The 71,898-nt window shown below is 49.4% G+C and overlaps 1 protein-coding gene and 1 non-coding gene across 2 annotated transcripts; one reads left to right on the forward strand and one right to left on the reverse strand.

Moving 5' to 3' along the window:
* Positions 1-16,002: 16,002 nt before the first annotated feature.
* Positions 16,003-51,741, reverse strand: GNA11 (G protein subunit alpha 11). Its single transcript, XM_038739819.1, has 7 exons — positions 51,606-51,741; positions 37,149-37,333; positions 30,608-30,762; positions 29,237-29,365; positions 27,695-27,824; positions 25,411-25,564; positions 16,003-17,339 (listed from the first exon to the last, which is right to left on the reverse strand). Exons 1-7 carry the CDS (start codon positions 51,739-51,741, stop codon positions 17,149-17,151), a joined length of 1,080 nt encoding a protein of 359 aa, XP_038595747.1. The 3' UTR covers positions 16,003-17,148.
* LOC119919986 lies at positions 41,155-41,292 on the forward strand. Its single transcript, XR_005447759.1, has one exon. It is a non-coding gene; the product is annotated as a small nucleolar RNA SNORA7 (small nucleolar RNA).
* Positions 51,742-71,898: the final 20,157 nt, after the last annotated feature.

The raw sequence follows: 71,898 nt of genomic DNA on the forward strand, positions 1-71,898 counted from the left end.
AATTAAGTGACTTGCCCAAAGTCACAGCAGACAAGTGGCAGAGCCGGGAGTAGAACCCAGATCCCCTGACTCCCACACCTGTATTGTTTCCACTGCACCATGCTGCTTCACTTCTCTGTGTCTCAGTTCCCTCATCTGCAAAATGGGGATTCAAAACCTATTAATCAATCATATTTATTGAGCGATTACTGTGTGCAGAGCACTGTACTAAGCGCTTGGGAAGTACAAGTTGGCAACATATAGAGACAGTCCCTACACAACAGTGGGCTCACAGTCTAGAAGGGGGAGACAGAGAACAAAACCAAACATATTAACAGAATAAAATAAATAGAATAGATATGTACAAGTAAAATGAATAAATAAATAGAGTAATAAATATGTACAAACATAAATACATATATACAGGTGCTGTGGGCAAGGGAAGGAGGTAAGATGAGGGGGATGGAGGTGGGAGGAGGGGGAGATGAAGGAGGGGGCTCCGTCTAGGAAGGCCTCCTGGAGGAGGTGAGCTCTCAGTAGGGCCTTGAAGGGAGGAAGAGAGCTAGCTTGGCGGATGGGCAGAGGGAGGGCATTCCAGGCCCGGGGGATGACGTGGGCCGGGGGTCGATGGCGGGACAGGCGAGAACAAGGCACGGTGAGGAGATTAGCGGCATGGTATTTGTTAGGCACTTACTATGTGCGAAGCACTGTTCTCTCCCTCCCACTTAGACAGGGAGCCCCATATGGGACCTGATTATCTCGTATCTAACCCAGTGCTTTGTACAGTGCTTGGCACACAGTAAGCACTTAACAAAAACCACTATTATTATTATTATTATTATTAGCTATGTCCAGCTGAATACTCTGTCCTCCCCTGACTTTCCCATTACTGTAGATGGCACCACCATCCTTCCTGTCTCACAAACCCATAGACTTGGCGTTATCCTTGACTCTTCCCTCTCATTCAACCCACATATTCAATCCATCACTAAACCCTGTTGATTCCACCTTCACAACATTGCTAAAATCTTCCCTTTCCTCTCCATCCAAACTGCTACCATGCTAATACAATCACTTATCCTATTCTGCCTTGATTACTATGTCAGCTTCCTTGCTGATCTCCTGGCCTCCTGTCTCTCCCCACTCCAGTCCATACCTCATTCTGCTGCCCGGATCATTTTTCTACAGACATGTTCAGGCCATGTTTCTCCTCTCCTGAAGAACCTCCAGTGGTTGCTCATCCACCTCTGCATCAAACAGAAACTCCTCACCATTGGCTTTAAAGCACTCAATCCCCTTGCCCCTTCCTACCTCCCCTCATTACTCTCCTACTACAACTCAGTCTGTTCACTTCACTCCTCTAATGCCAAACTTCTCACTGTACCTTGATCTCATTTACCTTGCCACTGGCCGCTCGCCCAAGTCCTGCCTCTGGCCTGGAACACCCTTCCTCCTCCTTCCCTTCCCCACAGCACCTGCATATATGTATATATGTTTGTACGTATTTATTACTCTATTTATTTATTTTACTTGTACATATCTATTCTATTTACTTTATTTTGTTAATATGTTTTGTTTTGTTCTCTGTCTCCCCCTTCTAGACTGTGAGCCCACTGTTGGGTAGGGACCATCTCTATGTGTTGCCAACTTGTACTTCCCAAGCGCTTAGTACAGTGCTCTGCACACAGTAAGCGCTCAATAAATACGATTGATTGATTGATTAACTGACAGACAATTACTTCCCCCCACTTCAGAATCTTAAAAGCACATCTCCAGGAGGCCTGCCCTGATTAAGCCCTCTTTTCCTTTTCTCCCACTCCTTCTGCATCGCCCTCATTTGCTTCCTTTATTCACCCCTTTCCCAGCCCCATAGCACTTATATCTGTAATTTATTTATTTGTATTCATGACTGTCTCTCCGCCCCCTAGGCTGTACACTCATTGTGGGCAGGAAATGTGTCTGTTCATTCATTCGTTCATTCAATCGTATTTATTGAGCGCTTACTGTGTGCAGAGCACTGTACTAAGTGCTTAGGAAGTACAGGTTGGCAACATATAGAGACAGTCCCTACCCAACAGTGGGCTCACAGTCTAGAAGGGGGAGACAGACAACAAAACAAAACATATTAACAAAATAAAATAGAACAGTGAATACGTACAAGTAAAATAGAGTAATAAATCTGTACAAACATATATACAGGTGCTGTGGGGAGGGGAAGGAGGTAGGGCGGAGGGGAGGGGGAGGGGGAGAGGAAGAAAGGGGCTCAGTCTGGGAAGACCTCCTGGAGGAGGTGAGCTCTCAGTAGGGCTTTGAAGGGAGGAAGAGAGCTAGCTTGGCGGATATGCGGAGGGAGGGCATTCCAGGCCAGGGGGAGGACATGTGCCGGGGGTCAACATCAGGACAGGCGAGAACGAGGCACAGTGAGGAGGTTAGCGGCAGAGGAGTGGAGGGTGCGGGCTGGGCTGTAGAAGGAAAGAAGGGAGGTGAGGTAGGAGGGGGTGAGGTGACGGGGAGCCTTGAAGCCGAGAGTGAGGAGTTTTTGCCTGATGTATAGGTTGACTGGTAGCCACTGGAGATTTTTGAGGAGGGGAGTAACAGGCCCAGAGCATTTCTGCACAAAGACGATCCGGGAAGCAGCATAAAGTACAGATTGAAGTGGGGAGAGACAGGAGGATGGGAGATCAGAGAGGAGGCTGTTGCAGTAATCCAGTCGGAATAGGACGAGAGATTGAACCAGCAGGGTAGTGGTTTGGATGGAGAGGAAAGAGCGGATCTTGGCGATATTGCGGAAGTGAGACCGGCAGTTTTTGGTGACAGATTGGATGTGAGGGGTGAATGAGAGAGCAGAGTCAAGGATGACACCAAGGTTGCGGGTTTGTGAGACGGGAAGGATGGTAGTGCCATCAACAGTGATGGGAAAGTCAGGGAGAGGGCAGCGTTTGGGAGGGAAGATAAGGAGTTCAGTCTTGGACATATTGAGTTTTAGATGGCAGGCAGACATCCAGATGGAGATGTCTTGAAGGCAGGAGGAGACATGAGCCTGAAGGGAGGGAGAGAGAGCAGGGGCAGAGATGTAGATTTGGGTGTCATCAGCCTAGAGATGAATATTTGAAGCCGTGGGAGCGAATGAGTTCACCGAGGGAGTTAGTGTAGATAGAGAACAGATGGGGACCAAGAACTGACCCTTGAGGAACCCCTACAGTAAGGGGATGGGAGGGGGAGGAGGAGCCCGCAAAAGGGACTGAGAATGAATGGCCAGAGAGCTAAGAGGAGAACCAGGAGAGGACAGAGTCTGTGAAGCCAAGGTTGGATAGTGTGTTGAGGAGAAGGGGTTGGTCCACAGTGTCAAAGGCAGCTGAGAGGTCGAGGAGGATTAGGATAGAGTAGGAGCCATTGGATTTGGCAAGGATGAGGTCATTGGTGACCTTTGAGAGGGCAGTTTCGGTGGAATGTGGGGGACGGAAGCCAGATTGGAGGGGGTCGAGGAGAGAGTTGGCGTTGAGGAATTTGAGGCAGCGGGTGTAGACAACACGTTCAAGGAGTTTGGAAAGGAATGGTAGGAGGGAGATAGGGTGATAACTAGAAGTGGAGGTGGGGTCAAGAGAAGGTTTTTTTAGGATGGGGGAGACATGGGCATGTTTGAAGGCAGAGGGGAAGGAACCAGTGGAGAGTGAACGGTGGAAGATGGAAGTTAAGGAGGGGAGGAGGGATGGGGTGAGAGATTTCATAAAATGAGAAGGAATGGGGTCAGAAGCACAGGTGGCTGGAGTAGCACTTGAGAGGAAGGAGGAGATCTCATCTGAGGATACTGCTGGGAAAGATGGGAGAGTAGTGGAGAGGGTTGAGAGCCGGTGGGTTGGAGAAGGGGGAGGAGTGACTTTGGGGAGCTCAGACCTGATGGAGTTAATTTTACTAATGAAGTAGGAGGCCAGATCATTGGGGTGAGGGAAGGAGGAGGGGGAGGAACAGGGGGCCTGAGAAGGGAGTTAAATGTACAGAAGAGTTGACGGGGATGATGGGCATGGGTGTCAATAAGGGAGGAGAAATAGTTTTCTCTGGCAGAGGAGAGGGCAGAGTTAAGGCACAAAAGGATAAACTTGAAGTGAACGAGGTTGGCTTGGTTGTTTAGACTTTCACCAGCAGTGCTCAGCAGCTCGAGCATAAGAGCGAAGGAGGCAGACGGTGGCAGTGATCCAGGGCTGTGGTTTAGTGGTACGAGAGCAGCGAGCGTTTATTGTTATAGTGTACTCTCCCAAGTGCTCAGTACAGTGCTCGGCGCACAAAAAGAACTCAATAAATATGATTGACGGACTGAGCTGAGGAAGACAATTTGGCAGGCGACAGATGGAGAGAGAACAGCTGGTTAACTAATAGGAGAAGCAAAGGTGTTTACTGAGTGCAATGCACTGTAATAATAATAATAATAATAATGGCATTTGTTAAGCGCTTACTATGTGCAAGGCACTGTTCTAAGCGCTGGGCACTGTTCTAAGTGCTGGGCACTGTTCTAAGCGCTGGACTAAACACTTGAGAAGTACCCCAGCAGTACAAGCCAATAATCAATCAATCAGTAGTATTTATTGAACATTTACTATTTGCCAGCCAATTCTGTTGTATTGGAGTCCCCCAAGTGCTTAGTTCAGCACTTTGCACAAAGAAAGCACTCAATAAATACTATTGATTGATCGATCTCTGCCCCCTCCTTTGCGCTGTTCCCCCAACTTGGAACTCCCTCCTCCCAGCATACAGACCCCAGCTCTCCCCATACTCAAATCCTGTCGAAAATCTCACCTCCTCCAGAAAGCTATCCCTGGTTGATTTTCCAGCAACCTGAGCCATCTCTAGGCTGTAAGCTCATTGTGGGCAGGGAAACTGAAAACTTTGTTGTATTGTACTCTCCTAAGCACTTAGTATGGTGCTCTGCACAGAGTAGGCACTCAATTCATTCATTCATTCATTCATTCAATCGTATTTATTCATTCATTCATTCGATCGTATTTATTGAGCGCTTACTGTGTGCAGAGCACTGTACTAAGCCCTTGGGAAGTACAAGTCGGCAACATATAGAGACGGTCCCTACCCAACAATGGGCTCAGCTCAATAAGTACCATTGAATGAATGAATTTCTTCCCTTCAGCCAACTCTAACACTTAGGGACTTACTTACACCCCCCCTTAGCACTCACTCACTCATGTCTGCTCAATGTATTTATGTTGACCACTCTAGTTGTAAATAATCATATGTTGGTTTCCCTAGTTAAAGTGGAAGGTCTTTGTGGGCAGGGAACATGCCACTTTGCTATTCTGTCCTTCCCAAGTGCCTAGTACAGTGCCCGGCACCAAGTTGTTGCTCAATAAATGCTTCTGCTACCACCACCACCACTACTATTACACACTGGAAGTATCACTGGCACAAATCAAAGTTCTGGATAGGTTTCATGAATTTTATTGGGTTTAGGAAGACATGTGAATAATGAATAATAGATTGCAGATCCATGGCATGTAGAGGCAGGGCTTTGGGGGGAATCAATCAGTCAACCGTATTTGTTGAGCACTTACTACATACAGAGCACTGTGCAGAGTGCTTGGATGCATACAGTATAATAGAGTTGATAGACATGTTCTCTGCCCACAGTGAGCTTACCAGCTCCGCCCCTTGTCTGCTGTGTGACTTTGGGCAAGTCACTTCATTTCTCTGTGTCTCAGTTACCTCATCTGTAAAATGGGGATTAAAACTGTGAGCCCCATGGGAGATGGACTGCGTTCAACCCGATTTGCTTGTATCCACCCCAGCATTTAGTACAGTGCCTGGCACCTAGTAAGCGCTCAACAAATACCACAATTATTATTATTGTTATTAGTAGTAGTAGTATTTAATTACTGGCTTTATTCAGACTTTTGGCCTCAGAGGTCCAAGAAAGGACCTCTCAGTTGCAGCAGGGCTCCTGTTTCTTGTGTCCACCAAGTGGCCCTTTCTTGGACCTCTGAATTCCCTGCCCCAAGCTGCCCTCCCATGTTGCTACTGCTCAGCAAAAAAAGAGGGGACAGAGGCAAGGGGGGGTGGGGGCATTAGTGACTGAGTGGGGAACACACCCTTGGCTAACATCCCATGTGCTCCACCCTGGATGAAACTGGATGGACACTGAGGCAAGAAGAGTATTGACTGAGCACCTACTGTGTGCAGAACAGGGTACTGAGAAGCAACATGGTGTAATGGATAGAGCACGGGCCTGGGAGTCAGAAGATCATGGGTTCTAATCCCGGCTCCACCACTCGTCTGCTATGTGATCTTGGGCAAGTCACTTCACTTCTCTGTGTCTCAGTTACCTCATCTGTAAAATGACGATTGAGACCATGAGCCCCACATGGGACAGGGACCGTGTCCAACCCCATTCGCTTATATCCACCCCAGTGCTTAATACAGTGCCTTGCACATAGGAAGTCCTTAACAAATACCATAATTACTATTATTATTATTATTCCCGTGAATAGTGCTGTATTAGGAGTCTACCATGGGCAAGGCACTATATCATCATCATCATCATCAATCGTATTTATTGAGCACTTACTATGTGCAGAGCACTGTACTAAGCGCTTGGGAAGTACAAATTGGCAACATAACTATATCTGGCACTTACTGAGTGCAGCATGCCTAGCTGGGAGAAAGAAGGCCAAGTCAGTAGAGAAGCACTGCTCTTTTCCCTCTGGGTCCCAGGCTGCATTTGGCTGAACCCATGTCCCCTTTCAAGCAGATCCTCACAGTTCCACAATCCTTTTCCCTGATGGAACATCTCAACTGCAGGGCCTGGACCATGTGGGTAAAGTTGAGCCTCCAAACTCAGAAACAAAACCTTTGCGCTGACCAGGAGTGAAAGTCAAAATATTTTCCTCCCGTAATGGCTCCTGCTTACTTTCAGGTGTGTGGCATTGAACTCGCTTTGGAGTTGAGCTTCAGTTGGGTTTTTGAATGGAAAACGTTTCCTCTTCAAACACAAGAGGGAGAGGGTGGTGCTCCTTGACAAGGGGGATAGTGTCTTTTACTTCTTTTGTCTGAAACCATTTGAGACCATCATCCAAAAATTTCTGTACCCAGATGACTTGTTTCCAAGATTTTGGATGGTGCAAGGATTTTCAGATGGTGCAAGGAGTCTGTTGAATTGGAATAATTTTCCGGAGGTGTGAAATCGAATTCTTGTTTGTTTGTTGTTATAGTTTTACTCTCCCAAGTGCTTAGTACAGTGCTCTGCACAGAGTAAGTGCTCAATAAACATGATTAAGTGAATGAAAGAATTCTAACGCCAGCCTCCAGGTTGCTTTACTCTACAGGCTATGGGGATTGGCTCAGGCAGGGCATTCTGGGCTCTGACCCAGCCAGCCATATTTTCTGTTTTCATGATATTTGTAATAATAATAATGATGATGGTATTTGTTCAGCACTTACTGTGCACCAGGTGCTGTACTAAACACTGGGGTGGTTACAAGCAAATCGAGTTGGACTCAGTCCCTGTCCCTTATGGGGCTCATAGTCTCAATCCCCATTTTACAGATGAGGTAACTGAGGCACAGAGAAGTGAAGTGACTTGAACAAGGTCACACTGCAGACAAATGGTTGAGCCAGAGTTAGAACCCGTGACCTTCTGACTCGCAGGCCTGTGCTGGGGTAGATACAAGCTAATCAGGTTGGACACAAGTCCATGTCCCACGTGGGGCTCACCATCTTAGTCCCCATTTTACAGATGAGGGAACTGAGGCACAGAGAAGTGAAGTGACTTGTCCAAGGTCACACAGCAGATAAGTGGAAGATCCAGGATTAGAACCCAGGTCCTCCGACTCCTAGGCCCATGCTCTGAAGTACCCTCAGAAATCTTTTTGGAGCAGTCAAATTTGCTTAGTAATTTCCCAAGCCCAGACCTACTGATGGTCTCAAATGGTTTCAGACAGAAGTAAAATACATGATCCCGCCCACCCACCCCCATCAAGGAGCACGACCCTCTTCATTTTGTGTTTGGAGAGGGAAAGTTTTCCATTCAGAAACCCAACTGAAACCAAACTCTCGCATTCGAAAGCGAGTTCAGCACTGCACACATGAAAGTAAGTAGGAGCCATTACAGGAAGAAAATATTTTGACCGTCACTCCTAGTCAGTACAGAGGTTCTGTTTCTGAGTTTGGAAGCTGAAATTTTTCCCACAGGGTTCAGATCCTGCAATGGAGATGTTCCATCATGGAAAAGGATTGTGGGGCCGCAAGGATCTGCTTGAAAGGCTTCAAGGTTTCAGCCAAATGCAGCCTGGGACCCTCTGGGTCCACCAGCTGTGTGCAAAGCACTGTACTAAGTGCTTGGGAGAGTGCAATACAACACTAAATGGACACATTCCCTGCCCACAACAAGCTTACAGTCTAGATGGGGAGACAGACAAGGAAGACAGCAATGCTTCTCTACTGACTTGTCCTTCTTTCCCCCAGCCATCCCAGACCCTCTTTCTTCAGGATATTTGTTTCCCTCTTTCTTCTTCTGCCCTTTCCCTCCTCTCTTCACCAGCCACCACGTTCATTCTTCTGTTGGGGGTGAGAGAGTGTTGATGGTGCAGAGCAAACTCTCACCATTACAGTGAAAAACTCAATGCTGCAGGCAGGCTACTCTTTTTTTCTCTTCTTCTGCCAGCCCTAAACTCAAGTTCTGGGAAGCAGAGGCAGGTCCACTCTGGTCTCATAGTAATAACAATAATAATAATAATAGTCTCTCAACAACACACATGGGTGGAGTTTCACAGTGAGCAGTGTCATCCTGGTCTTGCGACAAGTGTAGTGAGAGACAGACAGACAGAAGGAGAGGGGCAAGATCTCTGGTGGAGCCTTAAATCTAGAGCTCATCTTCTCTGAACTGGTTTTTCCTTAGGTATGCTGGGAGGACAAAACCAGGGTGTGCTCAGGACTTCTTGGAAGCACAATCCAGAGTGGAGGAAATGAATCCTGCCTTCTCCCTGGAGGCTGGGCAGACAGTGGGCCAGTTGTCAACATCCAATCGGGAATGACAGGTGAGTCTTGGCCTTGAGACTTCAGGACCTAGAACCTGAGGGAGGAGTTGATTCTAGCGTTAGTGGTTGGCACAGCTCCACTCATGCCCTCTTGCCTCTCCTGCCTGTCGGGTTCCCAGTGGACCTGGAGTACAATGAGGGAGTAGGTGGGCAGGGGTGTGGCCCATGGTAAAGGGCACGTGGAGGCTTTTTACGCGTAGGACCCAGTGATGGCTGAAGTGACCGCAGCACACGGCCAACGCCGTGACCCAGAAGACGGTTACCTCGATAGCCGGTTGTTTTACTGGACTCTCGCTGGACCCATCCACCTTGTGAAATGGCCTGGCTGGTTCTTCGATCAGAAGTCTTCACCACTAAGAGCACAGCCCCAGCAGGCAGAACCGGGATTAGGACCTGGGTCTCCTGATTCCCAGTTAACCAAGAGTATTGGTCAAGTATCTATATCTTTATTTATTTTTTAAATAAATTAATTATTATTAATAAATAAATTTGATAATTAATAAATACTTTATTTAAGTATTTATCTATACTTCACGCTGCTGCCCAGATCATCTTTGTGCAGAAACGCTCTGGGTATGTTACTCCCCTCCTCAAAAATCTCCAGTGGCTACCAATCAACCTACACATCAGGCAAAAACTCCTCACTCTCGGCTTCAAGGCTCTCCATCACCTCGCCCTCTCCTGCCTCACCTCCCTTCTTTCCTTCTACAGCCCAGCCTGCACCCTCTGCTCCTCTGCCGCTAACCTCCTCACTGTGCCTCATTCTCGCCTGTCCCGCCGTCAACCCCCGGCCCATGTCCTCCCCCTGGCCTGGAATGCCCTCCCTCTGCACATCCACCAAGCTAGCTCTCTTCCTCCCTTCAAAGCCCTACTGAGAGCTCACCTCCTCCAGGAGGCCTACCCAGACTGAGCCCCCTCCTTCCTCTCCCCCTCCTCCCCCTCCCCATCCCCCCCCGCCTTACCTCCTTCCCCTCCCTACAGCACCTGTATATGTTTTTACATATTTATTACTCTATTTTACTTGTACATATTTACTATTCTATTTTATTTTGTTAATATGTTTTGTTTTGTTGTCTGTCTCTCCCTTCTAGACTGTGAGCCCGCTGTTGGGTAGGGACCGTCTCTATATGTTGCCAACTTGTACTTCCCAAGTGCTTAGTACAGTGCTCTGCACACAGTAAGTGCTCAATAAATGATTGAATGAATGAATGAAAAAGTGCAGAAACCAAAACAACAATAACGGAAGAACCGTTAGCAAGGTTACGGACTGTGGCAGAAGATAAGACGTTCTAGAGAAAATACATCCATAGAGTCGCTACAAATTGGAAGCCACTCGATAGCACTCGATAATAATAATAATAATATTATGTGCAGAAAGTGGTGTTCCTCCCACTGGACCAATAGCATTTGTGCAATGGGGCTCAGGGCAGGCCTGAAATTTCCTCTCAGTCTGTGGCCCAGGATGTCTAGGAAGCAGAGTGGCCTAGTGGAAAGATCTCGGACCAGAGGACCTGTGTTCTAATCCAGGCTCCACCATTTACCTGCTGCTCAAGCGCTTAGTACAGTGCTCTGCACACAGTAAGCGCTCAATAAATACGATTGATTGATTGGATGAACTTGGGCAAGTCACTTAACTTCTCTGTGCCTAGCTTCCCTCATCTGCAAACTAGGGATTCAATACCCGTTCTCCCTCCTACTTAGACTGTGAGCCCCATTTGGGACCTGATGATCTTGAATCTAACCCAGCGCTTAGTACAGTGCTTGGTATGCAGTAAGTGCTTAAGCAGCATGGCCTAGAGGTTGAAGCAAGGGCCTGGCAGTCAGAAGACCTGGAATCTAGTCCCGGCTCTGCCACGTGTCTGCTGTGTGACCCTGGGAAACTCACTTAACTTCTCTGGGCCTCAGTTCCCTCATCCGTAAACAGGGGCAAACATTGTGAGTCCTATGTGGGACATAGACTGTGTCCAACCTGATTAGCTTGTGTCTACCCCAGCGCTTAGTACAGTGTGTGGCACACAATAAGCGCTTAACAAACACCACAAAGAACAAAAGCAAATGCCACAATAGTTATTATTAATCACTCTGCAAAGCACAGGGGCATTCAAGACCGGACGGCTGCTGTACACCGACACCTAGCGGCCACTCTCGGAGCTTACAGCCAGGCTAAACCTCGGCCGGGTTTGCTGACGGCTGATCCGGAATAGAATTATGGTATTTGTTAAACGCTTACTACGTGCCAGGCACCGTAGTGAGCGCTGGGGTGAATACAAGCAAATCGGGTTGGACACAGTCCCTGTCCCACGTGGGGCTCACAGTCTTAACCACCATTTTACAGATGAGGGAACTGAGACCCAGTGAAGTGAATAATAATAATAATGGCATTTATTAAGCGCTTACTATGTGCAAAGCACTGTTCTAAGCGCTGGGGAGGTTACAAGGTTGTCCCACAGGGGGCTCACAGTCTTAATCCCCATTTTACAGATGAGGGAACTGAGGCACAGATAAATTAAGTGACTTGCCCAAAGTCACACAGCTGACAATTGGCAGAGTGGGGATTCGAACCCATGACCCCTGATTCCAAAGCCCGTGCCCTTTCCAGTGAGCCACGCTGCTTCTCTAGGACACACAGCAGACAAATGGCGGAACCAGAATTAGAACCCATGACCTATCCCCGACGCAGCAAGAGGCTACATACCAAAGGCCCGGCTGTAGGGTTAAACCCACCTCAGGCATCAATCCAAAGTGAGTTTGAACTCACTGCTTCCAAGGGGCCTGCCCAGTTCTCCAAAAAGAGAGTTAACACTACGTATTTGTAGCATTTTTATTATTAATAATAATGATAATGATAATGCTACCAATAATAATAGTATATGCTAAGCCCACCCAGCACTGTACTAAGCGCTGAGGGAGATACAAGATAAACAGATCCCACAGGGGCTCACAATCTAAGCCCCATGTGTGAGCCCCATGCGAGACCCCCGTGGGGGTCACACACTGCTTTTTATTTTCCAAAGCACTTTCACCTCATAATAAAAAAGATGAATTGTGGAATGTGTTAAGTGCTTACTATACGCCAAGCACTTGTTCTAATTAGATACAGGATAATCAGGTCTGACACAGTCCCCATCCCACATTGTAAGAAGGAGAACACGTATCAACTCCCCATTTGACAGATAAAGAGACTGAGGCACAGGGCAGTCAAGTGACTTGCCCAAGGTCACACAGCTAGTGAATGACAGAGCAGGGATTACAACCCATGTTCCCTGACTCCAAGGCCTGGGCTCCTTCCAATCATCTCATTTCATCTTCCCACCATGGGAAGATTTGGCAGGGGTGGGGGGAGGCGGATGGGGGAGGGGTTGTTTTCAATGGTATTTGTTAAGCACTTACTATGAACCTGGCACTATACTAAGCACTGAGTTAGATACAAGATAATCAGGTTGGACACAGTCCATGTCCCACATGGGGCTCAGCCTCAATACCCATTTTACAGATGAAGTAACTGAGGCCCAGAGGTGTGACTTGCCCAAGGTCCCACAGCAGACAAGTAGTGGAGCAGGGGTTAGAACCCAGGTCTTCCTGTCTCCCAGGCCCAGCCTCTTTCCACTAGGCCACGCTGCTCCTCAAGCCGCATAAGCGCTTAGTACAGTGCTCTGCACACAGTAAGCGCTCAATAAATACGATTGATGATGATGATGATGAAGGAGGTGAAGAGAGATCGGCCAGGCTCCATGGAGACTTGGTCTTTAATAGTGGGATGCTGGTTTGGCTCCTTTCGCTGCTGTGGGAGGAAGCAGAGTCTGGTGGGGAACACATGGGAGAGAAGAAGACCCACTCCCACCCCTCCCCCAGCCTAGAGTGGCTGAGTTATCATCCACATGGGGCAGGGGCAGGATTTTGCTCCCTTAGCCATGTTTCATGTTAAACCACAGGTCTCCTTTCCCAGGACCTCGGTGCCGGACTGGGGGAACTCCTTAGGCTGTCGGGTCCTTAGGGGAAGACAGTTCCTCCTCAGACAATACTAGGGTGGTCATTTGGCTGGTTTTCAGCTGGCCTGGTCCCCAGTCAGGACAGACACGGCTGCAGCCGCCTTTCTGTCAGGGATTTTGATTTTCTGCATAGTATCTCTCTCCACCGCGGGTCTGCAGCCACCAAGTCCCGAGGCTCGGAAGCCGTGCCTGCATTCAGGAGGACTGCGGGGATGAAGGAGGGGGATGGTGCCACCGCTAGCAATGAGGGGAAGGGGACTCCCAAGCAAAATGCCCTAGGATCGGGAGCTCGGACGGACCTCTGCCAATGTTTGAAGTGTGTGATATCGCGAGTCACGCCACACGCCCGGCCTGATGCATGTGATGTCATGGAGGTCTCGGTGAAACGTCTGGACGGTCCAGGTCTCCGCGCCAACGCTGGGGCCCTCCCGATATTTCACTGCCGCTGGAAATAAGGCCAAACGTGCCACAGCATTTAGGAACAAAATTTATTCCAATTTGAAACAGAGAATTTATTTCAGGAGAAAGATATGAAAATCAATTTCCATTGGGTACTTCTGGAATAAAGGTCAGGGCCCAGGCAGCAGAGCCTCAGGTCCCAAGGGCCACACCACCCTTCCCCCCTGCTCCCTCCCCAAACCGTCTGGATGGGTGGGAGCAGCTGGGAGCCATGAGGCACCTTGAGCAACATTCCAAAACTCCTCCCCCCCGCCCCATCCCCAGTCCACCCTCCCCATCCCACCACACACACAACAATACATGCATTTCAAATGACAAGGTTTAAAAACAGCATTTTATATACTATCTTTTTAAATAGGATAATGTTGAAATTATCTTGAATCAGGATGGTAGAATATACAAGTATAACCAAATCGTTTCCACCACATTGGCACTCGGAAAAGTCTTCTGCACTAAAAGGGGGCATTGGCACAACTACATGGTTTATATATATATATATATATGTATATATATATATATATATATATATTTTAAAAAAAGACAGACCCATAAATTCCCCCACAACAACCAGGGCCGGGGAGGAGCCGCATTACAGATTTTATCCTCTTGGGAACCCGGACGCCCTGATTCTCTGTTGTGGACGTGGTCAGCACCAGCTGAAAACGTCTAGTGGAGGAAAAAAAATAATGAATAAAACACCCCGCATGTACAGATGGGAATGGGCTGAGGAGAGGCTAGTGGAGGAGCCAGGTGAGACTCCCCGATGGTGCTTCTTGTCCCTACGCTCTCGCCCCAAGTTGGGGTGTTACCCGATCTGCAGCTGGCCTGGGTTTCCACCAGACTGTCAGTTTCTTGAGGGGAGAGACCATGCCTACCAACTCTACTGCATTATACTCTCCCAAGTCTTTAGCGCTGTGCTCTGCACACAGTCGGTGCTCAATAAACGCTACTGATTGACTGATATTTATTTGTTCATTCCCCTGCTGGGAAACCAACTTAACTTTCCTCCAGCAGGTCTGGTTCTGCATGTGGCATGGGTAGCACCAGCTCAGGCAAAGAGGGCACAGCTGCTGGGAAACCCTTTGAGAGTGGAAGGAGATTTCTCCATGAAACAACCGCCCCCAAAAAGGTCTTTCCTTTGAGGATAGTAGATTGGCCTTTGAGGGAGTGGCGAGGCCCACCCCAGGCAGGATCAATCTAGCATGGCCTGAAGCTGCTGAGAACTCGAGTTTCCAGTGCCAACCGCTGGCCCGAAAAAGGCTAGCAGGCACAAGGCCTAGCACCATCTGCTCCCTAATACAGAGTTGGGGGTCTTTTTGGCATTTTGAAAGTTTATGCTCAAAATCCTCTTGAATACAACCTGGGCACCAAAAAGGACTCTTTGGGCGGAAAGACGGGAGACAGTAAGACTTGGTTCAGGGCTGTCTGTCCCCATCAGGAATGGAGCTGCTGCCCCAGACCTGGCATGGTCCTTCCTCTTTGGTCCCGAGCCTCTTGCTGACCCAGTTTGCTCTCAGCCATGTGTCTCCCAAAGTGCTTTGGGAATCCAGTGGTGGCTCCCCTCACTGATTACATGGAAAGCAGGAGGGAAGTCTGAGGGAATTACTGAAAAAAAAAAAAAAAAAAAAAAACCCAGAGCGAGTCCGACCCACTACTTAGTGTTCCAGATCAAAGGCCGCTTGGGCTGTTGGCTTGCCTTTTCTTAGTTTTTTTGTGTGTTTTTTCATTTTTCCAGCATGCAAAAACAGAACGTAACCCCAAACCCACCTGGATGTAGTGTTCTGCCTACAGAAAAATCTCTCTGACCCTATTCACCCCCTCTCAGACCATGTAATCAGGACAGAGTTGTATGTTTCCCCACCTCTAGACTCGTTGTGGGCAGGGAATGTGTCTGTTTATTGTTGTACCCTCCCAAGCGCTTAATACAGTGCTTGGCACACAGTAAGTGCTCAATAAATACTAACGAATGAAAGAATGAGTCCTATCAGCCTCCTAAGTGCAATCACCGGGGGAGGCCAGCAGGGAGGAGGAGGCTCACCCCTCCCAGCAGCAGGTTCAGCTGAGGGCTCCGGACCGGACATGTTCCCAGCGAACAGCCGCCGGCGGCCGTAGCTGGCGCCTGACCCAGGGGCACACAGGGTGGCACTAGTGTCTGGCACCCTCGTGGGCCTCAGTTTAAGATGACAAAGCGGGCCCCTGCTCAAATCAGTTTGGGCATTCCCCCTTCCCCCAACCTTCCTTGCTCTGGCCACATACCCCTCCCTGGGGCCAGGCACCTTCTTTAGCAAAACATGGGCACCCCAGAAAATGTGGGGGAGTGCCTGTGGTATTGCTCATGATTCCCAGATGTTGGGCAGCTCTGGAACGAATATCTGTGCAAGTGCTTTGAGCAGAGTCCACATCCCATTAGACTACAGCAGCTGCTCAAGAATAGTCCAAAGGGACTCTAGAGAACTTTTCCTCCTCGCTCCAAAAAGACTCAAAGACACCCCCATCCCCAAACCCCCTCTCCCCACACCCCCACACAATGAATTTCTCCCTCCTTTTCTCATCTTTTTGTTTCAATTTAGGATACGTTCCAGTTCCCAAGTTTACTACCCCCACCTCTTCCCACCTCCCAAATCCAGGGAACCGGAGCCAGCCTGGAGAGTTAACTTTCTTCAGAGGGCCTGACCCTCTCTGGCACAAAGTGTGAGAACAATTGTGATTCAGCATGTTACAGAAACATAGAAGCCCTTGTGGCTCCCTAATCCAGCCAAACCCAGAAGATACTTGGGGGTTCATTTTCCCTTTGCTCTGGGAAGGTTCAGGGGGGAAGTGGGCAGGGCTTCTCTATAATCAACGAAACCTGTATTTGCTTTGAAAAATCTCAGAGTTAGACATTTCCCCTGTTTGGCAGATCGCACGTTTTGCAGTCCACCGAATGGAAACCCAGCGTGGAGCAAACTACATAGACAACATCAATAATTAAAAAAAAATCAGTCTCAGTATGTTTTATAATTGGGAAGAAAACAATAACCCGGAATGACAGGTACACTGAAGGATGGAAGAGTGATGGCTTCTTTTTGGTCAGTTGGCTGGCTGTTGACTAATTTTTCTTTTCTTTTTTTTTTTTTTTTGGGCAGCCGTTGACGTGGGGAAGAGCGGGGTTGCCCTCTTCATCCCAGTGAACCGTGGTGCACAGATTTGGAAAAAGCAAGCGTTCGTGGTGGAGGCTCCGTGAGACTTACAGGGGCGCTCTGCATGCCCGCAGTTCAGTGAGTTCGCATAAACATAGTCAAGGGCTGGAGATGTGGACCGGGGAAAGAATCAAAACCAAACTAGGTATGGGAGTTAAAAAAAACAAAAACATCAAGCCCAAGAGAAGCCTTTACAGTTGGCAAAAGATTAAGAGGTGCATGAAGTGTGGTGCTAATTGTGAAATAAAAGCCATTTGTTAAAAAGAGGGAGGGGAGGGGAGAAAAAAAAAAATCAACTACTCTGTGGCCAGAAACATGAGATTCAGAATAACACTGAGCAAATTCGCCACTCCACAGATCAGACAATTTGCAATCATTACATCATTAAAAATGAAAGATATTTTTTTCCCGTAAATTTTGCCTTTTTTTTTCGTTTTTTTCATTTTGTTTTTTGGAGGGGTTGGGCTGGGGGGAATCTCTCCTTGGCACCCAGGGAAGAGAACAGGGTCAGACCAAGTTATACTCTTTCAGGTTCAGCTGGAGGATGGTGTCCTTGACGGCGGCAAAGACGAAACGGATGTTCTCCGTGTCTGTGGCACAAGTGAAGTGAGAGTAGATAATTTTATCGCTGTCTGGGTTTAAATCCACAAACATCTTGAGGATGAACTCCCGGGCGGCCTGGGCGTCCCTCTGTGGTCCTGAGGCAGTAACGGGAGAAGGGTGAGGGTTAGGGTCTGGGGAGCTGCTGCTGCTCACCCCACCCCCGCTGCTTCTCCCGTCTCGGTCCCTTCTGCCCGGCAATGCTGCTCAGAAGGGGGAGCCTTACTCGTCTGTGGAGGAACTGCTCTCCAGCTATTCGGTCAATCAGCCCGCAGGTCTATTTCTAACTAGCGACGTCAACCGGGGGCTCTTTGAGATGAACTGTTCACGATCTCCACGGCTGAATCCCCCTGTCCAGGCCCCGGTGAGCTGGCCCTTGGATGACCATGTATGCGCTTCCTGGCTCCTCTCCCGAGCAGCTGAACCCTAGCTAAAATCATCTTCTACTGGCCATGCTTCGACCCATTCGCTCCACTACTTCCAGCTCAGACTACCCTCTTCCTTGCCGCTCCCCCAAGTCTTTCCTCTCCACCGCCAAACCTTGTCCAGGCTAGTCAGTAGAGCAGAGCCACTGTTCCCTCCCGATATTTCAGCTCAAGGCCGCCCTCCTCCAGGAAGCTCTGAGTCACCCTCACCTACCCCTCAACCTCCTGCCATCTTCTCCTCCCTCTAAACTCTAGCTGCGGGGACCCTTCTGGGGTCTGCCTCCTGTGAACTCCTGGAGGGAGGGGGAGCCAAGCCTCAGGCCAGTGTCTTGCCCTTTTGGGACTTGGCGATGAACACAACCCTTCAACTTCAAACCCCTTCTCATCCTTTACTGTGGTCATTTCCCCTTGCCCCCAGCCACGCCCCACCCAAACACCTCTAGGAAGCTTGCCATCCCACTGGAAACATCTGTTCCTTTCTCTCCCCGGCGCTCCATCACACTTCAGGACACTCCCCATCCCCTCCTCGTTCCGACAGCCCGAGCAGGGAGAGAGAAAGAGAACACTCAAGGAGGTCTGGGGCTACCTACCACAAATCTGGGCTCCCGAAACAGCCAGACTAACGCGGACCAACGGGACAAGACAGCCAAAGCGTCAGAATCTCCTCTCCTCTCCTATTAAAGGGCACACAGCTTCCCGTCCCTGCTCTTTGACCCCGAGCCCTGACCAGATGGCACAGGAATCACGACAGAGTTGATTACTTGGCACCCTTTTTATGGTATTTGTTAAGCACTTACTATGTGCCAGGCACTGTACTAAGCACAGGGGTAGATGTAAGCTGATCAGCTTGGACACAGCCCCTGTCCCACATAAGGCTCACAGTCTTAATCCCCATTACAGATAAGGTAACCAAGGCACAGAGAAGCTAAGTGACTTGCCCAAGGTGACACAGCAGACAAGTGGTGGAGCTAGAATTGGAACTCAGGTCCTTCTGACTCTCAGGTCTGGGCTCTATCCACTAGGCCACACTGGTTCTCGGCACTGAACGAGCAGTAAGCACTTGATACCGTTACTTGGATGACAAGGAGGAGGATGATAAGAATCAAAGCCACGGTCACGTCCAGCCCTTTTCCACTGGGGCTGGCCCCGTAGCAGAAGCTTCCACCTGGTGACACCCTGCCTGGCGGACTACTCCCAGGTCTGGCAGCAAAGAAGGCCAAGGGCTTTCTTCCTGACACCAAGGGGCAAAAGATGGCCAAGTCGCAGGTACAAAGGGAGCCGGGAAGAGCAGCTCTGGGCACTGGCACCAAGCAAGGGCTAAGGGATGAATGTGGGAAACAAGAGGGCCCAAAAGGAGCGTCCACGCTAACGAAATACATCACCTCCCTTCTGCCCGCGGCACTTGGCTGCGCCTTTAACCCACCCGGCATTAGCCCACCCACCGCAGCGGACTCCCAGGACAGTGCCAACAGGATACAATTCCCCCCGGAAGGGGACTCCCAGGAGGTCGGCTCATCTGATTTAGCCCTCTGCCGCCAAGCAGGTCAACGATGCCTGAGCCAATCAGGCAGATGGTTGTCTGCATCTCATCAATTCGGGGATGGAGTTGGTCAGGGGGCCCCCCGTGACCCTGAGGAGGGGGAGGATCTAAGTCAGGACTCCGCCTGTGGCCCAAGGGTGAGCCTTTCCCCTGCCGCCGATAACCACTGGTCAGCATCTCGTTCAAAAGCAGACTTCGCCTCTACCACCTCTACTGTACTGGTCTCTTTTAAGTGCTCATTCCAGTGCTCTGCAAACAGTAAGTATTCAAGAGAAGCAGCATGGCCTAGTGGAGAGAGCATGGACTTGGGTTCTAATCCATGCCCGCTGTGTGACCTTGAGCAAGTCACTTCCCTTCCTCTGTGCTTCAGTTTCCTCATCTGTAAAATGGGGATTGAGCCTGTGACCCCATGTAGGACAGGGACTGTGTCCAACCCAATTTGCTTGTTTCCACCACAGCACTTAGTACAGTGCCTGGCACATAGTAAGTGCTTAATACCGCAATTATTACTATTATTATTATTATTATTTTTAAAGCCCCAAGCTTGTCCTTCTCCAGGTGGAACAACTCCCAATTCCTTCACCGTTTCTGCCTGGGACCCAGGCTCTCTCCCTCTCATCACTCCTGCTGCTCTTTCTGGATGCATTTTGGGGGCTTCCCAGTTTGGTGACCTAGCTAACGGCTCATACAGCCCAAGCTTATTTGCTGGCCAAATCAATACAATACCTCAACCTCCCTTCTCAGTCATTTTGGACACACACTTCTAAACGGTCTCGACGCCTGCAGGTGGCGAGACCCAGGACTACCACCTGTCTATTACCACACTAGATCGGGAACCTCCTTGAGGGCGAGGATCACGTCTCCCAACTCTATCTTACTGTACCCCGCAAGGCCCTTAGTACCATGTTCTGCTCACAGTCTGTGCTCAATCAATGCCATCGATGGACTGATGATGGATTGACAACTGAAGCTCTTCCAACTTAAGGGCTTCAAATAATCATCTCCTTCTGTGGTTGGGCCCTGAAAGGTTTGGAATCCGGGGCGGGAACACCCCTTGGGGCAATGGGTACAGCTTCCCACTGGTCTGGGACTAGCGTGCTCATTTGGAGAAGCAACATGATGTAGTGGATAGAGCCTGGGCCTGGGAGTCAGAAGGCAATGGGTTCTAATCCTGGCTCTGCCACTTGTCTGCTGTGTGACCTTGGGCAAGTCACTTCACCGGGCCTCAGTTATCTCATCCGTAAAATGGGGGGTGAGACTGTGAGCCCCACATGGGACAGGGACCATAGCCAACTCCATTTGCTTGTATCTACTCCAGCGCTTAGTACAGTGCCTGGCACATAGTAAGCACTTAACAAATACCATCATTATTATTTGGAGACTAGCCGCCTGACACTGGGAATGGCAGCCAGTTTTTGTGGAAATGGCACAGGTTCAGAGGTCTGTTGACCTGGGGTTCTCATCCGAGCTTGGCCACTGGCCTGCTGGGTGGCCACCGACAGGCCAGTTAGCCACTCTAGGCCTACATTTCCTGATCTCCCATATCAACTAGATGCCCTCTGTACTCGAAAGGTGAAGCCACTGATTGCGGAAGGCCCTTCCTATTTCACGGGGCCGTTGGACAGACAAACGAGACTTGTTGACTCAGTTCTCCCAGTCGGCGCAAGGGCAGAATCCGGGAGCGTCCTGATGACTGCACACCTGCTTTGGATACAGCGTGATGTGGCACTGGAAGAAACCAGTGGGTGCACGTGCGTGGCAGAGGCTCCAGGACCAGTTTCCCTTCCCGTGGGGGGTGGTTCTGTAAGGGCCCAGCCCCCACGTTCTAGGAGAACTGGCTGTGGAGTCACAGTACTTTGGAAAATGAAAAAGCACTTTCCACATTTCCGGTTGGATTATCATTGAAGCAAACATCTCCCGGGCCGGGACCGTGGCCTTTCCTTCTGTCATATGTTCCCAAGCGCCAAGTACAGGGCTCTGCACACACCAGGTGCTCAATCAACAGGGCAGGAGGGGAGGGGGGCAGTCTGGCTCCTCCTCCCTTCTGATGGCCATTTCCCTGTCGGTTCACATCTCTGCGACGAGCGAGCCAAGACAGGGGAATAGGATGAGGCCAAAAATATCCATTTTGGTCCATGAGAGCGCCTCTGATGAAAGCGTCACTTTCCACCCTTGCACAACCTAAAGGCTCTGATATGGTTTAGACACGATCCGTCAACTTGAATCTTATTTCAGGCCACAGATAAACCCAGTGAGGAAACTCACGGGCGGAGACCCCCACCCCCGAACCCTCCGGGGGACAGCAGGGTGGACAGTTTAAGCTGCCTGGCGGGCTGCCGCATCTCACAAAAGGAACAGCAAGGAGGCTCGAACTACACAAACCAACCTGGGCTCTGCCTGGTTGCCGAGATGCAACGTGGAGTTCACACCTGGTGGCTGCAGCCACAGCAGAGCCAGCAGAGGGAGCCCGAACTGTTGTGGTGCTCGGCTGTCCTAAAATCCCCCCCTCTGCTGCTCTGGGCTGCCACCCTGAGCCAAACACCCAAACCAAACAAACACATCGTGTCCCCAACTGGGGGCCTGAAAACCACCAGTTAATTTTTTTCTCCCCCCGCCGCTCCAGAACGGCAAACCACCATGGCTAGCCACGTGGCTTCCCTGGACCGCCAGCCAGCTCCTCCCTCTCCTCCCTCCTACGGTAGGAGCCTGGAGGACCAAAGCCTGGAGGCTGGGCACTAGGACTCCGTGTGGACCAGAAGGTTGGGGCCCGCCCCCACCCCTAGTCAGGCCAGCTATGCCCACAGGCCCTGATGTCTGAACCCCAAGCTGGAGGGGAGCCTGGGCAGACTGAAGGAATTCTGGGCCGGCTTGCGGGGCTGTGATCTCCGCTGCTTGGGGGGGGGGGGGGGGGGGGGGGCGGAGAGATAAGCCCAGGTGTTGTTATTGTTAAATGATAACTGTTAAGCGCTTACTATGTGTCAGGCACTGTTCTAACCACTGGGGTAGACACAAGGTAATCAAGTTGGACACAGTCCCTGTTCCACATGGGGCTCAGTCTTCATCCCCATTTTTACAGATTTTGTTTTGTTTTGTTGTCTCTATTTGTTGCCGACTTGTACTTCCCAAGCGCTTAGTACAGTGCTCTGCACACAGTAAGCGCTCAATAAATACGATTGAATGATTGAATGAAAGAATAACTGAGGCCCAGAGAAGTGAACTGACTTCGCCAATGTCAAACAGCAGATGAGTGGCAGAGCCGGGATCAGAACCCAGGTCCCATACTCTAGCCACTAGGCCTCACTTCCCCGGCTGGCTTGGGACCTGGGAGCCGGGGCCAGGGCCCAGCCTACGTTGGACCCTGCCAAGCAGGGCCATGGCTTTCCAGGAGGACTGCAGAGTTTAGCTGAAGGCTTTTTTTTTTAAATGGTATTCGTTAAGTGCTTACTATATGCCAGGCACCGTACTAAGCTCTGGGGTAGATACAAGCTAACCAGGTTGAACATAGTCCCTGTCCCACATGGGGTTCACCATCTTAATCCCCATTTTACAGATGATAGGCACAGAGGAAGTGAAGTGACTTGCCCTCCGTCAGAAGGCAGACAAGTGGAGGAGCCAATATTAGAACCCAGGTCTTTCTGACTCCCAGATCTGTGCTCTATCCACTAGGTCACGCTGCTTCTCAATCTTCGCCAGAGTTACCACAGGCCAACGCTTACTGGCACAACGGAGCGACGGACCAGCCGATACCCAGGCCACCCCCCAGTGGACTGGGGAAGGAGGGAGGGGGATGGGGCTCCACTTAACTACTTTAGGTGTTGCAGTCTATCAATGTGGATTGATTGATATCAATCAAATTGATGGTATTTATTGAGCACTTACTATGTGCAGGGCACTGTCCTAAGCGCTTGGGAGAGTACAATTAATCACTATCAACAAATGGAGCCCTTACTCACTCTCTAAACTATAAGCTCATTATGGGCAGAGAACATGTCTGCTAATTCTGTTATACTCTCCCAAGCACTTAGTACAGTGCTCTGCAAATACTAAGTGCTCAGTAAATACCACTGATTGATTGACTGCTCTGTGCAGAGCGCTGGAACAGTTCAATAATCAGTAGACATGATCCCTGCCCTCGAGGGGCTTGCAGTCTAGCAGGGGAGAAAGACACTAAAATAAATCACAGGTAGGGGAGGCATGAGTGTAAATTTATGTACATAAGTGCCACAGAGTGGAGTCAGGGGTGAAATACCCAACTGCTTCGATGATATGGAAGTGCTGAAGTGGCAGATGTGGGGAAAATGGTGAGTAGAGAATATAGGGTGCTGAAGGTCTCTGAGAGGAAATGTGATTTCAGGAAGACCTTGGTCTGCCAGATCAGAGGAGGAGGAGAGAGTTCCAGGCAGGAGGGAAGACAAGAGCAAGAGGTTGGAGACAAGAGACAAGGATGAGGCACAGTGACCAGATTGACTCAAGAGGAACAAAGGATGTGAGTTGGGGTGTAGCAGGAGAGGCATGAAGAGAAACTGGGGGGGGGGTGCTGACTGCCTGAAAGTCAACAGTTAGGAGCTTTGGGTTATCAGGGAGAGGAATGCGTAATTCATTCAATCTTATTTATTGAGCGCTTACTGTGTGCAAAGCATTGTACTAAGCGCTTCATTAGAAGCTTTTGAAGAATGGGGAGAAGTGCACGGCACAGGATAATATTTGGAAAAATGATCTGGGCAACAAAGTGAAGTGTAGGTGGGAGGGGGGAGGCTAGAAGCAAGGAGGTCAGCGATAAGGCTGATGCAATAGTCGAGTTGTGGTGGGATATGACAAACTCTTGGATGAGCATGGCAGTCTGCCTGCAGAGGAAGAAGGGATTCTGAAGATGTTGTGAAGTTAAAACTGATGAGATTTAGTAACAAATTGAATATGTGTGGGGGGGGGGGGGGGGGGGGGGAAGAGAGAGAGAGAGAGAGAGAGAGAGAGAGAAGTCAAGGGTAATGTCAAGGTTACGGGTTTGAGAGATGGAAAGGGATTGTCAACTGCAATGGGAAAGTTAGGTGGAGGACAGGAAGATGAGGAGTTTAGTTCCAGACATGTAGAGCAAAAGGGCACCAGTGGGACTTACATGTAGAGATGTTCTGGAGGCGGAAGGAAATGTGAGATGGCATAAGGTTTGGGGTTAGCAAGCTAGATTCGGGAATCATCTGTGTAGAGGTGGCAGTTGAAGCCTGGGAGTGGATGAGCTCCCCTAGAGAATGGAGAATGGGTGTAGATGGCAAAGAGAAGGTGACCCAGAACTGAGCCTTGAGGAACCCTCACAGTTAGGGAGAGGGAGGCAGTGAAAGAGATGGAGATGGAGTGGTCAGAGAGGTAGGAGAACCAGGAGACTCTCTCCACCAATGTTAGAGAAACAGCATGTCCTAGTGGAAAGAGCCCGGGCCTTGGAGTAAGGGAACCTGGGTTCTCATCCCAGCTCTGCCCCCTGCCAGCTGTGGGACTGTAGGCATGTCCCTTCACTTCTCTGGGCCTCAGATTCCTCACCTGCAAAATGAGGATTCTCTGCCTGTTTTCCCTCCCCCTTAAACCGTGAGCCCCATACCGGTCAGAGACCGCTTCTGACCTGACCGTTTAGTAAGTCACACAGCTCGTAGCACAGTGCCTGGCACACAGAAAGCACTGAACACATACCATCATTATTCTTAGCATTTCTGACCCAAACGCTTCACCAAGGCCTGGCCTGCTTCATGCCAAGCCCCAAGAGAAGTATTTCCTGCCCCTCAAACGGCAGCACTTAACTCACTCCGAACAACATCTACCTGCTCTGCCTCCCAACTCTCCCCTGTCCTCTCATCTTTCTCCACAGATGCCCCAATCCAAGACAGCCAGGGCCTCGCCTTCTCTAGGCTCGGGCTGGGGCCCGGAGACCCTCTAATCCTCTACTTAATCTTCCATATGCCTCGGGCTGGGGCAGCTCCTAGCTCCCCTGATTGTGGGTCCCACTGCAGCACCCTCTTTCGAGCCAACCAGCAACCCCTGCCAACTGAACCGCAGGCAGATTTCCATCAAACGACTTGACCCAATCCACCATGTCTCCTTTCCCATCTGGATTGGCAGCCCGCCGGCTGGCGACCCTCGGTGGGCCCTGTCCCACCCCGCCGTCTCTTCCTCCCATGGCTTCTACCGCTCGTTCGTGCTGAATCCAGCGAGGACACTCACCATCAAACTCTGGGAAATAGTCCACGAGGTGGGAATACAAGATCTTGTCTTCCAGGAGGTCCTTCTTGTTGAGGAAGAGGATGACTGAGGAATTTTGGAACCAAGGGTAGGTGATAATGGTCCGAAAGAGGGCTTTACTCTCTTCCATTCGGTTCTAACCCGGTTGGGGCAGGGGGAGAAGAGAGTGGAGGGAAGGAAAAAAAGAGATCAACATACATGGACAACAGCAGGAGCTGGGCGATTCTGTCCTCCCACACAAAACCCTCCCATAACTGACTCTGTTCTCCCGCTGCTGGTGAGCACCAAACTGCCAAAAGGCCACATCAGATTTCAGTTCTTTCCTTCAGACTCGATGTTCAAAACGACCAGGGAGACTGGTCTGTTCTCAGTGTGCACGGTGAGGCTGGTTGTACTCTTCCTGTCCTTCCCCAGGTTAATGTCCCTGCATGTGTGTGGTGGGGGGGAAAAAGAGGGGGAGATGTGTGCGTATGGCTGGACTCCAATTGGGAACCTACCCCCTGGCTGCAAGAAGCAGCCTGAGCAGTGTAGCTTAATGGAAAGGACCTGGGTTTTAATCCCAGCTCTGCCACTTGTCTGCTCTGTGAGTTGGGGCAGGTCACTTTACTTCCCTGTGCCTCAATTCCCTCATTTGCAAAATGGGGATTCAATACCTGTTCTCCCTTCTAGACTGTGAACCTCACATAGCACCTTATGATCTTGTAGTACAATCCTTAGTACAGTGCTTGGCACATAGTAAGTGCTTAACAAATGATCACCATTATTAGTGGTAGTAATAGTAGTAGTAATAATAATAATAAGGTATTCACAAGAAACTGAATCCCCAGGCCTGGCAAAGGTGCCAACTGCAGCTTTACTGGAAACATCAGCAAAACCCTCAGGTGGCAGGTAGGAGTCCAGAACAGAACCAACCCAGATTGGGCCCGGCTGGGGCAGCTGCAGACCACAGTAGGTCCCCATGACCCGTCCATGGCAGCCTGATGCGTGGAGGTGAAGAGGGTGTCCTTCAGTGACCTTGTCTTGGTCCTAAGTGAATGTTCTGGGGGCAGCAGCCAGAGTGTCCCGCTGAGGCTGGCCGCGGTCCGCAGCCACTCATGGCTTGTTGTTTTACTATTCTGCAGGTCATAATTCTACTGGTGTCCTAGGCGGGCCTTCCTACCCATCCACTTGCCTGCCCACTTGCCTGCTGGGGAGAAACCTATCCAGAGCAACATGAAGCCCACCCAGCGCCCCCGGTGATGGTGCAGGGGTGGGACGGAGTCAGACCGGCTCGAGAGAGGGAAAAAAAAATTTCTCAAGGCTTACATCAGCACTCTCGACATAACCTCAGAGAAGGAAGAGTGTAATAAATAGACCCACCCACATCAGAGAGATCTATCTGTTCCGGAGAATGGATGATTCATTCGGTGCCACAAATTCAGCATCCTAACCAGGGCGGGGCAACCCACTTAGCCCCCGAGATACTGCTTTGTGATGGTTTCAATCAATCGTATGTAATGAGCGCTTACTGTGTGCAGAGCACTGTACTAAGCACTTGGGAAGTACAAGTTGGCAACATATAGAGACAGTCCCTACCCAACAGTGGGCTCACAGTCTCGAAGGGGGAGACAGAGAACAAAACCAAACATATTAACAAAATAAAATAAATAGAATAGATATGTACAAGTAAAATAAATAGAGTAATAAATATGTACAAACATATATACATATATACAGGTGCTGTGGGGAAGGGAAGGAGGTAAGATGGGGGGATGGAGACGGGGATGAGGGGGAGAGGAAGGAGGGGGCTCAATCTGGGAAGGCCTCCTGGAGGAGGTGAGCTCTCAGTAGGGCTTTGAAGAGAGCTAGCTTGGTGGATGGGCAGAGGGAGGGCATTCCAGGCCAGGGGGATGACGTGGGCCGGGGGTCGACGGCGGGACAGGTGAGAACGAGGCACGGTGAGGAGATTAGCGACAGAGGAGCGGAGGGTGCGGGCTGGGCTGTAGAAGGAGAGAAGGGAGGTGAGGTAGGAGGGGGCGAGGTGATGGAGAGCCTTGAAGCCCAGGGTGAGGAGTTTCTGCCTGATGTGCAGATTGATTGGTAGCCACTGGAGATTTTTGAGGAGGGGAGTAACATGTCTAGAGCGTTTCTGGACAAAGACAATCCGGGCAGCAGCATGAAGTATGGATTGAAGTGGTTTCGACGGCAGTAATGGGAGAGCCAGGAGAGACAGACAGGTCTGGCTCCCCTACCCCTACCCCGGCCAGGGCCCTCCCCAGGCTCTCACCTCATTATCCGACTCCACCAGAACTTGGTCATATTCACTAAGAGCTACTAAAAACATGATGGAGGTCACATTTTCAAAGCAGTGGATCCACTTCCTCCGTTCCGATCTCTGACCGCCAACATCTACCATTCTGGGGGATGGAAAAACCCACAAACACACATTGAATAGGTTGCTACCAGGACCAGTTCTGGCTGTTTCCCTCCACCCCTTGCACTCTCAACTGGGGAACAGCAACACGGCCCTTTTCAAAGCCCAGTTCAGAGCCCTGGACCAGCCCAGACCAAGCCCAGGCTAGGGCCTGAGGAACGAAGAGCAGGGAGATAAGACTCCGTGAGGGTCTGTGGTCCCTGCGGTCGATGAACACACACACCTGTCACAGAGTCCGGAGATGCAAGTTCCACACCCAACCCCCTCCCCCTACTTGGGTTGTGACCTACTTGACTGCACCCTCACCCTCTGGCAGCTGGATCCCCAGGTTACAAAACAGAACCTTGTGTCCCCCAGCGACATCAAAACGAGCTCATCGGCTGGGCTGAGGACTCCGAGATGACCCACAGAAAGGAAAGATTTCCTAATGCCTGGCAGGCTTTCCCCAGGTCAAAAGGATCAGAATGTATCCAGTAACCACACACTCCCTACCAGAGAGAAAAATTGGCAGCAATGGGTCAGCGGCCCACAACTGCCACATCCACCTTTGGGGTCCCAGACTACCAAATGAACTCGTCTGGGGCTTGTCCTGAAAGAGATGCCAGCAGTGCTGGACTAGGCCCCACATATCACACTCTCTTACGCACTACTAAACTAGCCCTCGGCCAGGAGTTTGGACTGGGCTTGGGGATGGAAAAGAATGCTTAGAGGTCAACTCCCCAGAAGAACAGAAGCAGCATCGTTCCTGGGTTACACCAATGATCCTGCCAACCCCGTGGTCTGTCTCCGTGGCAACAGGGTGCACGTAGAAACCATGTAGTGGCTGCCCTCCTTGACACCCTTCCTAACAGCTAGGGATGGGCTATCTAGCATCCCTAACTTTCCCTCTAGAACCCATCACGGACCCCTCGCCCACGACTGGTTTCAAACCTAATGATTTATTTCAGACTCTACGGGCTCCATCAAAATGCTCCCTGAAGCAGGAGTGTTCTATCTGTTGGGAGTTTGCCTAGCCGACCATCAGAGGGGTTCAACTCTTTTGGATGGGAGCCTGCTGGGATATGCCTACCTTCCCAGGTGAGGTACAAGTCCCTTGTGTGGGGGGAGCAAATGGAGAAGACCAATTGTGGGAGGGGATGGGCGGGGGGGGAGAAGCTCCTTTGGGGGGTTGAGTGCAGTGCATTAAGAAGCGCCCACCTCCCAAAGAGGCAGACGGTGGAGTCTGGCAGGGCCCCTGACCCTATCCTAATCAAACCTTCGTCGGGCTTGTTGAGTTCAGGAGGCTCAGCCCAGGCCGAAAACACCGAATGCCCCGTGGTCCCGGGACGGCTGGCTCACTCTCTCGACCGGCTTGGGATAGGCTGCTGCCTTCCCAGGAGGGTGGGGATTTGGTACCTGAAAATGATGTTCTCTAGGTCAAAAGGGTACTCTATGATCCCAGTGGTGGGGACTCGCACCCGCAGCACATCCTGTTGAGTCGGTAAGTACCCTATGGTGGCAATTCGGTCTACGTCAGTAAGGTAGCTGAAAGGCAAGCAGAGGAAGATGGGTGACCCAAGACCGGAAGCTCCTCCCTCTTGATTGGAAGCTTCTTGTGGGCAGCTCTGCTCTACTGTACTCTCTTCAGGGCTTAGTACAGTGCTCTACACCTAGTAAGCACTCATAAGTATGACTAATCAACTGCAAAGCAGAGGCGGGGGCCGGGGGGTGGGTGAGAGACACAGGCAGACAGACCCATCACATCCGGAATTTAATTCATCCACCAGTCAAAGCCCAAGGCCCCATCCCACTTCTGAGCCGAATGGAAGAAGGTGGAGAGGCAGAGTGGCATTCGGCCAGAGAAAGACACACAGTCTCTCTGTCTCTCTCACTCTCATCTGCAGGTGACAGCTGAGGCACTTCAGGGTCTGTACACTCACCCCACTCTCCTGGGGCCCAAAGTAGAAGCTGGATGCTGATTTTGCTCAGGAATGGGACAACTCCCAAGCCACGCCCACTTGCAAGCATCACTCAATCATATTTATTGAGCGTTTACTGTGGGTAGAGCACTTGGGAGAGTACAATATAACAAAGTAACAGACACATTCCCTGCTCACAAAGAGCTTCACTGACTTCAATCCAGGGACTCCCAGACCACCTTATCACTCCAAACCCAGGGAACTTAAGGACCGGTTGCTGGAATTCCTGGTTCAAGTCCTAACGCCTTCCAATGGTCAGCCTCAAAGGCGCTAAGTAATCTCGGCACAGGTTCGGGATATGGCCAGGGAGTCCCGGCAGGGCTGTTCACAACCAACCCTACTTCTCCGCTTGGCTCCCAGGAAAGGGGGCGTTGCCATCTCTCTGCCCCAAATGTGGTCAGCTGGGGGGAAGGCTTGATACAGTCGGCCCGGGACGGGGAACCGGCTAGTCAGTGGATCAGGAAAGAGCGGCGATGGTTGGATACCCCATTCTCGGCTACCACCAACATGAGGTTTTTGGCATAGGGCCCAAAGCTGCTTTGGGGGAAGTGACAGGTGGACACCAGGGCCCCAGAATTCAAACCAGACACTTGGGCACACAGGCTCTGCCCCCCGGGACTAGCCCAAATCCAGAAAGGATCAAGAGGGAGTTCATAACCATCCCCCAAAGCATGTCCCAAAGGTGGAAGGAAGGATTCATACTGCAGGACCAAAGGTAGGACGGTTATCTGACTTTCCAGAATGCAGCCCTGATGATTGGGGCTGTAGACAATCAGGTTCCAGAACGTCAGATGGTTCAAGCACTTACTATTTAGCTGAATCGGAGAGCTGGTATTCTCGCCTTCGGTCGTAACACTCCTGGATTCCAGGGTCATTCCACAGAGTCTTAATTGCACTTACATATGGCTGCTCAAACGTCGTGACCTTTTCTACATCCACCTCCCGGATCAGCAGGGCGTTGGCCTGAGACAAAGGGAAATGGGAAAGTCGGTGAGCCAGGCCCAGATCTGGCTCTCGCAGACAAAATCCCACTCTGGGGCCGTTAGTCAAACTGGGAAGATGACAAGTTTCAACCCAACAGAGCAGCACTTTGCAAACTGCCGGTTACCAAATTAACCACCCAACTTTCAGCTGAATATTTGTCGACTGGAAGAAAGGCTCAATTGGGCCTCCCCCACTGCCACCGCGGAGTGATTGGAGGATAGGGGGCGCAGAAGCCAGCAGGGAGAGGCTAACACTGTTTGGTCTCGGCGTTTGTGTACCCTTTGGTTTAGGGGGGAGGGGGGGTCCTGTCTGAACACCCAATCAAGGGACCCAGAAGGGGTGGTCTCCTGGATAGAATTCCAGCCCTGACCCACAAGGATCAAGTCAAGCCCCGGTCATTTAGCTCTCCGGAATGACAGCAATCCCTTTCTCCAGTCTTGCTCGTTGAGGTCAGGGATCAGCTCGCGCTCCCCAGTTCCCGCCGGACAACATTCGGTGATCCTGGGAGGTAGCCTGAGGGAGGGAGCACCGGTGACCAGCCACCCTCGGGAAACTGGAATGACAAGGGGGCAGTCTCCGAATGGGCCCAGAAACCTCTTTAGGTGAAATGAGATGATATGATCTCTTTGGAGCCCCTTCAGGGACCAGCAGAAACTTGCCTGGCTTGCATCCCAAGGCCGCAGTATTCATTCATTCATTCAATCGTATTTACTGAGCGCTTACTGAATGCAGAGCACTTGTATTAAGCGCTTGGGAAGTACAAGTTGGCGACATATAGAGACGGTCCCTACCCAATAATGGGCTCACAGTCTAGAAGGGGGAGACGGACAACAAAACATGTGGACAGGTGTCAAGTTCATCAGAATAAATAGAAATAAAGCTAGATGCACATCATTAACAAAATAAATAGAATAGTAAATATGCACAAGTAGGGTAATAAATCTGTACAAGCATATATACAGGTGCTGTGGGGAGGGGAAGGAGGTAGGGCTGGGGGGATGGGGAGGAGGAGAGGAATAAGGGGACTCAGTCCAAAGCGCTTAGTACTGTGCTGTGGACACAGGAAGCGCTCAAAAGCCACCCAAGTGAGATAATAATAATAATAATAATAATAATAATTGGCATTTGTTAAGCACTTACTATGTGCAAAGCACTGTTCTAAGTGCTGGGGAGGATACAGGGTGATCAGGTTGTCCCATGTGGGGCTCACAGTCTTAATCCCCATTTTACAGATGAGGTAACTGAGGCCCACAGAAGTTAAGTGACTTGCCCAAGATCACACAGCAGACATGTGGTGGAGTCAGGATTCGAACCCATGACCTCTGACTCCAAAGCCCGTGCTCTTTCCACTGAGCCACGCTGCTTCTCTGATAATAATGATGATGGTATTTGTTAAGCGCTTACTATGTGCAAAGCACTGTTCTAAGTGCTGGGGGGATACAAAGTGATCAGGTTGTCCCACTTGGGACTCACAATCTTAATCCCCATTTTACAGATTAGGTAACTGAGGCACAGAGAAGTTAAGTGACTTGCCCAAAGTCACACAGCTGACAAGTGGCAGAGCTGGGATTTGAACCCAGGACCTCTGACTCCCAAGCCCGGGCTCTTTCCACTGAGCCACGCCGCTCCAACCAATTAGAAGATTAAACTTCTAATTTGAAAAGGTGGCTTTTGCGGAACAACGGAGGAAAGTGGTGAGGGAGACAATTCCACCCAACAGCTAAAAATTAACCGAACGTAACTTACTACTGCATGTAATATTGCCGAGCATACATTTGAATGTACCATTCTTCCACCACCCCAACCACAGTCACACAGATTTCAACCCACGGCATCCCGTCCCCTGCCTCAACTAAGCCCAGCTATGGGACAAACCAATCTCCCAGACAGCAGAGTGGACACTAGGCTCTTTCTCCATCTCTCTATCACTCTTTCTCCATCCTTACATTGATCCTGGATGACTTTGACATCCACAAAGATGTTCCTGATGACCCTTCCACTGTCCGCTTTGGATCGCTCCTCAACTTCACTGACCTCCTGCTCCACCCCACCTCGCCCACTCACCAACTTGGGACGCATATTCAACCTCATCATCTCTGCTTCAGCACTTAGTAGAGAGCCTTGCACATAGTAAGCTCTTAACAAATACCATAATTATTGGTTCACGGTACAATCCCTACCCTCACCAACTCTGAAATCCACAACCTCCTCACCTACCTTCTCTCCCACACACCCCCTCCATGCAAATCTGTCCTGTTTCCCCAGAGACCTCCGATCTTTTGACCCCATCTGATTTTCTCAAGTTTTGTGTCCCAACCCAATCAACCTTCCCTCAATGACCAAACTGATGCCCTCTCTACTGAAATCAACTCGCTTGCTCCCCCACCCCTTTGACCTAATACCACTTACTAACAGCCCTGGATTACCTCTACAGTCTGTTCCCTTCGCTCCTGTGCACGTTCTGCAGAGCACTGCTGGCGAAAATCTAGATAGCAGGCCGACCTCATCTACCTGTACTGCTGGGAAGCAGTGTGGCTTAGTGGAAAGAACACAGGCTTGGGAGTCAGAGGTCGTGGGTCCTAATCCTGACTCCGCCACTTGTCAGCTGAGTGACTTTGGGCAAGTCACTTAGCTTCTCTGGGCCTCAGTTACCTCATCTGTAAAATGGGGATTAAGACTGTGAGCCTCTTGAGGGACAACCTGCTTACTTTGTATCTACCCCAGTGCTTAGAACAGTGTCTGGCACATAGTATCGCTTAACAAATACCATAATTATTATTACTACCTCAAGTCCATCCCTGCATGCTTTAACTCTGCCTGGCAAAATTATTTTCTCCATCCTCATTGACTCCCAGGCCCACTGCCCTCGCCAGTTGTTCCAAACGTTTAATTTCTTTCTCGAATCCCCGTCCCCCCACATCCCCCATCTCTTGCCCCTAACGACCCAGCCATGTACTTTGAGAAAACTGAAACCGACGTGATCTCCCTAAAATTTCCATTTCTCCTCTCCAGTCCCTCCTATCTCCTGCCCCTTCAACTCTCCCATCTTTCCCAGCAGTAGCACAAGAGGAGACCTCCTGCCTTCTCCAAAAGCCACCCCATCCACCCGTGCCTTGGACCCCACCCCTTCACACCTTATCAAAAGCACTCACCCTTCCCTTCTTCCCTCCCTGACGGCCATCTTCAACTGTTCACTCTCCAATGGGTTTCTCCCCCACTGCTTTCAAACATGCTCATGTCTCCCCTATTCTAAAAACCCCTCCCTTGACCCCACGGCTCCCTCCAGTTATCGCCCCATTTCCCTCCTATCAAACTCATTGGACGAGCTGTCTATATTACTGTTTCCTGTTCCTCTCTTTAACCACCTCCAACCTGGCGTCCACCCCCTTCACTCCACAGAAACTGTCCTAAGATCACAAATGAGCTCAGTCTTTCCAAATCCAACAGTCTCTAATACATCTTAATCCTCCTTGACCCCTCAGCAGCCTTCGACAGTCAACCACCCTCATCTCCTGGAAACATTATCCAATCTTGACTTTACTGACACTGTCCTCGCCGGGTTCTCTTCTTATCTCTCTGGCCAATCATTCTCAGTCTCTTTCAGACCCCTTCTCTGCCTCCCTACCTGTGGTAGTTCTTCAAGGCTCATTTCTGGTCCCCTTCTATTCTCCATCTACACCCACTCCCTTGGAGAACTCATTTGCTCTAATGGCTTCAACTACCATCTCTCTGCAAATAATTCCCAAATATACATCTACAGCCCTGATCTCTCTCCTTCTCTGCAGTCTCATATTTCCTCCTGCCTTCAGGACGTCTACTTGGATGTCCTGCTGATAACTCAAACTTCACATGCCCAAAACAGAACTCCTTATCTTCCCACCCAAACCCTGTCCTCCCCAACTTTCCTGTCACTGTAAACAGCACCACCATTCTTCCTGTCTCACAAGCCCGTAAGCTTGGCGGTATCCTCAACTCATCTCTCTCATTCAACCCACATATTCAATTTGTCACTAAATCCTGTCAGTTCAACGGTCACATCGCTAAAATCCACCCTTTCCTCTCCATCCAAACTGCTACCATGTTAATCCAAGCACTTATCTTATACTGCCTTGATTACTGCATCAGCCTCCTTGCTGACCTCCCTGCCTTTGGTCTCTCCCCACTCCAGTCCATACTTCACTCTGCTGCCTGGATCATTTTTCTATAAATGTTCAGTCCACTCCTCAAGAACCTTCAGGGGTTGCCCATCCACCTCCATATCAAACAGCAACTCCTTACCATCGGCTTTAAATCACTCAATCACCTTGCTCCCTATGTTACCTCGCTGCTTTCCTACAGCCCAGCCCGCACATTTCACTCCTCTAATGCCAACCTACTCACTGTACCTAGATCTCATCTAACCGCTGACCTCTCGCCCTCACCCTGCCTCTGACCTGGAAACTGGCCCTACTGAGAGCTCACCTCCTCTAGGAGGCCTTCCCAGACTGAGCCCCCTCCTTCCTCTCCCCCTCGTTCCCCTCTCCATCCCCCCGTCTTACCTCCTTCCCTTCCCCACAGCACCTGTATATATGTATATATGTTTGTACATATTTATTACTCTATTTATTTATTTATTTTACTTGTACATATCTATTCTATTTATTTTATTTTGTTAATATGTTTGGTTTTGTTCTCTGTCTCCCCCTTCTGGACTGTGAGCCCACTGTTGGGTAGGGACTGTCTCTATATGTTGCCAACTTGTACTTCCCAAGCGCTTAGTACAGTGCTCTGCACACAGTAAGCGCTCAATAAATACGATTGATTGACTGATTGATTGGAAACACCCTACCTCTTCATATCTAAGAGACGGCTACTCTTCTCCGCTTCAAAGCCTTACTGAAAGCACATCTCCTCCAAGAGGTCTTCCGCAAATAGGTCATTCATTCATTCAATCGTATTTATTGAGCTCTTAACGTGTGCCGAGCGCTGTACTAAGTGCTTGGGAAAGTACAATACAACAATAAACAATGACATGCCACAGTTCCTCTTCTCCCACTCCCTTCTGCATCACCCCTGCACTTGGATTTGCACCCTATATTCACCCCTCCCTCAGCCCCACAGCATTTATGTACATATCCATAAATTTATTTACATTAATGTTCGTCTCCCCTCTAGACTGTAAGCTTGTTGTGGACAGGGAATGTGTCAACCAACTCTTTTATATTGTACTCTCCCAAGTGCTTAGTACAGGGCTCTGCACACAGAAAGTGCTCAATAAATACGACTGATTGATTGACAGGCTGAGACAACTAACTCCCTTCAAACAGGCCATCCACCCACCCCACCTCCACACCCCAAGAGGCCCCTGCCAACATCTTCGGGGACGGTTCACCTGATCGAGATTGCCACCAACACTCAGGAGGTGAAAGGTGTGGGCTTCTGCTCCATCCCAGAACTGAGGTAGCCCAAATCTGCAGGTGGCCACTAATTGTTATTCTGGAACGTATCTCAGTCAATGATGGAGCAATTGCTCATAAAAACAGAACTGGGGGAGTGGAAGAAGGGAGGATAGAGGGGGAAATACGAGGAACCAGGTTAAGAGCTGAAACGGTATCTGAAGTCGAGCTTGTTGGTGGATTTGAGCCCTAAAATGAATTCGATTAATTGAAACCATATTTGGTGCAAAAATTCACTCCTCCCATGCCCAGCTCCAGCCCAGAGCAGATTTTTGTGGCCGAGCTGAAAGCCCTTGAAAAATGGAGATCAATCCTAGGCAAGTCGTCCGGCCTTCAACTCCGGCAGTACGAGCGGGTGCCGCCACCAAGGGCGCAAAGGCCTCCGGAAGGGTGCCAGCATCCATATGCCCTCTGGGGACTCTGGGAAAATCTGGGCCTCCGAGGAGAGCAGCCCTGGCCTCGCCACACTTTCAGAGAGCTGGCTCAGCTCTGAGCCGCCCGGACAGTTTGCTTCTTCTGGAGGTTCCCGGCCCCCTCCATGTTCAATCAATCCCCCGGAGAGCCCAGAGCGGCAGAAGAGTCTTCATGCAGCTCCCGGGTGGGCTAGAAGCAGCTTAAGGGTTGTCAGGCCCAACCTCCTTCCTCTAGCTGGCACTTCTGGGCATGGGGCCACCTCAATAGAACTCCTATGCCAGGCATCCATGACCTCAAGCTGACAGGGATGCCAAGTTTACTGGGGGACTGGGGGGAGAAGGGTTGTGGGGGTTATTCCAAACATACCTTAGGATCGCCAACTGCCGGGAGGCAGTTTGAAGGAAGAGGACAGTCGGGAGGCCAAGGACCACGGACCACCACTGCACTTCCCAAACCGCCCGGGAACGAGGGCCGCCCCAACCCGTCAGCAGCAGAGGACCGGCTGGGTCGGCTCACCTTGTTCTGTTCGTACTTGTACAGGATCTTCAGGGTCTCCATGGCCCTGATCATGGACTGCATGGCAGTGAAGATGTTCTGGTATACCAACTTGGTGAAACCCCTCTTGTCCTCTTCAGAGTAGCCGGAGCCGTGGATTATCCTCATTTGTTTGATAAATGTACTCTTGCCACTCTCTCCGGTGCCTGCAAGCAGGGGGAGGGGGGAGGAAAAAAGAAACAAGACAAGAAAAAGGCGCAGTCACACACGGTGGGGAAAGAGGTGATTGGAGGTGGACCATTGAGCTGGGTGAGCCACTGCTGACGATCTTCTCTCTGGGTGACCATCTCTCTCACTAGACTGGGAGCTCTTGGAGGGCGGCAAGCACATCTTGTACGTACATCTCGTCCATCCCCCGGGTGCCTAGCATGGTTCTCGGCCAACATTGGGTGCGTGCTCCACGCCATCCTAGGCCCTCAGGAGCATCCAGTGAAAGGATGCTGATGAGGCCGGCCAAGTCGAGTCCTCAACAGACCCGCCACGCCAGCCTTCCCCAGGAACAAGTGTCACACCAAATCAACCATGTCCAATCTGACCAAGTTTGGCACCAAACCCTGACGGGGCAGGGCTCTCCTACCCCAATCTCCACCAGGGTCAGGCAAAGCTGGGCGAATGGCACCAAAGGAGATGAGTGAACTCTGGTCTTCAAATCAAGGTTTGTGGAACAGATGATTCCCCGCTGCCCCCCTTACCCCCCAGCCACCATGACCCCACCCAGAAAACCCCTTCAAGTGAACCCTCAAACATGGGCTGGGTCTTGGCATCCTAACACCTAAAGCACTTCAGATACCAGTTTCTCGGGATTTAATTCTCGGGTTCTCCTCCCGTTCTGCGCCAACACGCAGAAGGTGAACAACAAAGAGTGGGAAAAATCTCCAGTGGCTACCAATCAATCTGCGCATCAGGCAGAAACTCCTCACCCTGGGCTTCAAGGCTCTCCATCACCTCGCCCCCTCCTACTTCACCTCCCTTCTCTCCTTCTACAGCCCAGCCTGCACCCTCCGCTCCTCCGCCGCTAATCTCCTCACCGTACCTCGCTCTCGCCTGTCCCGCCATCAACCCCCGGCCCACGTCATCCCCCGGGCCTGGAATGCCCTCCCTCTGCCCATCCGCCAAGCTAGCTCTCTTCCTCCCTTCAAGGCCCTGCTGAGAGCTCACCTCCTCCAGGAGGCCTTCCCAGACTGAGCCCCTTCCTTCCTCTCCCCCCTCGTCCCCCTCTCCATCCCCCCATCTTACCTCCTTCCCTTCCCCACAGCACCTGTATATATGTATATATGTTTGTACATATTTATTACTCTATTTATTTATTTTATTTGTACATATCTATTCTATTTATTTTATTTTGTTAGTATGTTTGGTTTTGTTCTCTGTCTCCCCCTTTTAGACTGTGAGCCCACTGTTGGGTAGGGACTGTCTCTATGTTGCCAATTTGTACTTCCCAAGCGCTTAGTACAGTGCTCTGCACATAGTAAGCGCTCAATAAATAGGATTGATGATGATGATGATGATGAAAGACTCAAACTCAGCCTCGTATGCTGCTTTCAGTGGCTCTGCAAAGAGGCTTAAGAGAGAGGAGGGTGAGACCATCAGCTACATTACAGTGGGAGTCGGGGGGTGGGGCAGGATTTCAGTCTTCCATGTTTTTCCAATAGTCAGAATATTTAAAAAGTGGCTATTCAACTCAAGTAGCAATGTCAAAATGGGGTGGGAAAGAGAACTCAGTATCTGGTAACCTGAAAGGAAAGCTCTATAAACGTGCTACAGCATTTACACCCAGTGACTCACAGGAAGAGATAAGTGGACATACGTTAAAGATGAAGGTATGACTCGGGCCTCAGTTAAACCAGAAAGCTTTAGTCTTCTAACAGGAATGTACAAAGGAGAGAGGGAAGATTTAGGGGGAGAGGCAGGAGAGAAGACTTTTGACAACAAAGAATCCAGTGGTAAAATAAATAAAGGTAGGATAAAATGTACGGCAAGCAAAGGAGAAGCTGGTAATAGTCTACTTCAAGGCCTCAAACAGTACCTCGTACACTGCTGGCAGTCAAATAGTTAAACAGCAATAACAGTCATCTGAAATAAACCCCCACAACTGGAAGGTGAGAGAAAGTGAAAGCATTTCTGATCAGCTTTCTAGGAATGCAGGAGGGGAGAAGGGGCCTGGAGAGATGGGAAAGGGGGAGAGAAGTCACAAACAGAGGGGACTTTACTACCCAGATAACTCCTGGGTTACCAATATTAACATTTATTAAGTTTTCATAATGTACAAAGCACAAGTTGGGTACTCAAGAACACTTCCAATCCACAAGTTCCTTGTACTTAAAATGGGGGAAATACAAAGAGAAGGGCATGCATGTGTGAGTACACACACACACACACACACACACACGTGCGCACGCGTGCACACACACACACTCTCTCTCTCTCTCTCTCTCTCTCTCTCTCTCCCTCCCCCCAAGAGATGACAGGCAGATGTCAGACTTTGCAAGTTAGGTCTATACCTTTTAATGGACAAGTCGAGAGGGAGAAGAGGGGAGAGAAAGCAGGGAGCAACAGACAAGGTGCAGATAAAGGTGATCTAAAGGATTGGGAAGATAAGAAAAATCTTCCAAATGGTTAAAGACTTACAAGATGAGAGGAACGTTCTTAAACCAGGAAAGATGCAGGCAGAGAAGGGTTGTAGCTGTACAAATCATTCATTCATTCATTCATTCAATCGTATTTATTGAGCGCTTACTGTGTGCAGAGCACTGTACTAAGCACTTGGGAAGTACAAGTTGGTAACATACAGAGACGGTCCCTACCCAATAGCAGGCTCACAGTCTAGAAGGGGGAGACAGACAACAAAACAACACATATTAACAAAATAAAATAAATAGAATAGTAAATATGTACAAGTAAAATAGAGTAATAAATCTGTACAGACATATATACAGGTGCTGTGGGGAGGGGAAGGAGGTAGGGCAGGGGGGATGGGGAGGGGGAGGAGGGGGAGAGGAAGGAGAGGGCTCAGTCTGGGAAGGCCTCCTGGAGGAGGTGAGCTCTCAGTAGGGCTTTGAAGGGAGGAAGAGAGCTAGCTTGGTGGATGTGCAGAGAGAGGGCATTCCAGGCTAGGGGGAGGATGTGGGCCGGGGGTCGAAGGCGGGACAGGCGAGAACGAGGCACAGTGAGGAGGTTAGCGGCAGAGGAGGGGAGGGTGTGGACTGGGCTGTAGAAGGAAAGAAGGGAGGTGAGGTAGGAGCGGGCGAGGTGATGGAGAGCCTTGAAGCCGAGAGTGAGGAGTTTTTGCCTGATGGGGGCAAGACCAGGGCAATCCAAAGCCACTGCTCATCAGATCCCAAGGCCCTGGGTTGAGGGGGTCATGGTTGAAGCTTGAGGATGGCAGGTTCTAAATGAGGAAAGGCAATTTGCTTCCACAAATTGGGCAGGTCAAAAAGACCAGTCGGGTCAAGAAGGATTTGGAGGTTTGGGCAAGCGATCTAGAGTGGGCTATTGGAGGGAAAGTAAAGAGACCTAAAGGGAAAAAGCTAAGCAAATTTGAGAGTCCAGTCTATGACTCTGGATGCGTTGTCCAGGTGGGCAACCATCACAGTATTTCTGTTGCCATGGAGACAGCACCCTGGGCCAAATGGACACTGCTGGTCTGACCCAGGAAGGGCAGTGCATAGGAGTTCCAAAGACATCGATAAATGGCAAGAATTAAATTAACAATATTGGTCTCTCACACACGGTGTTAGGTCAGGGCCAATTCTTGAGAATCCCAGGGACTCCGGCTCCCCCACCACCCATCCTGAAGATAAGGGCTCAGGAAATCCAGGTGGCCCAACTGACGGGCAGGCTGGGAAGGCCTTCAAGGAGAGCTTTGGGATCTAGATGGGAACTCCAGAAAACATGAGTGGGGACAGCTATTTGAAATGTGAGCCTGGAAGAGCAGTAAGAAATTTAGAGGTCCCCAGCATGGCCAGAGCCCCTCTCAGGGTCACACCTTGAGAGTTTCCAGTACTCTACCAATCTTGACTATGGGAGGAAAAGTCAAGCAGAGGCTTGTCCACTCCATTCCTAGCTTGGGCAGTGGCTAGTGAGTGGAAGGCAATCTGCCACAAGTCAAAACTCATCTGTGCTGGGCAGCAGCGGCATGGGAGAGAGTCGAGGGTGAAGACTCAAGTTTACTGCGCGGAAGGAGGCAATGGTAAACCACTTCCGGATTTTTACCAAGAAAACTCTATGGATACACTCCCAGAACGACTGCTGATGGAGGTGGGGCATTCTGGGAGAGATGTGTTCACGGCGTCGCTATGGGACGGAGACGACTTGACAGCATAAGACAAGACAAGTGTGGCCAGAGACATTCACTGACCATCGTGCAACAGGAGCACCAGCTGAGCGACCTTTGTCATTGGAGCTGAATGACTTTGAAAGGCTCCAAAAGAAACCATTTCTCCTGACTCAACGGAAAAGCAGCATGCTCTAAGTCCATTTTACAGATCTTTCGAAACCCCAGGTGAAGGCATCATCATCAAGACCAGAAAGCGTAAAAAAAAAAAAATTAATAGCAATAGCAACAACAACCACAATGATACAGTTAGGAGGGCCTAATGGGATGGGCACATGGCTGGGAGCCAGGAGATCTGGGTTCTAGTCCCAAATCTGCACTGGCCTGTGGGGTGACCTGAGGCAAGTGACTTAACCTTCCTGTGCCTCACTTGCCTCATCTGTAAAATGGGGATAATAATACCTACCTTAAAAGGATGGTGTGGAGATAAAATGAGATCACTGATGTGAAAGCACTCTGAAAAAATAAAAGCGCGATATAAATTCAAGGTATTAGTAGTAGTAGTAGTAGTACTAATAGTGGTGGTGGTGGTGGTAGTAGTAGTAAAGCATAAGAGCCCAGGGAGAAAGTCTTCAGATCCACGATTGCGAAGTAACCTGAGAGAGAGATAATTAAAGTAGAGTAGATCATTTTTCTTCTTCAGAAGAAGGCTAAAGCTTCCTGCTGGGACTTTCCGAGAAAGGCTGCGTTTAGATTGCAGGGATGGGTCAGCAGCTGCACTGGAAGAGGAGAGAGCAGGGATCCAAAGGAGAACATGTTGCCTTGGTGAGGGCTTACAGGAACCAGCAGTGAGAACGGTGGCTAGAGAGAGAGAAGTGGGAAAACACGAGGCAGGCCTTACAGGGTCCTGGCCATCAACTAGAGAAGCTCAGTCTGGACAACCCGACATTAGCTGGGACCCTACAAAGGGAAACTGGTAAATCCTAGGGGGGCAGGGGAGAAAAAAGCAGACAGCAGGGGAATCATGGCTAAGCAGTGAGGTGTCACATCCTTGTTAACCACCACAGGATCCAGAGCAGGTAATGGGCTGCATGAAAATTTGGGATCTGCACAACGCACTGGCGACATGCACTGATTGACTCACCAACATTAATTACCAACATTTTTGCATGTGCGTTTTAGACTGATATGGTAGGAGGATAAATAATTATGGTATTTGTTAAGTGCTTACTATGTGTCAAACACTGGTCTAAGCGCTGATGTAAACACCCCTCCCCGCCCCCCCCAAAAGTGATCTGCCAAAAAAACCAAAACAGAACCTACCTGGAAGGACATTACTCTTCAAGCCATAAAGAAGTCAACCTTCAGTAAGCTAGGATGGGGGGAAGGGTGGAGTGAGGGGGGGAAGGGTGGAGTGAGGGGGGGAAGGGAGGATGGATACCTGAGTAATTAGCAGCCCGAATTCACAAGGAAAAAAAAAATCAGTAGGTAATCAGGGATTATTCCTTTTCTACTAAATTCCCCAGCTGGCTGATGGGGAGATCTTCTCACCATCCAGGTTAAATACTGTACTTGCCTGGCATTCCCTTCACGAGGTGGGGAAGGAGATGAAGGGAGAAAATCAGGAAATAACTTCCTGCATCCAGACTCCCAGCCTGCAAAGAACAGTCTCTCCTGCAAGAGCAGAACTGCTTGTGCGGTCTCTCTCTCTCTAAAGCACACACTATAACATCAAGTGAAGAGACTTGAACACAAGCCCAAAGGCTAAAAAAAAAAAAAAAAAAAAAAAAAGTGAAACTGGCAGCAGTCAGCCTTTACTCCATATTACAAAAACCAACAACTCCCAGCCCTGGAATCGTTCCTTCAAGTGTCTGATGTTCCCTGCCGCCAGGTGCGTTGCCCTGTCCATCACCGTTAAGACACTGTCAAACGAGAGCCTGGCAGGCCAGTGCCGGGACGGTGTAGCGTGCTTAGCATCAAGCAGGCAGTTGGGGGATTTGATTTCCAGTCCAGTCACCACTCAAAACTACACCCTGGGACAAATCACAACCTCTTTGTGCTTCTGTTTTTCCTCTACAAAATTCCAGCCCCTACCTGGCCCATGAGAGTGATGCAAGGAGAGGGGAGAAAGTCGTTGGTTTCTTTAAAAAAAAAATAAAAAAATTTGGACTCCTTGAAAGAAAGAGGCAATTTTCCCAGCCTCAGTTTCAAAGGCAACAGAAGCTTCTCTGGCTAGAAGGAACCTTGGGAAGTCAATTAGTCCATCCCCCTGCTACAATTAAGCTATTTGGCCAGGTGCTATATTTAAAGATTTACGGAGGAGACGTCATCATTTTTGGGTGCGGGGAGAGAGAAGGGGCGAAGGAAAGGAAGGGGAAGCACAAGAGCAACCGCCATTCATTCAGTTATCCAGGCCAGTGTCTGACAATCTTCTCTGTCCAGTTTAAACCTCTCATGCTGTAGCATAACCCTATTTCCTCTGGTCCTTATTCACCACAGTAATCGACTGCACAGAAATCTAACTCCATCAGGAAGCCTTCCTTGATCAACTCAGATCCACCTACCGCCCTTCACTTTCCCACTGTACTCCACTGATCTGGTGTGTGCGTTCCTCTTTAGTCACTCTTGATAATGATGATAATGATATTTGTTAAGCGCTTACTATGACCCAAACACTAAGGTAGGTAGAAGATAATTAGGTCAGACACAGTCCCTGTCTCTCATGGAGCTCACAGTCGAAGGAGGAGGAAAAACAGGTACTGAATCCCCATTTTACAGATGAGGAAGCTGAGGCACAGAGAAGTTAAGCAACTTGCCCAAGATCATACAGCAGGCCAGTGGAAGAACCAGGATCAGAACCCAAGTCCTTGCTCTTTCCACTAAGCCACCGCTGCTTCCATGTTATCTGCCATGCTGTTCAACCTATTTTCATTTGTCCTCTCCATTTCCCCTTAGACATGGACTCAGTACAGTGCTCTGCACACAATAAGCGCTCAGTAAAAGCAATTGACTGACAGACCTTGGGGGAACTTCCACACTAACCAAAATACGGCAAATCTCATGCCACCCAATACCGTGCCATTCCTCCTGTCAGAAGTCAAACATTTAACGATGTTGGTGATGAGCAGGAGGAGATCCAGTAGCTGGGGTGGAAAGAGCCAAATTTGGGTTTTGTTCAAAAGAAGGAAAAGAGCACAGAACTTCAAGAGGAAGATTACCAAAGACAATGTTCAAGCACCTCTGTTATTTAACCAAAACCGACCTGGTTTCATAATAATAATAATAAGCGTTTTGCTACGTGCCTTGCACTGTGCTAAGCAGAGAGGTCAATAGGAGACAATCAAATCAGACAATGGGGCTCACAATTGAAGAGGTTTGGGAGAGGGGGATACTTTGCAGCCCCATTTTGCAAATAACTGAGACCCGGAGAGGCTAAAATGACCTTGCCCCAGATCTCGGTAGGCCAGTGGCGGAGCTGGGATTGGAGCCCAAATCTTTGAAACAAGAGGAATATAAAGACTGGACACCTGACAATCTTGCCCACCGAAAGAGACCGAGACTGAGAGAGAGAGAGAGAGAGAGAGAGAGAGAGAGAGAGAGAGAGTTACATTGCTCGAAGAAGCTCAGGTTTGGAATGGCCTCTGCTTTATTGGTTTGGTATCCGAGGCACAATAAATCACTTCTACCTGGTGATGTTGGTGGAGAAGATGAGATTCCGATTCACTAGGTAAATATATTCCAAATGAATGGACTGCACACCTGGGCCTGCTATTCGGCAAAGCAAGTCTGCCGGCCGAAGTCCTGCTCACCGATTGCTGTTATTTTACACTACTCAGGCTAATGGACCTATGGCTACTGAAAGCAGACGAGAGGCTATGTGGCTCCAACCGTCTGTGAAGACGAGCCATACGCTCTCACCGTCGATATGCAGTGAGAGCACCCAGCCACCTTGTCGTAAAGAGCTGAAAAAAAGATAAATTGCAGCAAGCAAGAGTCCAGTGATAAGACTGATAAATTATAGGAAGACAGGCCGAAAACCTTCCGTGTCTCATAGGTGCAATGAAAGACAAGGGTAAAGACCAATGATAAAGATTTCATCTCATGAACTCTACAAATCTTATCACGTTCACCAGTGGCAAAGTCTGCCCAAAGACTGCAATTTCTGGTGTGCTTTCCTCCCTGTATCCCTAACAGGTCCAAAAGCTTAAGACTTAAGAGTTCTGCTTTCAAAAAAAATACAAATAATACAATTTTTTTTAAAAAAATCTTCCATCAATACTCCAGGAGAGGTTCTTGCAGTTTGAGGACAGCAGTTTATAGTACAGGTCATCAGAATGCTCTCCATTATACCAGGCCCCAGAATACAGGACAGGTAGAACCCAATTTACGGAAGGAGCGAGCCGGGATGTGTCGGTGGAGATCAATATATTTAAAGCAAGCTATGACAGCATGTGTCATCCACGTCAAAACCAACTCCCGTCATAATGGGCTTGCACTTTGTGTGTCCTCACGTGGGTATGGGCGCGTGTGTGTATTCATTCTCTCTCTCTCTCTCTCTCTCTCTCTCCCTCTCCCCTCCCTAATTTGAGATTTACTCCACTTCTGCAGTAAGGAGGGGTGCCTCCACAGAATTTTGACATCTTAGGGGAGGGGATGGCCAGCGGAAGGCAGTCAAACCATGGGGCCAGAAGAAGTTGGAAAGAGAAGCAGCGTGGAATAGAGGAAAGAGCGCAGGCCTGGGAGTCGGAGGCCCTGGGTTCTAATCTTGACTCCACCACTTGCCTGTTGTGGGACCTTGGGCAAGTCACTTCACTGGGCCTCAGTTCCCTCATCTGTAAAATGGGGATTGAGACTGTGAGCCCTATGTGGGACAGGGAGCACGGGCCTGGGAGTCAGAGGTCGTGGGTTCTAATCCCAGCTCTGCCACTTGTCAGCTGTGTGACCTTGAGCAAGCCACTTCACTTCTCTGTGCCTCAGTTACCTCATCTGTAAAATGGGGATGCAGACTGTGAGCCCTATGTGGGAAAACCTGATTACCTTGTATCTACCCCAGCGCTTACAACAGTGCTCGGCACATAGTAAGCACTTAACAAAAACCAACATTATAGAGAAGCAGCGTGGTTCAGTGGAAAGAGCACAGGCTTGGGAGTCAGAGGTCATGGGTTCTAATCCTGGCTCCGCCGCTTGTCAGCTGTGTGACTTTGGGCAAGTCACTTAACTTCTCTGGGCCTCAGTTACCTTATCTGTAAAATGGGGATTAAGACTGTGAGCCCCACGTGGGACAACCTGATCATCTTGTATGCACCCCAGCGCTTAGAACAGTGCTTTGCACATAGTAAGTGCTTAACAAATGCCATCATTATTATTATCTTGATAATAATACACAATACAGTGCCTGGCACACAGTCAATCAGTAAGTACTTAACTACCATAAAAAAAAATCAGAGAGAGAAGAGAGACAGCAATAGGCAAAGAGCACCCTAGGCAATCTCCTAGTTTGTCTCTACGGTAGCAAGGATGTTGGGTTATCAGAAACTCCCGGATGTGCAGAGGGAGTCTCCGACCCATCCATGCTGAGCAGCAGAAAGCTATGGTGAGCGCCCGCCCAAGGGAGGAAGCGGAGTTCCATATGGTCGATGAACACCTAGCCCTTCTGCCTCTTCTCTCAAACTCCTGAAGGCCTACTCTCTCATCACCCTCCCACCACCCTCAACAACACCCATTGCTGCCCCCCACCCCTTCCCCATCATTTAATGAGGCCCTCTGGATAGTGTTTGTGAAGCCACTGGGACAGTGGCTAGGGGAAAATTGTATCAATCCCAGCTCATGACACTAGCTTGTGTACTACCTCGGGGTGTACTACACAGGGTTGTGGACTACTTTAGATGGCCACCTTCTGTTCTGGGAATTTTCGTGAAGGAGAATGGTATAATGGATAGAGCATGGCCTGAGAGTCAGAAGGTCATGGGTTCTAATCCCGCCTCCACCACTTGCCTGCTGTGTGACCTTGGGCAAGTCACTTCACTTCTCCGGGCCTCAGTTACCTCATCAGTAAAATGGTGACAGAGACTGTGAGCCCCAAGTAGGACAGGGACTGTGTCCAATCCCATTTGCTTGCATCCACCCCAGTGCCTGGCACATAGTAAGCACTTAATAAATACCATAATTTCCCTTCTAGACTGTGAGCCCGTTATTGGGTAGGGATTGTCTCTGTTACTGAATTGTACTTCCAAGCGCTTAGCACAGTGCTCTGCATACAGTAAGCGCTCCATAAATACGACTGAATGAAAGAAAACCCTGTGCATGTTCCCAAGCTTTGCCTTGGGTTAGTTAGTATGTATATATTATTATTAATTATAATAATAGTATTTGTTAAGCGCTTACTATGTGCCAGGCACTATACTAAGCGCTGGGGTGGAAACAAGCAAATTGGGTTGGACACAGTCCCTTGTCCCACGTGGTCTCATAGTCTCAATCCCCATTTTACAGATGAGGTTCCTGAGGCACAGAGAAGTGAAGTTACTTGCCCAAGGTCATATAGCAGACAAGTGGTGGAGCTGGGATTAGAACCCATGACCTCCTGACTCCCAGGCCCATGCTCTATCCACTACGTCATGCTGCTTCTGGTATTTGCTAAGTGCATACTATGTGTCAAGCGCTGTTCTAAGCGCTGGGGTAATTTCGAGTTAATCAGGTCAGAAACAGTCCCTGTTCCACGTGGGGCTCATGGTCTAAGGAGGGAGAACCAGTAATGAATCCCCATTTTACAGATGAGGAGACATAGGCACAGAGAAGCAACTTGCCCAGAGTCACACAACATATGCACCTAAACTATTTTCACTCTGCAGCCAAACAGTCCAGCAGAAACACTTCCGAAAAAGTGGGGAAACATACCAAGATTAGGGTTCTACACCTTAGCCCGAACTGATCGCAATTTCAATCAGCTCTCAGCGTACCAGTCTGTCGTCCTATCCATCCAACCGCGTATGAAACCGAAGAGGAAGGTACAAGCGGACTCCACTAGAGCACATCTCTCCAGAGGATTTTATTTAATGTCTTCGTTTGCTGCTCACTGCTCCAAATTCCCAGCACTACCAACAGTGATTAAAATGAATATCCTCTTAGTGCCGCCAACAATCTTGGTCTCTTACAGAAAGCAGTTCTACCACACAAATCTGAAAGTGAATGCTTCCGTGGTTAAATATCTGGGGCAACACACTTCCTCACACTTTTACCACAATCACCAGACTGCAGGCAAAAAAGCACAAACTACGCCCTCCACCGACTTGAATCATTCAAGATATTAAACTTCGGGATGAGGTTGCCAGCCTTTGAGACTTGAACTGGTGACCCCAAGAGAATCAATATCCAGACAGCAGTCCTCAGGCTCCCAGTAATACTCTCATTGATACTGTTGGAGAATATCGATTACCCTTGCAGATAGTTTCAAACCCTCCAGAACCCAATTACCCTTTTAGAGGGCAAGGCAGCGAGAGTGAAGAACCGTAGGTCATCAGGGTACCTGCCTTTGGCTGAAGGTCGCTTATCCAAGGCCATATCTGCCACAAGAGTCTCAGTACCTCCGAAATGCTTTAACTTTCCTCTGGAGGGAACCCAGATGGGGGGAACCGAAGGCAAAGAGTATCTATCGAGTTCTCTGCTGTTCGCAGGACTCAGGTGTGCTGACAAACTTTTGACTAAGCAGCCACGAGAAGCGGGAGGCCCTCCGCCTTTTCCCAAGCCTGCCAGTCACACTGCGGCCCCTCCAAAGCTCTTGAATACACACACCCTTCCTGTTACACACACACACACACACACACACACACACACCCCTTCCCCCCCTCCACCCACCCAAACGATGTTGCATTGCATATGCTCTTCAACATCCTTCAGAGACCAGGGAAAGCCTCTCAGGATACCTTGGGGTGCACTGGAGAAATAACTTATTTTATCCATACAAATTCATGCACGTGTGGATTTTCAAACTCAAAGAGTAAGTCATCCCCACCACTAGTCGACATTTGCAGGAGCCAAGAAATACTAGCAGCTGAAACCAATGGCACACTCAGAATCCCATTTAAAAAAAAAAAACAAAAAACGACCACATGGAGGGTTGCAGTCTCAAATCTGTGGAAGAGAACCGAGGGGAGCCTCTACCAGCGAATGTGGTATTCTAGGCTTGCTTTGGGTTTCATCAACCTGTTCCACCTCAGCCTGAAAGCTGCTTAGTAAAACAGATTTCTCCTAATGCATTTTTCTATAACACCTCTAATTCAGGAGTCCAAAGTTAACACACACACACCACAGGAACTACTTTCATAACCACCAATATAGCCAGCCACCTGGAGGACAGAAAAGTAGCTGCTTTGTAATAACCACTCTGGAAACACCACAACAGATCCAGAGAGGAAATGATGGGGGAAAAGAAGAAAAAGAACTAAAGAAAGAAAGAAAAAAAATCACATTTTAACATATGAGGGAAGGATTTGGGCAGTAAGAAGACCATCAGGGTTTGCACCCCATTTAAATCAGGTCATTAGATCCTTGGAGGGCCCATAAGCGCTTCAGCTCTTTCCAACCCAATGTCATTCTCAGGGAAATGGAAACAATGGCCCCTAATCCCCTGGAGAAGCACCATTTCATTTCAACTTGGAGATTTGCTTGTATCCACCCCAGCGCTCAGTACAGCATCTGGCACATAGTAAGCGCTTAACAAATGCCATAATTATTATTATTATTTACCCCTGCCTCTTAGCACCACGCTCCAGAGTGTCCTCCAAGGCTCTTCCATCCAAGTACAGACCAGGCCTAGTCCAAAACATATAACAAGGCTGGAGGAAGATGGGCTGACCTGCATCCTTGAACCTCGTTTCAATTTTAAATCAGAAGAACAGCCCAGATACTCAACGTCAAGCATATACCTTGGTTTCTCCAACTCCCAGCACCATTCTAATTTGGTGCCTAGCATCAATACCCTTCTGAGCTGCTGCTTGGAAGCCTCCCACACTGCCAGGCCCGTGAAGACTACATTGCCACCAGGAACCTAGGAGGTAGCAAAATCCCTACCATCTATTGGGTGGCTGCCCCTCCAGGTGAGATCGCTTCTCACCTGAGGGCATCGTACATGCTACAATTTAGGAGGTTCCCCCAAACTCTCAGGTTTACCTCTCGGCTTAATAGTTGCTTTGTTGAGTTTATCTAAGTCTCCCACCCACTTAAAACTGAGGCTTTCCGTGCTCCTGATGAAAGAGGGTGGGGTGGGATAGGGGGACAGTCCTAAGACCTGGTGCTTCGTCCACTCTGATCTAGCGACAGGGGAGGTGAACACACTGATCTGACTAAAGATACCTCCTTCACCCAAGATGACCAACTAAAGCTCCCCAAATGAACGGCCAACACAGACCACATGCACCACCAGCTTTCTTTCACTTGAGCACTAAATCTCCAACATAGCAGCACACGAGTCCTGGATTCTGAACAGATCAACACCCCCAGTGTCATTTTATAGTTTCTGGATTCACCTCATGTTTGCAAGCCTAAGGGCCCTGCACTGGCCTCTAATACCCAAGTCACTGCCATTTCAAGCGGCAGAATACCACCAGGGAACCTGGGCTCCACAGTGAAGTGCTTGCAAGAGGCACAAACCTGCCCTGGAGAATGGATCAATAAACAGATCTCCCTCACGTTTTGCTGTCTGGCTACAGTTCTCCAGCAGCCCTTCCTTTTAATGACAGCATCAACTGATAGTTGGCAACCTTGGTGCCTGCAACAGGTGTACCCTGAGGTGTTAGCTGTCCCTAGTCTCCCTCTGACAGGTGACGTGAGGCCGGTCACTGAGGACTCTGATGTGTGTGTAGTGGTGGGGGGGAGGGGGGTAGAGGAGAGGGGCTCAGAGGAGAGGAGGAGGATCCTTCTTAAGAACTCGGGTTGCGGCTAGGAACCACCCTCGCCAAGAGGGGCTCTATTCCGAGGAGAAGGATGGGGGCAAGGCGAGTCCCTCAGAGGCCGGGAATGGGGAAGGGGACGCGGCCTGCCTGAAGGTGGGGGGGGGGGGGGGGGCAGCCCCTCCAGTCTGAGGAGAGGGGGCCCAAGGAGAGGACGGATGGGGCCCTAGAGTGGGGGCCGGGGGTCTGGGCTGCGCTCACCCAGTAAGAGCAGCTTCAGCTCCCGTCGGGCGTCCCGTTTGTCCCGGCGCAGTTGCTTCTCGATCTCGGCGTTGATCCGCTTGGATTCCTTCACCTCATCGCTCAGGCAACACGCCATCATGGACTCCAAAGTCATCCTCGCCTCCCAGCCCGCGCCGCCCCCGCCGGAGCCCCCCGCTCGCCGCCGCCGCCCGCCGAGCCCGGCCCGGCGAGGAACCGCCGCCGCCGCCGCCGCCGCCCCCCGGCCCGGCCTGCCCCGCCGCTGTCCCTCCCCCCCCCAGGCCGGGGCCGCGTCCGCCGGCCTCAGCCCTGGGTCCCCTCCTCTCTCCCCGGGCCGGCGCTCCCGGCCTCCCCGGCCCACTGCCCTGTCCCCTCGGTGGTGGTCGCCGCCACCGTCAGCCCCGGACTCCTCTCTGGACTGCCCCCTCCCCCCTCAACCTTAAACGGCCGCCGCCGCCGCCGAGACCGAGCCACAGGGGCGGACAACCTAACCCTCCGGCTGTGAAAACAATCCCCCCGCCCTCCCTCCAAGACGGGCAGGCGCAACGGCCAATGGGAGGGAGGCGCTGGCGGCGGCCTTGGCACCTTTAGCGGGGGAGGGGGCGGGCCGTACGGCCAACAGAGGGCGGGCCGGCCGCGGTGCGCCGCCGGAGCGGGGGGGGGAGAAGGAAAGGAAAGGAAAGGAAAAAGGCAAGGCAAGGCGGAGGGAAAGGAAGGGGGCAGTTTGGTTGCGCCTACGTTGGACAGGGGAGCGCCCCGATCGCTTTTTCAAGTGCCGGGGCGTGGCCGCTCGGGATTGTGGGAATGTGGAGGACTTGGCTGCTCCTCGGGCTCTGGGAAGAGGTGGGAAGGAGGCGAGAAATCCCGGAGGAGACGTTCCGGGTGGGGACTCGGGGGCGGGATGCAAACCAGCAGGGAGGCGGCTGCCCCCTAGCCTCCTACAACGGGGACTACGGAGGGTGGATCTTTCTTTTCTGAGTTAGGCTCGCGCAACCTACCCGTTTTGCCGGGATCAGAAGACCAAATCCACGGCCCCCCTCAACGACTCCACCCCAATCCCAGCAACGGCGAGGTTGTGGCCAAGGTAGCGCTTGCCACGGCAATCGGTCAATCACTCACAGGTATTTACTGAGTGCTTACTATGTGCAGAGCACCCAAATGATAATAGTAAGAATGGCATTTGTTAAGCGCTCACTATGTGCGAAGCACTGTTCTAAGCGGCTAGGGGGATGCAAGGTGATCAGGTTGCCCCATGTGGGGCTCACAGTCTTCATCTCCATTTTAGAGATGAGGTAACTGAGGCTCAGAGAAGTTAAGTGATTTGCCCAAGGTCACACAGCAGACATTTGGTGGAGCCGGGATTAGAACCCATGACCTCTGACTCCTAAACCTGGGCTCTTTCCACTGAGCCACGCTGATGATAGTATTTGTTAAGCGCTTACTATGTGCAAAGCACTGTTCTAAGTGCTGGGGGGATACAAGGCGATCAGGTTGTCCCATATGGGGCTCACAGTCTTCATCCCCATTTTACAGATGAGGTAACTGAGGCACAGGGAAGTTAAGTGACTTGCCCAAAGTCACACAGCTGACAAGCAGTGGAGTCAGGATTAGAACCCCTGACCCCTGACTCCCAAACCCGGGCACTTTCCACTGGGCCACGCTGCTTCTCTAATAATAATTAAGGTATTTGTTAAGCGCTTACTCTGTGCCAGGCACTGTTCATTCATTCATTCAATCAATCGTATTTATTGAGCGCTTACTGTGTGCAGAGCACTGTACTAAGCACTTGGGAAGTACAAGTTGGCAACATATAGAGACGGTCCCTACCCAACAACAGGCTCACAGTCTAGAAGGGGGAGACAGACAACAAAACAAAACGTGAACAGGTGTCAAGTCATCAGAATAAATAGAAGTAAAGCTAGATGCACATCATTAACAAAATAAAATAAATAGAATAGTAAATATGTACAAGTAAAATAGAGTAATAAATCTGTACAAACATATATACAGGTGCTGTTCTAAGCGCTGGGGTAGATACAAGACAATTAATTGGGTTGGACACAGTCCTTGTCCCACGTGGGGCTCACAGTCTTCATCCCCATTTTACAGATGAGGGAACTGAGGTGCAGAGAAGTGCAGCGACTTGCCCAAGGTCACACCGCAGACAAGTGGCAGATACTGGCATTAGAAACCATGACCTTCTAGACTGTGAGCCCACTGTTGCGTAGGGACCGTCTCTATATGTTGCCAACTTGTACTTCCCAAGTGCTTAGTACAGTGCTCTGCACACAGGAAGCACTCAATAAATACGAATGAATGAATGAATGACTCCCAGGCCGTGTTCTATCCACTAGGCCATGCTAAACGCTTGGGAGAGTACAATACAATAGAATTAGTGGGTGTACAGTCACAATCCCAGCTGCGAGATGCCAAGTGAATGAAGTGGCTGTGGAAGTGTGGGGGCCCTTTCCAATCCTCTTGCTGCCTTTGGGGGAAGCACAAGGGATTAAGGAATAGGAGGAAGGGAGGGGTGTTCTGGCCATCGCAGACTCCCCTTTGCAGGAGGGAAGCTGTGTTTTCAAAAGAAGGGGCAGAGGAGACAATCAATCAATCAATGGTATTTATTGAGTACTTACTATGTAAGGAGCACTGTACTAAGCACATGGGAGAGTACAATACAAGAGAGCAGACACCTTCCCTGCCCATAATGAGCTTACAGTCTAGAGGGGGAGACAGACATTAATATGAATAAATGAATTGTGGATAGGTTCATAAGGGCTTTGGACTGAGGGAGGGGTGAACAAAGGGTGCAAAGCTAAGTGCCTCGTTCTCACCTGTCCCACCGTCGACCCCTGGCCCACCTCCTACCCCTGGCTTGGAATGCCCTCTCTCCTCAAATCCACCAAACTAGCACACTTCCCCACTTCAAAGCCCTACTTAGAGCTCACCTCCTCCAGGAGGCCTTCCCAAACTAAGCCCCCCTCTGCTCCCCCTCCCCTCCCCATCGCCCCAACTTGTTCCCTTTGCTCTACCCCCCTCCCCGCCCCACAGCACTTGTGTATATATGTACAAATTTATACTTAAAATTCTATTTATTTTTATTAATGATGTGTATATATCTATAATTCTATTTATTTATAATGATGCTACTGATGCCTGTTTACCTGTTTTGATGTTTGTCTCCCCCCCTTCTAGACTGTGAACCCATTGTGGGCAGGGATTGTCTCTATTGCTGAATTGTACTTACCAAGCATTTTGTACAGTGCCCTGCACACAGTAAGCACTCAATAAATTCGATTGAATGAGTGATGGTGGTATTTGTTAAGCGCTTACTATGTGCAAAGCACTGTTCTAAGCGTTAGGGGTATACAAGGTGATCAGTTTGTCCCACGTGGTGCTCACAGTCTTAATCCCCATTTTACAGATGAGGGAACTGAGGCACAGAGAAGATAAGTGACTTGTCCAGAGTCACACAGCTGACAATTGGCAGAGGTGGGATTTGAATCCATGACCTCAGACTCCAAAGCCCGTGCTCTCTCCACTGAGCTACGCTACTTCTCATGCTTCTGATGAATGAATGAATGAATGAAGTGCAAGAGGCAGGGGGAAAAGGTGTCATTTTGATACTTTCTGTGCAGAAAGAAAAAATATCACTCATCCTATCCCACCTAGATTACTGCATCAGTCTCCTTGCTGACCTCCCAACCTCCTGTCTTTCCCCACTCCAGTCCATACTAAGTTCTGCTGCCCGGGTCACCTTTCTACAAAAACATTCAGGATACCTCACCCCCCCACCTCAAAAATCTCTAGTGCTTGCCTATCCACCTCCATAACAAACAAAAACCCCTCACCATTGGCTAATAATAATAATGGTATTTGCACTGTTTTAAGCACTGGGGTAGATACAAGGTAAACAAGTTGTCCCACATGGGGCTCACAGTCTTAATCCCTATTTTGCAGATGAATAAATGAGGCACAAAGAGGTTAAGTGGCTTGCCCAAGGTCACACAGCAGACAAGTGGAGAAGCTGGAATTAGAACCCATGTCCTCTGACTCCCAAGCCCGTGTTCTTTCCACTAAGCCACACTGCACTCCATCACCTTGACCCCTCCTACCTCACCTCGCATCTCCCCTTCTACAACCCATCCCGCATACTTCGCTTCCCTGGTGCTAACCTTCTAACTATGCCTGGATCTCACCTGTCTCGCTGCCGACCACTGGCCCATGTCCTGCCTCTGACCTGGAATGCCCTCCCTCCTCACATCCGCCAAACTAGCACACTTCCCCCCTTCAAAGCCTTAGTGAAGGCACAACTCCAAAAGGCCTTCCCAGACTAAGCCCCACTTTTCCTCATCCCCCACTCCCTTCTGCGTCGCCCTAACTTGCTCCCTTTGCTCTCCCCACTCCCCACCTCAGCCCCACAACACTTAATGTCTATATCTGTAATTTTATTTATTTGTATTGATGTCTCTCTCCCCCAACTCTGGACTGTGAGCTCCCTGTGGGCAGGGATTGTCACTGTTTATTCTTGTATTGCTTTCCCAAGCAGTTAGTACAATGCTCTGCACACAGTAAGCGCTTAATAAATATGAATGAATGAATGAATGAAAGTTCAAGGAGGGTTTGGATAAGTGGTTTGAATTCATGGACAAGAGAGCCCCATTGGGTTGTTGGAAAATTTATAAATGTTCTGTTTGATGTTAGAATGGCTGATTGGTCCCTGGTGGGTTAGTAGAGAGAAGCGTTAGAGAAGTCAGTCAATATTATTGAGTGCAGAGCACTGTACTAAGCGCTTGGGAGAGTACAATGCAACAATAGACATGTTCCCTGCCCACAATGAGCTTACAGTCTAGAGGGGGAAAAGGCAAGTATAAACACTTAGTACAGTGCTTTGCGCACATTAAGCTCTCCATAAATATGATTGAATGAATGAATTAGGGTCATATGGAATTTCATTATGGAATCCAGTGCAGTGGTCTGTCTCCATGGCCACAGGCTGCTTGCAGGAGCCGTACGATGGCTCCCTTTAGACTGAAAGCTTGTTGTGGGCAGGGAACGTCTCTACCAACTCTGTTTTCTCTTTTTGGTATTTATTAAGTGTTTACTATGTGCCAACTCTGTCTACCAACTTGGTTATATTGTACTCTCCCAAGCACTTAGTTCAGTGCTCTGCACTCAGTAGGCACTCAATAAATACCACTTTTTGATTGATTGCTGGCTGCCCTCCTGGCTATCCATCTTTCAGGGTTTAGTGATGGGCCAACCTAAGTCCCCCAGCTTTCAATCTAGTAACCCATTTTGGACCTCTTCCGGAAATGTACTGAACCACTTCTTCAACAATCTGATATTTTGGGCATTTGGGCAGGCACAGCTTTCTGTGCGAACAGATTCCCATCTCTCCCACTCCCACTGTGTTCCTCAACTGAGGATCCTAGCACTAAAAATAATTCAGGGGTGAGTGTGCCTAGGCATGGTTCTGAGTGCAGCCCCAATGTCCCCAACCCCATTTTTTATGGTATTTGTTAAGCACTTACTATGTGCCAGACACTGTACTAGGCAATGGAGTAGATACAAACTAATCAAGTAGGACACAGTCCATGTCCACATGGGGTTCAGTCTTCATCCCCATTTTACAGATGAGGTAACTGAGTAGTTAAGTGACTTGCCCAAGGTCATACAGCAGACAAGTGGCAGAGCCCAGGTCCTTCTGACTCCCAGGCTCGTGCTCTGTCCACTAGGCCACGCTGCTTCCCATTGTTCTAAAGCTGGCAGGGCCTGACCATAGTTTGTGTTGCCTGCACACCCTCCCCCTATTACCACCCACCTGCTGTTGTCCGCTGGAGCCTGTGAAGGTGGCTGGGAAATACCCAAGGAGCATCGCATGTCACTGAAGCACTTAAAATAGGGACTTGCCCATATAAAGCACCCAGGAATACTGATGATGATACACTCTCTCTCTCTCTCTCTCTCTCTCTCTCTCTCTCTCTCTCTCTCTCTCTCTCTCTCTCTCTCTCTCTCTCTCTCTCTCTCTCTCTCTCTCCATCTGGATGTCTGCCCGCTATCTAAAACTCAACATGTCCAAGACTGAACTCCTTATCTTCCCTCCCAAACCCTGCCCTCTCCCTGACTTTCCTGTCACTGTAGACAGCACTACCATCCTTCCCGTCTCACAAGCCTGCAAGCTTCGTGTCATCCTCGACTCCACTCTGTTGTTCACACCTCACATCCAATCCATCACCAAAACCTGCCGGTCTCACCTCCGCAACATCGCCAAGATCCGCCCTTTCCTATCCATCTAAACCACTACCTTGCTGGTTCAATCTCTCATCTTATCCCGACTGGATTACTGCATCAGCCTCCTCTCTGATCTCCCATCCTCCTGTCTCTCCCCACTTCAGTCTATACTTGACGCTGCTGCCCAGATCATCTCTATGCAGAAACGCTCTGGGCATGTTACTCCCCTCCTCAAAAATCTCCAGTGGCTGCCTGGCAATCTACGCATCAAGGAAAAACTCCTCACTCTCGGCTTCAAGGCTCTCCATCACCTTGCACCCTCCTACCTCACCTCGCTGCTCTCCTCCTCCAGCCCAGCCCACACCCTCCGCTCCTCTGCTGCTAACCTCCTCACTGTACCTCATTCTTGCCTGTCCCGTGGAGGGAGGACATTCCAGGCCAAGGGGAGGACGTGGGCCGGGGGTCGACGGCGGGACAGGTGAGAACGAAGCACAGTGAGGAGGTTAGCGGCAGAGGAGCGGAGGTTGCGGGCTGGGCTGGAGAAGGAAAGAAAGGAGGTGAGGTAGGAGGGGGCGAGGTGATGGAGAGCCTTGAAGCCGAGAGTGAGGAGTTTTTGCCTGATGCGTAGGTTGACTGGTAGCCACTGGAGATTTTTGAGGAGGGGAGTAACATGCCCAGAGCGTTTCTGCACAGAGATGATCCGGGCAGCAGCGTGAAGTATAGACTGAAGTGGGGAGAGACAGGAGAATGGGAGATCAGAGAGGAGGCTGATGCAGTAATCCAGTTGGGGTAGGATGAGAGATTGAACCAGCAGGGTAGTGGTTTGGATGGAGAGGAAAGGGCAGATCTTGGCGATGTTGCGGAGGTGGGACCGGCAGTTTTTGGTGACGGATATGACCAAGACTGAACTCCTTATCTTCCCTCCCAAACCCTGCCCTCTCCCTGACTTTCCCATCACTGTTGGCAGCACTACCATCCTTTCCGTCTCACAAGCCCGCAACCTTGGTGTCATCCTCGACTCTGCTCTCTCGTTCACCCCTCACATCCAATCCATCACCAAAAACTGCCGCTCTCACCTCCGCAACATCACCAAGATCCGCCCTTTCCTCTCCATCCAAACTGGTTCAATCTCTCATCCTATCCCGACTGGATTACTGCATCAGCCTCCTCTCTGATCTCCCATCCTCCTGTCTCTCCCCACTTCAATCTATACTTCACGCTGCTGCCCAGATCGTCTTTGTGCAGAAACGCTCTGGGCATGTTACTCGCCTCCTCAAAAATCTCCAGTGGCTACCAATCAACCTACGCATCAGGCAGAAAAACTCCTCACTCTCGGCTTCAAGGCTCTCCATGACCTTGCCCTCTCCTACCTCACCTCCCTTCTTTCCTTCTACAGTCCAGCCCTTACCCTCCGCTCCCCTGTCGCTAACCTCCTCACTGGGCCTTGTTCTCGCCTGTCCCGCCGCCAATCCCCGGCCCACGTCCTCCCCCTGGCCTGGAATGCCCTCCCTCTGCACATCCGCCAAGCTAGCTCTCTTCCTCCCTTCAAAGCCCTACTGAGAGCTCACCTCCTCCAGGAGGCCTTCCCAGACTGAGCCCCTCCATTCCTCTCCCCCTCCCCATCCCCCCCGCCCTACCTCCTTCCTCTCCCCACAGCACCTGTAAATATGTTTGTACAGATTTATTACTCTATTTATTTTACTTGTACATATTTACTATTCTATTTATTTTATTTTGTTAATATGTTTTGTTTTGTTGTCTGTCTCCCCCTTCTAGACTGTGAGCCCACTGTTGTGTAGGGACCGTCTGTATATGTTGCCAACTTGCACTTCCCAAGCGCTTAGTACAGTGCTCTGCACACAGTAAGCACTCAATATGATTGAATGAATGAATGAATTGGATGTGAGGGGGGAACGAGAGAGCAGAGTCGAGGATGACACCAAGGTTGCGGGCTTGCTGCCTGGATCATCTTTGTGCAGAAACGCCCTGGGCACCTTGCTCCCCTCCTCAAAAATCTCCAGTGGCTGCCTGTCAACCTACACATCAAGCAAAAACTCCTCACTCTCAGCTTCAAGGGTCTCCATCACCTCACATCGTCCTACCTCACCTCCCTTCTCTCCTTCTTCAGCCCAGCCTGCACCCTCTGCTCCTCTGCCGCTAACCTCCTCACTGTCGTTCTCGCCTGGGCATGTTACTCTCCTCCTCAAAAATCTCTAGTGGCTGCCTGTCAACCTACGCATCAAGCAAAAACTCCTCACTCTCAGCTTCAAGGCTCTCCATCACCTCGCACCCTCCTACCTCACCTCCCTTCTCTCCTTCTACAGCCCAGCCCAGCCCAGAGCACTTACAGTGCTCTGCACACAGTAAGCGCTCAATAAATACGATTGAATGAATGAATGCTTGAAGAAGACGCCCCTGATGGTGACCTTCACCCACTGGCAGTGTGGTCTAGTGGAAAGAGCAAGGGCCTGGGAGTCAGAGGACCTGGGTTCTAATTCCAACTCTGCCACACAACTGCTATGAGACCTTGGGCAAGTCATCTAACTTCTCTGTGTCTCAATGACCTCAACTGTAAATGGGGATTTCTCGAGACTGTGAGGCCCATGTGGGACAGGGACTGTGTCCAACCTGATTTGCTTGTATCCACCGCAGCATTTAATATAGTTTCTGGCACATAGTAAATACTTAACAAATATCACAATGATTATCATTATTATCAAACAGTAACATTTATTGAGCATCTTGACTACTTGGCACAGAATACTAATAATAATGATGAGTGTGGTATTTGTTAAGCACTTTTCATTCATTCATTCAATCATACTTACTGAGCGCTTACTGTGTGCAGAGCTCATTTACTATTTGCCAAGCACTGAACTAAGCGCTGTAGCAGGTATAAGATAATCAGGTCCCATATGAGGCTCCTATGTGGGAAGGAGAACCAGTATTGAATCCCCATTTTGCCAATGAGGGAATTGAGGCACAGAGAAGTTAAGACTATAGACCGTAAACTCACTGCGGGCAGGGAATAGTGTCTGTTATATTGTTATAATCAATCAATCAATCGTATTTATTGAGCGCTTACTATGTGCAGAGCACTGTACTAAGCGCTTGGGAAGTACAAATTGGCATCACATAGAGACAGTCCCTACCCGATAGTGGGCTCACAGTCTAAAAGGGGGAGACAGAGAACAGAACCAAACATACCAACAAAATAAAATAAGTAGGATAGAAATGTACAAGTAAAATAAATAAATAAATAAATAAACAGAGTAATAAATATGTACAACCATATATACATATATACAGGTGCTGTGGGGAGGGGAAGGCGGTAAGGCGGGGGGATGGAGAGGGGGACGAGGGGGAGAGGAAAGAAGGGGCTCAATCTGGGAAGGCCTCCTGGAGGAGGTGAGCTCTCAGCAGGGCCTTGAAGGGAGGAAGAGAGCTAGCTTGGCGGATGGGCAGAGGGAGGGCATTCCAGGCCCGGGGGATGACGTGGGCCGGGGGTCGATGGCGGGACAGGCGAGAGCGAGGTACAGTGAGGAGATTAGTGGTGGAGGAGCGGAGGGTGCGGGCTGGGCAGTAGAAGGAGAGAAGGGAGGTGAGGTAGGAGGGGGCGAGGTGATGGAGAGCCTTGAAGCCCAGGGTGAGGAGTTTCTGCCTGATGCGCAGATTGATCGGTAGCCATTGGAGGTTTTTGAGGAGGGGAGTGATATGTCCAGAGCGTTTCTGGACAAAGATAATCCGTGCAGCAGCATGAAGTATGGATTGAAGTGGAGAGAGACACGAGGATGGGAGATCAGAGAGAAGGCTAGTGCAGTAGTCCAGACGGGATAGGATGAGAGCTTGAATTAGCAGGGTAGCGGTTTGGATGGAGAGGAAAGGGCGGATCTTGGCAATGTTGCGGAGCTGAGACCGGCAGGTTTTGGTGACGGCTTGGATGTGAGGGGTGAATGAGAGAGCGGAGTCGAGGATGACACCAAGGTTGCGGGCTTGTGAGACGGGAAGGATGGTAGTGCCGTCAACAGAGATGGGAAAGTCAGGGAGAGGACAAGGTTTGGGAGGGAAGACAATGTTATAATGTACTCTCCCAAGCGCTTAGTACAATGCTCTGCACACAGTAGAGAAGCAGTGTGGCTTAGTGGATAGTACATGGGCCTGGGAGTTAGAGAGACCTTGGTTCTAATCCCGGCTCTGCCGCATCTGCTGTGTGACTTGGGAGAAGTCACTTAACTTCTCTGGGCCTCAGTTACCTCAAATGTAAAATGGGGATTAAGAGTGTGAGCCCCATGTGAGACAGGGACTGTGTCCAATCTGATTAACTTGTATCTACCCCTGCACTTAGAACAGTGCTTAGTTACCATGGTTAAGTACCACAGTAAGCATTCGATAAATTCTATTGACTGACCGACTGGAATAAGATACCTATAAATAATAATAATAATGGCATTTATTAAGCACTTACTATGTGCAAAGCACTGTTCTAAGTGCTGGGGTGGTTACAAGGTGATCAGGTTGTCCCACAGGGGGCTCACAGATGAGGTAACTGAGGCATAGAGAAGTTAAGTGATTTGCCCAAAGTCACACAGCTGACAATTGGCAGAGCCGGGATTTGAACCTATGACCTCTGACTCCAAAGCCCATGCTCCTTCCACTGAGCCATGCTGTTCTCTCTCCACCTTAGATTATGAGTCCCATGTGGGACAGGGCCTGTGTCTGATCAGTTTGAATGGGATTGTGTCGACCCCAGAGCTTAGTACAGTGCTTGGTACAGAGAAAGTGTATAAAAACTATTCGAAGTGGACCCTCCCCTGCTTAGTACAGTGCTCTGCACACAGTAAGTGCTCAATAAATACGATTGAATGAATGAATGTAAGGACTGGCACACCCCCTGCTCTTGAAACCCCTACAGTTCCTTTGTTGGTGCTGCTGAACTGCTAGCAAGCATAAAATGGAGCTTCACATATTATGAGGAAGGGTAGGAGAGGGGGCGCGGCCCTTTGGGGGAAGGCCTTTCCAGGAACTCATTGCTTCCCCAGTACACCCCCAGCTCTGAGCCTCCCATTCTGGTTCTCTGAGTCTATTTTGCAGGAACTCTTGCCCTTCTGCGCTGCCCTGCCCCAGCAGGCTCCCTTCTCTCTCATTTTTTATAGCGTGAAAACCACCTTTGAACATCTTCCTTAAGGACCTCGATGCCCTTGGATAAAGGGAATTTATTGGAACAAAGTCCTCATTTATTAGTTGACTGGGGCCATGGAAAGGGGACTGTCTGAGAATCACACCCCTAAAGCATGTGATTTCATTTTCTAACCCAATCTCGGCCACCTGAAGAAGGACCAGGGGTGCTCTTTAAAGCGTTGCCATTGTGGGGGGAGGGGTGGTGGCTGCTACACCCCCTGAACTAACGCTGCTGGATTTCCTTGCTGCCACTGGACAGCAGTGGTGACAATGGTAGTACCAGAGGAGATTATTATTAGATTATTGCAGATTATTAGTGCCAGCAACAATAATAATAATGGTGGCATCTTTTAAGCACGTGCTAAATCCTGGGCTAGATATAAGATAAATCAGGTCAGACATAGTCCTCACATAGGGCTCGCAGTCTAAGAGGGACGAAGAACAGGTATTTCATCTCCCTTTTACAGATGAGGTAACTGAGGCCCAGAGAAGTGAAGGGACTCTGCCAAGGTCACACAACTGGCAACTGGTAGAGTTGGGATTAGAACCAGAGATTAGGTCCTCTGACTCCCAGGCCCAGGCTCTTTCTCATTTATTCATTCAATCCATTCTGTCGTATTTATTGAACACTTACTGTGTGAAGAGCACTTTACTAAGCGCTTGGTAAGTACAGTTCAGCAACAAAGAGAGACAATCACTGCCCACAACGGGCTCACAGTCTAGAAGGGGGGAGACAGACATCAAAACAAGTAAACAGGCATCAATAGCATCAATATAAATAAATAGAATTATAGATATATATGCACATCAAAGCAAGTAAACAGTCATTCATAAAAATAAATGGAATTGTAGATATGTACATATATACCCAAGGGATGTCGGAGGGAAGGAGGGTAGAGCAAAGGGAGCAAGGCGGGGTGGTGAGGGGGGAGGGGGAGCTGAGGAAAGGGGGGCTTAGTCTGAGAAGGCCTCCTGGAGGAGGTGAGCCTTCTGTTGGGCCAAAGCTGCTTGTCCTGGATTGGGCAGCAGTGGGATTTGGTGGGTGCCGTAACTGCACCCCTCGCTGCCGACCTCTTGCCCTCATTCTGCCTCTGGCCTGGAACGCCCTCCCTCCTCATATCCTACAGACAATTACTCTCCCCGCCTTCAAAACCTTATTGAAGGCATATCTCCTCCAAGAGGCCTTCCCTGACTAAGCCCTCATTTCCTCATCTCTCACTCCCTTCTGCATTACCAAAATTTGCTCCCTTTATTCACCCCTCCTTTGGCCTCACAGAACTTACGTACGTATCTGTAATTTATTTATTTATATTAATATCTGCCTCCCCCTCTAGACCGTAGGCTCACGTGGGCAAGAAATGCATCTGTTATATTGTACTCTTCCAAATGCTTAGTACAGTGCTCTGCACACAGTAAGCACTCAATAAATATGATTGACTGACAGACTGACTGTCTGACTGAGGCCTGGGTCTTACTCTCAACCCAGCAGTACCTGCCACTAAGTGTTTAGTGCAATGTTCTGCACATAGCAGGCACTCAATAAATACCATTGATTGGCTGATTGCAAAAACTCCAGTGAACTTTGCTGTTAAATTTTTTCTCCAGCACCCCCCGACCCCAACCCTCGCCACTCCCATAACCCCTTTTACCTAGGGCCAGTACTGTAGGACAGGGAGAGAGAGGACCCTCAACGCACCTCTCTCATTCAACCCACATATTCAACCTGTCACCAGATCCTGTTAGTTCAATCTTCATGACATCAATAAAATCCGCCCTTCCCTCTCCATCCAAAATGCTTCCACATTGATCCAAGCACTTATCCTATCCCAGCATCAGCCTCCCCGCTGACCTTCCTCTCCTCGCACTTCTCCCCGCTTTAGTCCATACTTCACTCTGCTGACCAGACCATTTTTCTAAAACATTTTTTAGTCCACACCTCCCCACTCCTCAAGAACCCGTAGTGATTGCCCATCCACCTCCACATAAAAGAGAAACTCCTTTCCACTCAACCACCTTGTCTCCTCCCACCTTTCCTCTCTGGTTTCCTACTACAACCCAGCCCACACACTTTGCCGACCTACTCACTGAACCTCGATCTTGTCTGTCTAACGGCCAACCCCTCACCCACATCCTGCCTCTGGCCTGGAATTCCTTCCCCCTTCTTATCTGGCAGACCACCCCTCTCCCCACCTTCAAAGCCTTATTAAAATTACATCTCCTCCAAGAGGGCTTCCTCAACTACACCCTCATTTCCCCTACCCTCTCTCCCTTTTGCGTCACCATTGCACTTGGACTTGTAACTTTAATTCCCCTCATTCTCAGCCCCACAACACTTATATGCATATCCGTAATTCACTGTCATGTATTTCTCCCCCTCTAGAGAGTAAGCTCCTTGTGTGCAGGGAATGCATCTACCAACTCTGTTATATTGCACTCTCCCAAGCACAGTACAGTACAATGCTCTGTACACAGTAAGCACTCAGTACATATGATGGATTGATTTCTCTGTCAAGGTATGTTACATTTCACCTGGTAGTCAAGTGAAAAGTTTAGCATTGAGCCCTTGACTTGTTCCTAGGTGTTTTAGAATGGAGCTTCTGAATCCCAGTTCCAGAGTCTTTCTATATAATAATAATAATAATAATGATGGTGTTTGTTAAGCACTTAACTATGTGCCAGGCAATGTACTAAGCGCTGGGGTTGATACAAGCAAATCGGGTTGGACACAGTCCCTGTCCCACAAGGGGCTCGCAGTCTCAATCCCCATTTTACAGACAAGGTAACTGAGGCCCAGAGAAGTGAAGTGACTTGCCCAAGGTCACACATCAGACAAGTGGCTTAGCGGGGATTCGAACCCATCACCTTCTGACTCCCAGGCCCGTCCTCTATCCACTACGCCATGCTGCTTCAAAAACAGCAACTTATTAATGGCATTTACTGGGTGTCTTCTGTGTGCAGAGCACTGTACTGAGCACTTGCCACATGCAGAGCACTGTACTGAACACCTACTCCCTGCTGAGCACTGTATCAGGTGCCTACTGCATGCAGAGCATTGTACTGAACACCTGCCGCATGCAGAGCACTGTACTGAATACCTACTGCATGCAGACCACTTTATGGGTGCCTACTGCATGTAGAGTACTGTTCTGAACACCTGCTGTGATGCAATCAATCAATCAATGATATTTATTTACTATGTGCAGAGCACTGTACTGAACACCTACATACATTAGATACATTAGATACATAGTAGTACACACAGCAGAGCACTGTATCAGGTGCCTACTGCATGCAGAAGACTATAAAGAGAACTTACTGTGTTCAGGGCACTGCACTAGGCACTTGAAAGCAAATATTAGGAGGAGTCTAATCTAATGGTGGAGGAAGAGCAATATGTGGGAAGAAAGGACAAAAGTTATCCCAGTTAGTACCCACTTAAATGTGCTTTCCAACAACAGGAGGTAGGATTTCATGATCAATGTTTATCATTTCTCGTTTCTAATAACGGCAAAAAAGCAAAACATTCTATGCAGTTTAAAGCCTTGACTTATTCATTTCTTCATCAGGTTACGTTCCAGACAAAATTTTCTACCACACAACCTGTTCGATTATCACGGACTCATTCAATGTAAGACCACAAGCAGCATGATCCAGCTCAGCATTCGATCTGTGACCTCTGGCAACAGGATGCTTGGAGGGGACGATGTGGAAGGAAGCAGGGGAGCAGTGCGGCCTAGTGGATCGAGCCCAGGGTCTGGGTGTCAGAAGGACCTGGGTTCTAGTCCCAGATCTGCCACTTGTCTGCTGGATGACCTCAGGCAAGTCACTTCACTTCTCTGGGCCTTAGTTCCCTCGTCTGTAAAATGGGGATTAAGACTGTGAGCCCCACATTTTTAAATGTGGTGTTTGCCCCTTTGGCTCGGGATAGACCTGACCCCCACCCCTGCCCATCCTGTACAGATGGGATTTGGTGAAGAACAATTCCCTGGGTTCTCCCTTTGTGACTTTGTAAACTTCATTTCTGCCCTCTTAGAACAAAGGCAGACAACCAAAGCTAAGGTTGCAAGGGTTTCGTCAAACCAATTCAGTCATTTCATTCAGGCATTAGTATTTATTGAGTGCCTGCTGCATGAAGAGCCCTGACTTTGGTGCTTGGGAGCAAGAGAGCATACAGGATCATCCTAATTTTGGCACTGAGAAGGTGCATGGCCTAGTGGAAAGAGCCCGGGCCTGGGAGTCAAGGGTCCTGGGGTCTAATCCTGATTCCACCACTTGTCTGCTCTGTGACTTTGGGCAAATCACTTCACTTCCCTGAGCCTCATTCATTCATTCAATGCCATCATTATTATTCAGTGCTTAGAACAGTGCTTTGCACATAGTAAACGCTTAATAAATGCCATCATCATTATTATTATTATTTACTGCACACTTACTGTGTGCAGAACACTGGACTAAGTGCTTGGGAGAGTACCCTCCCTCCCCACATCCGCCAAGCTAGCTCTCTTCCTCCCTTCAAGGCCCTACTGAGAGCTCACCTCCTCCAGGAGGCCTTCCCAGACTGAGCCCCTTCCTTCCTCTCCTCCTCGTCCCCCTCTCCATCCCCCCATCTTACCTCCTTCCCTTCCCCACAGCACCTGTATATATGGTTGTACATATTTATTACTCTATTTATTTATTTATTTATTTATTTATTTTGCTTGTACATTTCTATCCTATTTATTTTATTTTGTTGGTATGTTTGGTTTTGTTCTCTGTCTCCCCCTTTTAGACTGTGAGCCCACTGTTGGGTAGGGACTGTCTCTATGTGTTGCCAATTTGTACTTCCCAAGCGCTTAGTACAGTGCTCTGCACATAGTAAGCGCTCAATAAATACGATTGATTGATTGATTGTACATATTTATTACTTTATTTATTTATTTATTTTACTTGTACATATCTATTCTATTTATTTTATTTTGTTAGTATGTTTTGTTTTGTTCTCTGCCTCCCCCTTCTAGACTGTGAGCCCACTGTTGGGTAGGGACCATCTCTATATGTTGCCAACTTGTACTTCCCAAACGCTTAGAACAGTGCTCTGCACACAGTAAGCGCTCAATAAATACAATTGATTGATTGATTGATTGATACAACAAAACAATATAGCAGACGCATTCCCTGCCCACAGTGAGTTTACAGTCTACAGGGGGAGACAGACATGAATCACAGCCTAGTGGATAGTGAATGGGCCTGAGAGTCAGAAGGACCTGGCTTCTAATCCTGGCTCTGCCACTTGTCTTCTGTGTGACTTTGGACAAGTCACTTCACTTCTCTGGGCCTCAATTACCTCATCTGTGAAATGGGGATTAAGTCTGTGAGCCCCAAGTGGGATAGGGACTGTGCCCAACCTGATTCGCTTGAATCTACCCCAGCACTTAGAACAGTGCTTGACACATAGTAAGTGCTTAACAAATATTGTTATTATTAATTATTATTATTATAAATATTTATTCATTTATTCAGTACCTGAGAAGGGTTCATACAGATGCAATATAACAGAGTTGATAGACATGTTCCCTACCCACGGCGAGCTAAATCTAGAGGATGAGGCAAAGAAAGGCAGGGTGGACGAAGCGTTTTCTGACAGACAAACTCGCTGGGCTTGTGTTCGTTTCTATCTGAATTGTATTTGTCTTTCATAATCAGAGATGACGCCACTCCAGGTGAGGTTTACCTATTGCTGAACAGGCCAATGCAGGACTGACAGTGTCTGCCACACCATGTACACACAAAGGCTGGCCCTTGTTGTGTTGATATGTTTGCTTTAATAATAATATCATGTCCTGTTGTCTTTCTTCTAGGTTTCCTCCATTTTACACACATGCACGCACCTGTAGATGCACACGTGTACACATACACACACACACACTCAGAGGAAGGAAGGGAAGGGAAGAAGCAGTGTGGCCTAGTGGAAAGAGCACGGGCCTGGGACTCAGACGATCTGGGTTCTAATCCCAGTTCTGCCACATGTCTGCTGTGTGACCTTGGGCTCTTCCCTGTGCCTCAGTTCCCTTCACTTGTGAAAAGGGGATTAAGACTGTGAGCCCTACTTGGGGCACGGACAATGTCCAACCTGATTATCTTGTATCTACCCCAGCGCTTAGTATGGTGCCCAGGACATAGTAAGTGTTTAAGAAATACCATTGAAAAAAAAAGAAACTGAGTCTGAGTCAGTCCCAAGCCCATATTGAGTGACCACTGTGAGCACAGAACTAAGGGTTAGGACAGAAGAAGAGCATGACTCAGTCCCTGACCTAGAGGGGCTGACAACTTGATGGAGGAGGTGGGAAGGGCGCACAATGGAGGGAGGGACAGAGGGAAGAGAAGACATAGTCCTTGTCCTCCAGGGACTGACAGTATGATGGAGGAGGTGGGTCACTACACACACACACACACACACACACACACACACACACACACACACACACACACTCACTCACTCTCTCTCTCTCTCCAGGGCACTGTGGGGAGGGACAGAGAGAGGAGCAAATATGGTCCCTGTCCTCGAGGGGCTGGCAGTCTGATGGGAGACACAGGTGCCACACACACAAACTCACACTGTATTGAGAGATGTGAGGAAGGGCAGAGTAGAAAAGACAACTCTTCTCACCTTATCCATCATGGCCTAGTGAAAAGAGCAAGGACCTAGGAGTCAAAAGGTCATGGTTTCTAATCCCGGCTCTGCCACTTTTCTGCCACGTGACCATGGGCAAGTCACTTCACTTCCCTGGGTCTCAGTTACCTCATCTGTAAAATGGGATCGAGACTGTGAGCCCCACTTGGGACAGGGACTGTGTCTAATTCATTCATTCATTCAGTCATATTTATTGAGCGCTTACTGTGTGCAGAGCACTGTACTAAGCGCTTATAATGATGGCATTTGTTAAGCGCTTACTATGTGCAAAGCACTGTTCTAAGCACTGGGGGGGATACAAGGTGATCAGGTTGTCCCACGTGGGGCTCACAGTCTTAATCCCCATTTTACAGATGAGATAACTGAGGCCCAGAGAAGTTAAGTGACTTACCCAAAGTCACACAGCTGACAAGTGGCGGAGTCGGGATTAGAACCCATGACCTCTGACTCCCAAGCCCGGGCTCTTTCCACTGAGCCACGCTAATCCAATTTGCCTGTATCCACCCCAGAGCTTAGTACAGTGCCTGGCACATGATAAGTGCTTAACAAATACCAAGATTATTATTATTACTATCTGCTCTCTTCGCTTGCTATTCCCCAACTCTCTCTCGTCATTCCACCAAGCCAACCTTCTAACTGTCCCTTGTTTTCTACTTTCCAGCCTCTGGCGCTTCACTCACAATGTTCCCCTCGCCTGGAACCCCCTCCCCACTCTCATCCAACAGACCGAAAGATTCCCCACCTTCGAAGTCCTCCTGAAATCCCACCTCCTCCATCAAGCCTTCCAGGATTAACTCCCAACACCCTGAGTCATAGCAACCCAATAGCTACTTCTAGCACTTTACATATTTGCTTACACCCTTCCTCAGCACTTGTGCAGATATGTATCATCAGTTGTACAGTCAGTTACTTATTCCAATTCACCCAACCTATTAATATTTTTATGTCGGTCTCCCATGTTAGAGTACAAGCTCCTGCTGAACATGTTTACCAACTCTGTTATATTGTAGTCTCCCAAGTGCTTAGTACAGTGCTCTGCACACAGTGTGTCCCACAAATATGATTGATTGATTGGTGGGCAGAGACTGTGTCTCATGCCTCATGTCTTGTGTCTGTTTTAATTTACTAAACACTTAGCACAGCCCATTGGACTCAATAGGTGTTCAATAAATACCATTATTACTATTACTACTACTACCATTATTATTACTACTACTACTACTACTACTTTCACCACCACAAGAAGCAGCATGGATTAGTGGAAAGAGCACGGGCTTGGGAGTCAGAGGTCATGGATTCTAATCCCGGCTCACCACTTATCAGCTGTGTGACTTTGGACAAGTCACTTAACTTCCCTATGCCTCAGTTACCTCATCTGGAAAAATGGGGATTAAGACTGTGAGCCCCACGTGGGACAACCTGATAACCTTGTATCTATCGAAGCACTTAGAACAGTGCTTGGCACATAGTAAGTGCTGAACAAATACCATCATTATTATTAATTCATTCATTCAGTGTCAGTCATATTTATTGAGCGCTTACTGTGTACAAAGCACTGTACTAAGCGCTTGGGAAGTACAAATTGGCAACATATAGAGATGGTCCCTACCTAACAACGGGCTCACAGTCTAGAAGGGGGAAACAGACAATAAAACAAAACAAGTAGACAGGCTTCAGTACTATTAGAATAAATAGAATTATAGCTGTATACACATCATTAATAAAATAAATATAGTAAGTATGTACAAATAAAATAGAGTGATAAATATGTAGAATTATATACAAGAGCTGTGGTGAGAGGAAGGGGGAGGAGGGAAGGGGGCGATGGGGAGAGGAGAAGAAGGAGGGGAGGGAAAAGGGGGGCTCAGCCTGGGACAGGAAGAGAGCTTTGAAGAGAGGAAGAGAGTTCTGGGTGCGGATGGTCTTTCCTATTTAGGGGGTCTCTGGACTTCACGAACAGTGGACTTTCTGGCTGGCTTCCCTCGTCTGGAAATGGCAGTCCACATTCCCCTCTTTTCCTGTGGTGCATGTTTTCTGTTTAGTGTTTACAATGGGCCAAACACTGTACTCAGCTCTGAGGTAGATACAAACTGATTAAATGAAATCCCATTGAACCAGCATGAAATAGTGTGGCTTAAAGGAAAGCGCACAGGCCTGAGAGTCAGGGGACCTACATTCTAATCCTGGATCTGCTACTTGTCTGCTGCGTGA

Source organism: Tachyglossus aculeatus, chromosome X1 (genome assembly GCF_015852505.1).
Source record: "Tachyglossus aculeatus isolate mTacAcu1 chromosome X1, mTacAcu1.pri, whole genome shotgun sequence".
Classification (NCBI taxonomy): Eukaryota; Metazoa; Chordata; class Mammalia; order Monotremata; family Tachyglossidae; genus Tachyglossus; species Tachyglossus aculeatus.

Bases quoted from the DNA above. Each gene is read 5' to 3' on its own strand.
- GNA11 (XM_038739819.1), bottom strand. From the start codon at position 51,741: ATGACTTTGGAGTCCATGATGGCGTGTTGCCTGAGCGATGAGGTGAAG. The intron at 37,334-51,605 runs GTGAGCGCAGCC...CCCTGCTTGCAG, and splicing joins GCTGAAGCTGCTCTTACTGG to GCACCGGAGAGAGTGGCAAG. The intron at 27,825-29,236 runs GTACCAAATCCC...TCCATCCCCCAG, and splicing joins CTAGAGAACATCATTTTCAG to AATGGTAGATGTTGGCGGTC.